Here is a 72089-nt window from a genome sequence, read left to right as displayed (position 1 = left end):
TGTTCCAAGAGGTGTACTGTTTTCCCTCCCTGTAGATCTCACATTTTATGAGGGACCGCAGGTTCTCTATGGGGTTCAGATCAGGTGAACAAGGGGGCCATGTCATTATTTTTTCCTCTGTGAGACCTTTACTGGCCAGTCATGCTGTGGAGTAGTTGGAGGCATGTGATGGAGCATTGTCCTGCATGAAAATCATGTTTTTCTTGAACGATACCGACTTCTTCCTGTTCCACAGCTTGAAGAAGTTGTCTTCCAGAAACTGGCAGTAGGTCTGGGAGTTGAGCATCACTCCATCCTCAAGGTCCCACAAGTTAATCTTTGATGATACCAGCCCATACCAGTACCACACCTCCAACTTGCTGGCGTCTGAGTCGGAGTGGAGCTCTCTGCCCTTTACTGATCCAGCCTGTGGTCCATCCATCTGGCCCATTAAGAGTCACTCTCATTTCATCAGTCCATAAAACCTCTGAAAAGTCAGTCTCAAGATATTTCTTGGCCCAGTCTTGACGTTTTATCTTTTGTTTCTTGTTCAAAGGTGGTCGTTTTTCAGCCTTCCTTACCTTGGCCATGTCCCTGAGTATCGCACACCTTGTGCTTTTTGTTACTCCAGTAACATTGCAGCTCTGAAATATGGCAAAACTGGTGGCAAATGGCATCTTGGCAGCTTCACTCTTGATTTTCCTCAATTCATGGACAGTTATTTTGCACCTTTTTTGCCCAACACGCTTCTTGCGACGCTGTTGGCTATTTGCCATGAAACGCTTGATTGTTCGGTGATCACGCTTCAAAAGTTTGGCAATTTTAAGACTGCTGCATCCATCTGCAAGACATCTCACAATTTTGGACTTTTCAGAGCCTGTCAAATCTCTCTTCTGACCCATTTTGCTAAAGGTAAGGAAGTTGCCTAATAATTAAGCACACCTTATATAGGGTTTTGATGTCATTAGACAACACCCCTCCTCATTACAGAGATGCACATCACCTGATTTACTTAACATGTATAAAAAGTATCATGTGATCAAAATACAACTTGCCTAATAGTTCTGCACACAGTGTAAGCTGTAGCTTTCAGAATAGAGTGATGCAAAAACAACTATAAAAATACAAATTGTTTTCATTGTGTAAAAGCAACAGAACATTTAAAAAAATAATATAAATGTGTAATCACACTGACCCAAAGAATTAAGCTGCCTTATCAATTTTACCACATGGTGAAGGCGTAAAAAAAAAAACACTCTTGAATTGCTGGTTTCATTAATTTTGCCTCCAAAACATCAGAATAGAAAGCGATCAAAAATTGTTATGTGCCCGCAAAAAACAGGCCCAAACATGACTGTCGGCAGAAGTATTGAAAAATTATAGCTCTCAAAATATGGCGATGCAAAAACTTTTTTCTTTGCAAAAAAAGCATGTTTTAGTGTGTTAGCAACCAAACTTAAAACAAATATAAATCTGGTACTGTTGTAATCGCACCAACCCAAAGAATAAAGTTGTTTAACTCCTTGTACCGAATGGTTAACTGCATAAAATTAAATTGAACAAATTCTTGACATGCTTTCAATTTGTTAATTCTGGATCCCAAGGATCACATTAAGTGTCGGTTCACATTTATCCTGCGCTCTACGCTAAGTGCATGCATCAGGGTTTCTGTGTAAATCTCTGAAATACAGCATTCAGATGGAAACTCTGGTGGAAGGCAGATGGAGAACCTGCGGATGCCCTCTGGCCTATGATCCAGCGGTGTCCATGTTTTTAAGTGTGCATAAAAGTGTGATTGGCCACAGTTTTGTGCAACTCTGAAAAGAAGGACACAACTGAACATAGGCCTGAGTAACTCTGCTGCCTCACTACAGTGAGTTGATCCCTCAGGGGTTTCATCTGAATGACGTCATTTGAAGATTCAGATGGAAACCCCCACGTAAGTCCTCAACATAGAGCACAGGATAAATGTGATTCAAAATGCTATGTAAAATGTTTAACTCAATCCACAAAAAAAGGAAGTTCCCACTCAGGTCCGTCATCTGTCAATGGAAATATAGGGAGACTTTAACATTACTGGTAGCAAAAAGGCTCTGGAAAAGCACTATGGCTTCATAGCACCCAAAAAAATCAAGCGAATTCCAAAATCCAAATGCCCCCCTCCTTTCTAAGCCCAGTGTGCCTAAATCACATTTAGCATCCACATGTTTGTCATTCTGTATAGTGAAGAGAACCTATTTAATTTAGAGGTATGTCTCCACAAGTACGAGCTGGGCACAATGTATGAGCACTACAATGTACGGGCACTACAAAATATGGGCACTACAAAATATGGGCATTACAATTAGTGTTGAGGATTCTGATATCGCAAGTATCGGGTATCGGACGATATTTGCGGTATCGGAATTCTGATACCGAGTTCCGATACTTTCAGTATATCGGATACTGGAATCGAAAGTTCCCATAATTCTAAGAGCCAGTTTCATTTAATTCAGCCAATGAGGAATGATCAGAAGTGTGGGGACATCCTGTTCTGATGGTGGGCATGTAACTACTGGCATGGCTGTGATTGGCTGCTGAAATGATGTCATGATGCACCATAAAAGTCGCCGCCGCCGCCATTTTTGGTTCACTCTGCTGTGAATTCAGTTAGGGACAGGATGCTGTGTTCTGACAGAGGGACAGTTTTTAGATAGCTATTTGCTTCATTGTGCTTTACCCAGGCTAATTAAGCATCCGCTGTGTGAGAACCTTGCTTTGGCCTTGCAGCGCTGTTCACAGCTGTCTGCAAGGTCTCTGTGTGTGTGAGTGCAGGCTCACTCTGTAGTCTGTCCACAGCCACAGCCGGTTGTAGGCAGCTCAGGATGCATCAGGATTATATAGAGGAGCTTTTCTTGGCCTTGCATTGCCATTCATGGCTGTCTGCACGGGCTCTGTGTGAGTGCAGCTCACTCTGTATTCTGTTCTGCCACCACAGCCGGTTGCAGTCAGCTCAGCGTGCGTCACTGCCTCAAACTGTTCCATTGTCCTTTTTCCAATTAGGGCTGCCTGCTGCCGGTTGTAGGCAGCTCAGGATGCATCACTGCCTCATACTGTTCAATCCATTGATCTTTTTTGCAATTAGTGCAGCCTGCTGTACATTTTTTCAAATTTATCCTATTAGTGGGTTTCCCTCCGTATCCTGCTAGATTGTGGAAAAACACTATAAAGGAGTACGTAGAGGAGCTTTTTTTGGCCTTGCAGCGCCGTTCACAGCTTTCTGCACTTTCTCTGTGTGAGTGCAGCTCAATCTGTAGTCTGTTCTGTGCAACAAACAAAAAGTTTATAAAGTTCACCAAACACTACACTTGACAGTTGTATAGGCCACATTAGCTCATATTAAAGTGAAGTCCGCACTTTATAAAATTAGTGTTTCTTATACCTGTTAGCAGCTGTCCAGGAATAAGCACACTAAGCCCTTAGTACTTTTCTGCCTATCTTTATCAGTCTACCAAGATGAAGAAGGCAGGGAGTAAGGCACCTAGTTGTGGGCGTGGAGTTGGAGCAGGGAGAGGACGTGGGAACAGTCCTTCATACGCAGCTTTGTAGGAGCTCGCCGTACCCCGCTGCTGCGGGACAAACAAATTGAAGCCGTTGTTGCATGGATGTCAGCTAATGCATCGACTTCAATTAGTGCCACATCCTCTCAGGCACAGAGCACTGAAGAGCACCCATCTGTCTCATCCATCTGTCTCTTCACCACCTACCAAATTGCCCAGAGAGCCCAGGACAGGAGCCATCTCCAGTTCTGTTCTCTGAATCTCTTAGCCTGGAAATAGGGGGCCAGCCAAGCAGCATTCTAGAATCTGAAGAAGAGGCAGTATGCAGTGATGCCCAACAGCTTTGTCTCTCTGAATCTGAAGAGGCGGGGGGGCTCCAGTGCCTCTGGTCAGCACACCTTAGTACGCATCTGATAATGAGACTCAGGTGCCACTTTCTGGTGCGTACTGTGCTGTCGAGACTACCCAGGAGAAGCAGTTGGAGGAAGAGGGTAGTGTAGATGATGAGGTCCTTGACCCATCATGGCGTGAGGTACAGGAAGGTGATGGGAGTGGAGCGCCCCAGACACAGGGCCACGAGTTCTCGGTACCGGGCCTCTCTGGTTCGGTTCTGAGGCTGTCACGGTGGCTAGACCCGGTCCACGACCCTGCTAAGGGGCGTCCAAGAAAGGTGGTACAGTCTGTCAAGGGTTCGTGACGCCACCTGTGGTGTTCGGTCAGGGTGACCGATGCTGCTGTGGGGTCCGCTGGGGTGATGGAATGGCAGCTGTATGGTATACCTTCCCACAGGTGAAGTATATCCCCAGGGCTTCCCAGTAAGGTAGATGGTAATGGTGTGAGGTGCAGTAAATAACGAGGACACAGGGTTGCGGTAACCTCATCCTCCAGAGTCCCAGCTGCGACCTGAAGGACTGCGCACCGCTGAACGCCCCTGGCCATCCAGCCGGTCCCCCTCGACCATCGAGTATAAGTTACCGCATCTCCAGGTCTTAGGTCGCAGTCTTCGACCGTCCCATAACATGGCTCCACCTCGCTCCGATTGAAATGGACTCGCACGGGCTCTCCGATCTCCTGGATAGCTCCTCTTTCCTCCCTGGGATCAAAAAGGACCACCACTCCCCAGTGCAACGGCGAGACCTCCATTTCCTCCGTGAGGTCGACTACGGTCACGGGTTGAGGCTGCTTCCTCTGGGCCGCCACCAGGTGTCGCTGATGCTCCATCACCGTCAAGATCTTCAGATCCGACCCCTGCGGTACACGATCCCTTGGCTGGGTTCGGGGGTCTGCCACGGCCGGAACGGGTAAAGGAGGAGACATGGGCGACAGGCGAACTTCCGTCAGGTGTCCCAATCGGAAGCCCACACAGGTTTGGGCCTTCAGGCAGCGCACCAGATGCCGGGCCTTGGCTTCGGTCATTCCGCCATCGGGCATCCATCTGCCAGGTTTTCCCTCCGGCTGCTCTGCGACAGGAAATCTCCGCAGCAGTGGTGACTCCGAGATCGCTGCAGGGAATGCGGGTCTATGCCCGGCCGGGTCGTCGCCATGCGGTGGCCTGGACGTCGCCATCTTTGTCTCCTCCTCTAGATCTTCTTCCCGGGCTCTTTTTTGAGGGCGGTCCCATCTCCATTGTCTCCACCCTCCATGGAGGATGAGAAGGCGGATCTCTGCCAGTGACGGACATGCCCTCAGGATACAGCAATGCTTAGACTGGGCAGCCATTATCTTTAGCGGTCTCCAGCATACTCACACCCACTTCCACGCCCTTCTTCTTCTCCTGCGCTCGTCGTGGCACTACAATTGCGGCAGTTTTGGCTGGGAATCTTGCGGCAGATAGCAATACACAGTCCTTGCAATAAATCACAGTCCAACACATTTCAATCACAGTTCCAAGGCACACATGACCTTCTTCTCAGGCTTAAGTAGGATCCTGTTCGTGACGCCAAGTTGGAGCGCCCCCAGACACAGGGCCACGAGTTCTCGGTACCAGGCCTCTTTGGTTCGGTTCTGAGGCTATCACGGTGGCTAGACCCGGTCCGCGACCCTGCTAAGGGGCATCCAAGAAAGGTGGTATAGTCTGTCAAGGGTTTGTGATGCCACCTGTGGTGTTTGGTCAGGGTGACCGACGCTGCTGTGGGGTCCGCTGGGGTGATGGAATGGCAGCTGGATGGTATACCTTCCCACAGGTGAAGTATATCCCCAGGGTTTCCCAGTAAGGTAGATGGTAATGGTGTGAGGTGCAGTCAATAACGAGGACACAGGGTTGCATTCTCTTTACCTCTTTACTGAAGACTTCAGGATCCACAATCCAGAGCACGCTTAACAGGGCTATCTGAGACCGGCCGGTCCGATGGGCACATTCAGAGTTTCCTTCGCAGATGGAAATCGTTGCCTACCACTAGCGCCTGTTTGTGTTGTAGTCCTACCCTGCTGAGCATTCGGAATAGTCCTCACAACTGCTGTTCTCGTTCGTTCGTTCTCTACAGCTCTCTCTTTCTTTTGGTTCCAGATGTTACTAGTTTAACGTCCCCCAGATATGTTATGGCTAGGACGCACCCGTATGACGGGAAGGCCTGGAGTTCTTCCGGGACCCTAGAGACGCCCCTCTCCCACAGTTGCCCCCTATGACTTCGTAGGTGTTTAGGTGAGACAGCCAACCTATAATTAACTGTCCTGCGGAGTTCGGAGTAAGGCCTAGAGTCAGTTACTCCCGCGTTGTTCCAGCCACCGGCTACACGCCTCAGTAGGATGTTGCCTCGGTCTCACGGCACGACTCCTACTGGTACTCCTTTGTGCTTGATCTCGTTTACACTGTTCCACAATATCCTTCCCTTCGTGTCTCTCTCTTGGATACCGCCGCGGGGTGTGCAGGCACGGTTCCGTTATGTTCTGTTCTGTTCGCTAGGCACGTGCCAGGTTCCCACGCCTGACAGGGACCCCCCTGTGTCTTCTCCCTGCAACACCCCCTGCCACGGGATGTTGCCTGAATACAACCCAGTCAGCTTCTGACTAACTTCCTCCCCGACCCCTAGTTTTACCAGTGTGAGGAGTGGCCCAATAAATAAAGCCTTTTGCTCCCCCTAGTGGCCGGAGTGTGAAGTGTAAAGTGTTCTGGTGATACCTGGTCAGGAGAACTCCCTGAGTGCCATCAGACGTACCATCACTCCCCTCAGTGGCAGAGCGTCATACTGCAACGACCAGATCTCTGGGGTGCTGCAGGAGCAGCTGTGAGGAAGAGATTCCCCAAACGGCCCAAAGAGGGAGAGGGAGGGGGAAGACTGCGTTGCCTGAAGCCTCCACTTCGGCACTCATTAGAAGCATGCCTCTTCCAAAAGCCAAAATGGGCACTCCCAAGACTTGCAGTGCCTGGTCCTTTTTGGACACAATTGCAGCTGACATTTGCTTAGTCAAATGCAAGCTGTGTCATCAGAAAGTCAAAAGAGGGAAAAGTGTCAGCAACCTCAATACCACAAATATGTGGAAACATGTGCGGACCAAGTACGCGGCGGAGTTACAAAAACACACTGAAGACCTAGACCAACCTACAGCAGCACCTACCACCTCTTCAGCTCGTTTTGGAGCCTCTTCCTCCAGCTCACTCACAGCTGGTTCGGCTTCCTCACAGGATCGCCATGGAAGAACCTCTGGCACTGTTGTCCAGAGACCCAGTGTAATTCCACCCACATCACCACTTTCCCATTCATCCTCACACTCCCAGGCCAGTCTACAGCAATCGGTAGCACAGGTATGGGAGAAAAGGCAGCCATTCTTGGCAAACCACCCCCGAGCACAGACTCTGAATGGTGACATTGCAAAACTACTGTCCCTTGAAGTGCTGTCATTCAGGCTGGTGGAGAATGACAGCTTCCGTAACTTGATGGCATTGGCAGTCCCACAATACAAGGTGCTCAGCCGCTTTTATTTCAGCAGGCAAGCCGTCCCTGCCCTGCAAAAGCATGTGGAGGGAAACATTAAACATGCGCTACTAAACGCCATCAGTAGCAAGGTCCACCTCACTACCGATGTGTGGACCAGTCACAATGGACAGGGACGATACCTTTCCCTCACTGCCCATTGGGACAATGTTGTGGAGCCGGGTACAGATCATGAGAGTGGCGCTCTACGTGTTCTGCCAACTCCAAGGATTGCAGGAATCCAGTCTGTACACATTGAATCCTCCTCATACTCAAGTTCCTCTGAATCATCACTGCAGGAGCCATCACGGTCTACCTCAACCTTGATTCGTGAATGCTTACCTGTTATGACCGATATGAGCACAGCTGTGGCCAAACGTCAACAGGCCGTACTGAAATTAATTTCTTTGGGGAATCAAAGCCACACAGCGCAGGAGCTCTGGAATGCCATCAAGCAAGAGAGCGACGTGTGGTATGTGCCAGCAAATCTCCAGCCAGGCATGGTAGTGTGTGACAATGGCCGAAATCTGGTGGCAGCTCTGGGCCTAGGCAACCTCACTCACATTCCATGTCTGGCACATGTGCTCAACTTGGTCATGCAGAGTTTTTTGAGGGACTATCCGGATCTTGATGCACTGCTGCACAAGGTCCGCCGAGAGTGCGCTCACTTGCGGCGTTCCAGCATGCCAAGATCACGCATTGCAGCTCTGCAGCACCGATCCCGCCTTCCCGAACATCGCATCATATGTGACCTTCCCACTAGGTGGAATTCCATGTTACATATGTTGGAGCAGTTGTGTGAGCAGCAACCAGCAGTAATGGAGTACCAGCTGCATCAGGAGCAAAAAAAGTCGCACTGCGCGCCGTTCAGACTTCACAACCACTGAGTGGGCCACTATGAAGGACATCTGCCAGGTTTTGTGTGCCTTAGATAAATCCACACGGATGGCAAGTGCAGATGATGCACTAGTTAGCATGACTGTCCCCCTTTTCTGCCTGCTTGAAAGAACACTGCAAGCGCTAAGGGATGAGGTGCTGGAAGAGGTGGAGGATGAGGAGTCAGAAATGCCATCTGCTTCTGGACAGGCTGCGCGATGTGGTTCCTCACAAATGCCTAGGCAGGGGACACTTTGGGAGGAGGATGAGGAGGAGTCAATGGAAGAGGAAGAGATCTGTCCAGAGGAGGGAGTTACACAAATCTCCAGTAGTCAGAATGTAGAGCAAGGGTGGGGTGATGCAGAGCAGGCAGAGATCACGCCTCAAGCAGGGGACAGCGTTTCTTGGCCAGTTGGCAGTCTCCAGCACATGGTTGATTTCATCCTGCAGTGCCTGAGAAACGACCGCCGCATCGCCCACATTCTCCACATGGCTGATTATTGGGTGTACACCCTTCTAGATCCGCGCTACCGGGACAACTTGCAAAGCCTCATAACACCGTTGCAGTGGGGGCATAAAATGCAGGAGTACCAAGACACACTGGTGCAGTCCATCATCATCGCCAGTCCAATCGAGAGAAGTGCTGTTAGTGCTTTACAAAGCAGCTCAGTGCGTTGAGACAGTGGAGGAAGCTCTGCACAAAGAGGGAGCAGAAGCAGTGCCTCAGCACAAGGCAAGACCAGTCTGGCACAACAGTGGCAAAGTTTTGTGTGCCCGCCACTGATATCTACACCATCACAGACAGGTCCAGTCAGCAGGAGGCCACGTTTTCGTCAGATGGTGACACACTACAGGTCTTTCCCTCTCAGTGTACTCCCAGACAGCTCTTCCCCTTCAAGTTTTGAGTCTCTAATCTGGATACATGGCCAGAGCTTAGCCAGTATGCATTGGAGGTGCTGGCTTGCCCTGCTGCTAGTGTCTTATCGGAACACGTCCTTAGTGCCGCAGGTGGTGTACTAACAGACCGTTGCATGCGACTATCCTCCGATAACGTTGAACGGCTTACTTTTCTGAAAATGAACAAGGCCTGGATCTCGCAGGAATTTGCCACTCCTCCTCCAGATTAAATAGTTTGTTGGCAACAGTATCCAGGTCTCCTGTTGTGTTCATGTTTTTACCACCTGAACTGTAATCCCTGGGCTCCAACACTGCCAGTTGTTGCTCAGAAGTGCCGTCTGCACAGTCAACTGTTATGAAAGGTAATTCAGTACCACAATGGACATAGAGGTCAGCGCACATACAGTGACCTGGCAATAACCCAAAAAACAAGAACGAGCTCTGAGACGTGGGAACTCTGTTGACCGCAATCCCTAATCCTCTCCAACCACACTAAAGGCAGCCGTGGATTGCGCCTAACGCTCCCTATGCAACTCGGCACGGCCTGAGAAACTAGCTAGCCTGAAGATAGAAAATAAGCCTACCTTGCCTCAGAGAAATATCCCCAAAGGAAAAGGCAGCCCCCCACATATAATGACTGTGAGTTAAGATGAAAAGACAAACGTAGAGATGAAATAGATTTAGCAAAGCGAGGCCCAACTTTCTGAACAGAACGAGGATAGGAAAGGTAACTTTGCGGTCAACACAAAACCCTACAAAAACCACGCAAAGGGGGCAAAAAGACCCTCCGTACCGAACTAACGGCACGGAGGTACACCCTCTGCGTCCCAGAGCTTCAGCAAGCAGGAAAAAACAAATAGACAAGCTGGACAGAAAAAAACAGCAAACAAATAGCAAAGAAAACTTAGCTATGCAGAGCAGCAGGCCACAGGAACGATCCAGGATGAGAAAGGTCCAATACTAGAACATTGACTGGAGGCCAGGATCAAAGCACTAGGTGGAGTTAAATAGAGCAGCACCTAATGACTTCACCATATCACCTGAGGAAGGAAACTCAGAAGCCGCAGTACCACTTTCCTCCACCAACGGAAGCTCACAGAGAGAATCAGCCGAAGTACCACTTGTGAGCACAAGAGGGAGCTCTGCCACAGAATTCACAACAGTACCCCCCCTTGAGGAGGGGTCACCGAACCCTCACCAGAGCTCCCAGGATGACCAGGATGAGCCATATGAAAGGCACGAACAAGATCGGGAGCACGGACATCAGAGGCAAAGACCCAGGAATTATCTTCCTGAGCATAACCCTTCCACTTAACCAGATACTGGAGTTTCCGTCTAGAAACACGAGAATCCAAAATCTTCTCCACAATATACTCCAACTCCCCCTCTACCAAAACCGGGGCAGGAGGATCAACAGATGGAACCACGGGTGCCACGTATCTCCGCAACAATGACCTATGGAATACGTTATGTATGGAAAAAGAATCTGGAAGGGTCAGACGAAAAGACACAGGATTAAGAACCTCAGAAATCCTATACGGACCAATAAAACGAGGTTTAAACTTAGGAGAGGAAACCTTCATAGGAATATGACGAGAAGATAACCAAACCAAGTCCCCAACCCGAAGTCGGGGACCCACACAGCGTCTGCGATTAGCGAACCGTTGAGCCTTCTCCTGGGACAAGGTCAAATTATCCACTACATGAGTCCAAATCTGCTGCAACCTGTCCACCACAGTATCCACACCAGGACAGTCCGAAGACTCAACCTGCCCTGAAGAGAAACGAGGATGGAACCCAGAGTTGCAGAAAAACGGTGAAACCAAGGTAGCCGAGCTGGCCCGATTATTAAGGGCGAACTCAGCCAAAGGCAAAAAGGACACCCAGTCATCCTGATCAGCAGAAACAAAGCATCTCAGATGTTTCCAAGGTCTGATTGGTTAGTTCGGTCTGGCCATTAGTCTGAGGATGGAAAGCCGAGGAAAAAGACAAGTCAATGACCATCCTACCACAAAAGGCTCGCCAAAACCTCGAAACAAACTGGGAACCTCTGTCAGAAACGATATTCTCTGGAATGCCATGTAAACGAACCACATGCTGGAAAAACAATGGCACCAAATCAGAGGAGGAAGGCAATTTAGACAAGGGTACCAAATGGACCATCTTAGAGAAGCGATCACAGACCACCCAAATGACTGACATCTTTTGAGAGACGGGAAGATCTGAAATAAAATCCATAGAGGTATGTGTCCAAGGTCTCTTCGGGACCGGCAAGGGCAAAAGCAACCCACTGGCACGAGAACAGCAGGGCTTAGCCCGAGCACAAATCCCACAGGACTGCACAAAAGTACGCACATCCCGCGACAGAGATGGCCACCAAAAGGATCTAGCCACTAACTCTCTGGTACCAAAGATTCCAGGATGACCAGCCAACACCGAACAATGAACCTCAGAGATAACTTTATTCGTCCACCTATCAGGGACAAACAGTTTCTCCGCTGGGCAACGATCAGGTTTATCAGCCTGAAATTTTTGCAGCACCCGCCGCAAATCAGGGGAGATGGCAGACACAATTACTCCCTCTTTGAGGATACCCGCCGGCTCAGATACACCCGGAGAGTCGGGCACAAAACTCCTAGACAGAGCATCCGCCTTCACATTTTTAGAGCCCGGAAGATATGAAATCACAAAGTCAAAACGGGCAAAAAACAACGACCAACGAGCTTGTCTAGGATTCAACCGCTTGGCGGACTCGAGATAAGTCAAGTTCTTATGATCAGTCAAGACCACCACGCGATGCTTAGCTCCTTCAAGCCAATGACGCCACTCCTCGAATGCCCACTTCATGGCCAGCAACTCTCGATTGCCCACATCATAATTTCGCTCAGCAGGCGAAAACTTCCTGGAAAAGAAAGCGCATGGTTTCATCACCGAGCAATCAGAACTTCTCTGCGACAAAACAGCCCCTGCTCCAATCTCAGAAGCATCAACCTCAACCTGGAACGGAAGCGAAACATCTGGTTGACACAACACAGGGGCAGAAGAAAAACGACGCTTCAACTCTTGAAAAGCTTCCACAGCAGCAGAAGACCAATTGACCACATCAGCACCTTTCTTGGTCAAATCGGTCAATGGTTTAGCAATACTAGAAAAATTGCAGATGAAGCGACGATAAAAATTAGCAAAGCCCAGGAACTTTTGCAGACTTTTCAGAGATGTCGGCTGAGTCCAATTATGGATGGCTTGGACCTTAACAGGGTCCATCTCAATAGTAGAAGGGGAAAAGATGAACCCCAAAAATGAAACCTTCTGGACACCAAAGAGACACTTTGATCCCTTCACAAACAAAGAATTAGCACGCAGGACCTGAAACACCATTCTGACCTGCTTCACATGAGACTCCCAATCATCCGAGAAGATCAAAATGTCATCTAAGTACACAATCAGGAATTTATCCAGGTACTCTCGGAAGATGTCATGCATAAAGGACTGAAACACTGATGGAGCATTGGCAAGTCCGAATGGCATTACTAGATACTCAAAATGGCCCTCGGGCGTATTAAATGCAGTTTTCCACTCATCGCCTCGCTTAATACGCACAAGATTATACGCACCACGAAGATCTATCTTGGTGAACCAACTAGCCCCCTTAATGCGAGCAAACAAATCAGATAATAATGGCAAAGGGTACTGAAATTTAACCGTGATCTTATTTAGAAGGCGGTAATCTATACAAGGTCTCAGCGAACCATCCTTCTTGGCTACAAAAAAGAACCCTGCTCCTAATGGCGACGATGACGGGCGAATATGCCCCTTCTCCAAAGACTAGTTCACATAACTCCGCATAGCGGCGTGCTCAGGCACAGATAAATTAAACAGTCAACCTTTTGGGAATTTACTACCAGGAATCAAATCGATAGCACAATCACAATCCCTATGCGGAGGTAGGGTATCGGACTTGGGCTCATCAAATAAATCCCGGTAATCAGACAAGAACTCAGGAACCTCAGAAGGGGTGGATGACGAAATAGTCAGAAATGGGACATCACCATGTACCCGCTGACAACCCCAGCTAGACACAGACATGGATTTCCAATCTAATACTGGATTATGGACTTGTAGCCATGGCAACCCCAACACGACCACATCATGCAGATTATGCAACACCAGAAAGCGAATAACCTCCTGATGTGCAGGAGCCATGCACATGGTCAACTGGGTCCAGTACTGAGGCTTATTCTTGGCCAAAGGCATAGCATCAATTCCTCTCAATGGAATAGGACACTGCAAGGGCTCCAAGAAAAACCCACAACGCCTAGCATACTCCAAGTCCATCAAATTCAGAGCAGTGCCTGAGTCCACAAATGCCATGACAGAATACGATGACAAAGAGCAGATCAAGGTAACGGACAGAAGAAATTTTGACTGTACCGTACCAATGGTGGCAGACCTAGCGAACCGCTTAGTGCGCTTAGGACAATCAGAGATAGCATGAGTGGAATCACCACAGTAGAAACACAGCCCATTCAGACATCTGTGTTCTTGCCGTTCAACTCTGGTCAAAGTCCTATCGCACTGCATAGGCTCAGGTTTAAGCTCAGGTAATACCGCCAAATGGTGCACAGATTTACGCTCGCGCAAGCGTCGACCGATCTGAATGGCCAAAGAACTAGACTCATTCAGACCAGCAGGCATAGGAAATCCCACCATGACATCCTTAAAGGCTTCAGAGAGACCTCTTCTGAAAATAGCCGCGAGCGCACCTTCATTCCACTGAGTGAGTACAGACCACTTTCTAAATTTCTGACAATATACCTCTATCTCATCCTGACCCTGACACAGAGCCAGCAAATTCTTCTCTGCCTGATCCACTGAATTAGGCTCATCGTACAGCAATCCGAGCGCCAGGAAAAACGCATCAATATTACTTAATGCAGGATCCCCTGGCGCAAGGGAAAATGCCCATTCCTGAGGATCGCCACGCAAAAAAGAAATAACAATTCTCACTTGTTGAACTGGATCACCAGAGGAGCGAGGTTTCAAGGCCAGAAACAGTTTGCAATTATTTTTGAAATTCACAAACTTGGCTCTATCACCATAAAACAAATCAGGAATAGGAATTCTTGGTTCTAACATAGGCTTCTGAACCACCAAATCTTGAATCTTTTGTACATTTATAACGAGATTATCCAATGAAGAGCACAGACCCTGAATATCCATGTCCACACCTGTGTCCTGAACTACCCAAATGTCTAGGGGAAAAAAAAGGCAAAACACAGTGCAAAGAAAAAAAAATGGTCTCAGAACTTCTTTTTTCCCTCTATTGAGAATCATTAGTACTTTTGGCCTCCAGTACTGTTATGAAAGGTAATTCAGTGCCACAATGGACATAGAGGTCAGCGCACATACAGTGACCTGGCAATAACCCAAAAAACAAGAACGAGCTCTGAGACGTGGGAACTCTGTTGACCGCAATCCCTAATCCTCTCCAACCACACTAAAGGCAGCCGTGGATTGCGCCTAACGCTCCCTATGCAACTCGGCACGGCCTGAGAAACTAGCTAGCCTGAAGATAGAAAATAAGCCTACCTTGCCTCAGAGAAATATCCCCAAAGGAAAAGGCAGCCCCCCACATATAATGACTGTGAGTTAAGATGAAAAGACAAACGTAGAGATGAAATAGATTTAGCAAAGCGAGGCCCAACTTTCTGAACAGAACGAGGATAGGAAAGGTAACTTTGCGGTCAACACAAAACCCTACAAAAACCACGCAAAGGGGGCAAAAAGACCCTCCGTACCGAACTAACGGCATGGAGGTACACCCTCTGCGTCCCAGAGCTTCAGCAAGCAGGAAAAAACAAATAGACAAGCTGGACAGAAAAAAACAGCAAACAAATAGCAAAGAAAACTTAGCTATGCAGAGCAGCAGGCCACAGGAACGATCCAGGAGGAGACAGGTCCAATACTAGAACATTGACTGGAGGCCAGGATCAAAGCACTAGGTGGAGTTAAATAGAGCAGCACCTAACGACTTCACCATATCACCTGAGGAAGGAAACTCAGAAGCCGCAGTACCACTTTCCTCCACCAACGGAAGCTCACAGAGAGAATCAGCTGAAGTACCACTTGTGAGCACAAGAGGGAGCTCTGCCACAGAATTCACAACAGTCAACATGACCCAGTGTTATTGGGTTTCATGTTATGACCTGGTGGTTAAGAGGCCACGCTGATATGACCTGGTGGCTAAAACACAACATGGAGCGAGCTCTGAGAAGGTGATATCTCTACTGACCGCAGTCCCTAATCCTAACAACAACACTAGAAATAGCCGTGGGATGTTCCTGACTCTCCCTAGACACCTCTTCACAGCCTAAGAAATAAGTACCCCTAAAGAAGGAAATAGAAAGCTATCTTGCCTCAGAGAAAACCCCCAAAAGGAAAGATAGCCCCCCACAAATATTGACTGTGAATGGAGAGGGAAATGACGTACACAGAAATGAAATCAGAATTCAGCAAAAGAGGCCAATACTAAACTAGATAGACAGAGAGAAAAGTATACTGTCAGTATTAAAAACTACAAAATCCACGCAGAGTTTACAAAAATGAACTCCACACCGACTCACGGTGTGGAGGGGCAAATCTGCTTTCCCAGAGCTTCCAGCTTGCCTGAATAAGACATAGTGACAAGCTGGACAAAAAGAGACATATTTGCAAAGCAATAGAGTCCAAACAAAAGGACAAACAAAAACTAGCAAAAACTTATCTTTTGCAGACAAGGACTGGCCATATGAAAATTCCAAGGAGAGAACAAAATCCAACCAAGAACATTGACAGCAGGCATGAACTAAAGCCCAGAGCAGGTTTAAATAACAAACCCAGGCAAGGCGATTAGTAAAGGCAGCTGCTACAGCTACCTAAAGGAGCAGCAGTTCCACTCGAAACCACCAGAGGGAGCCCAAGGGCAGAACTCACAAAAATACCACTAGCAACCACAGGAGGGAGCTCCAGAATGGAATTTACAACAGTACCCCTCCCTTGAGGAGGGGTCACCAAACCCTCACCAGAGCTCCCAGGCCGATCAGGATGAGCCAAATGGAAAGCACGAACCAAATCGGCAGCATGAACATCGGAGGCAACAACCCAAGAATTATCCTCCTGGCCATAACCCTTCCACTTGACCAGATACTGAAGCTTCCGCCTCGAAAAACGAGAATCCAAAATCTTCTCCACCACATATTCCAATTCCCCCTCAACCAACACCGGAGCAGGAGGATCAACGGAGGGAACCATAGGTACCACATATCTCCGCAACAAGGATCTTTGGAACACATTATGAATGGAAAAGGAAGCTGGAAGGGCCAAACGAAAAGACACTGGATTGATAATTTCAGAAATCTTATAAGGCCCAATAAAGCAAGGCTTGAACTTAGGGGAAGAAACCTTCATAGGAACATGACGAGAAGACAACCAGACCAAATCACCAACACGAAGCCGGGGACCAACACACCGACGACGGTTAGCAATACGTTGAGCCTTTTCCTGAGACAACGTCAAATTGTCCACCACATGAGTCCAAATTTGCTGCAACCTGTCCACCACGGAATCCACACCAGGACAGTCAGAAGGCTCAAGCTGCCCTGAAGAAAAACGAGGATGAAAACCAAAGTTACAAAAGAAAGGCGAAACCAAAGTAGCAGAACTAGCCCGATTATTAAGGGCAAACTCGGCCAACGGCAAAAAGGTCGCCCAATCATCTTGATCAGCAGACACGAAGCATCTCAGGTTTCCAGGGTCTGATTGGTTCGCTCCATTTGGCCATTTGTCTGAGGATGGAATGCTGAAGAAAAAGACAAATCAATGCCCATTCTAGCACAAAAGGACCGCCAAAACCTAGAAATGAACTGGGAACCTCTGTCAGACACAATATTCTCCGGAATACCATGCAAACGAACCACATGCTGAAAAAATATTGGAACCAAATCAGAGGAGGAAGGCAACTTAGGCAACGGCACCAAATGGACCATCTTAGAAAACCGGTCACAAACCACCCAGATGACAGACATCTTCTGAGAGACAGGAAGATCAGAATTAAAATCCATGGAAATATGCGTCCAGGGCCTCTCAGGAATAGGCAAAGGCAAAAGCAACCCGCTGGCACGGGAACAGCAAGGCTTAGCCCGAGCACAGGTCCCACTGGACTGCACAAACGAACGCACATCCCGCGACAAGGAAGGCCACCAAAAGGACCTAGCCACCAAATCTCTGGTACCGAAAATCCCAGGGTGACCAGCCAACACCGAACAATGAACCTCAGAAATTACCCTGCTAGTCCATCTATCAGGAACAAACAATTTCTCCACAGGACAGCGGTCAGGTTTATCAGCCTGAAACTCCTGAACTACCCACCGCAAATCAGGGGAGATGGCAGAAAGAATCACCCCCTCCTTGAGGATCCCAGGCGGCTCAAGAACTCCCGGAGAATCAGGCAAAAAACTCCTAGAAAGGGCATCAGCCTTCACATTCTTAGAACCCGGAAGATACGAGACCACAAAATCAAAACGTGAGAAAAACAGAGACCACTGAGCCTGTCTAGGATTCAACCGCTTAGCAGACTCGAGGTAAATCAGATTCTTGTGATCAGTCAAGACCACCACGCGATGCTTGGCTCCCTCAAGCCAATGTCGCCACTCTTCAAATGCCCACTTCATAGCCAACAACTCCCGATTGCCGACATCATAATTACGCTCAGCAGGCGAAAACTTTCTGGAGAAGAAAACACACGGTTTCATCAAAGAGCCATCAGAATTTCTCTGAGACAAAACGGCCCCTGCCCCAATCTCAGAAGCATCAACCTCAACCTGAAAAGGGAGAGAAACATCTGGCTGACGCAACACAGGGGCAGAAGTAAAATGACGTTTAAGCTCCTGAAAGGCCTCAACAGCCGCAGAGGACCAATTCACCACATCAGCGCCCTTCCTCGTCAATTCGGTCAGAGGCTTCACCACACTAGAAAAATTAGCAATAAAGTGGCGAAAAAAATTGGCAAAGCCCAAAAATTTCTGAAGGCTCTTTACAGATGTAGGTTGAGTCCAATCATGAATGGCCTGGACTTTAACAGGGTCCATTTCAATAGCCGAGGGGGAAAAAATGAAACCCAAAAAAGAAACCTTCTGAACTCCAAAGAGGCACTTAGACCCCTTCACAAACAACGCATTCGCACGAAGGACCTGAAATACCATCCTAACCTGCTTTACATGAGACTCCCAATCATCGGAGAAAACCAAAATATCATCCAAATACGCAATCATGAATTTATCCAGATAATTCCGGAAGATATCATGCATAAAGGGCTGAAATACCGATGGAGCATTAGAGAGCCCGAATGGCATCACAAGATATTCAAAATGGCCTTCGGGCGTATTAAATGCTGTTTTCCATTCATCACCTTGTTTAATACGCACGAGATTATACGCCCCTCGAAGGTCGATTTTAGTAAACCAACTGGCACCCTTAATCCGAGCAAACAAATCAGAAAGTAAAGGTAAAGGGTACTGGAATTTGACAGTGATCTTATTGAGAAGGCAATAATCTATACAGGATCTCAAGGAGCCATCCTTCTTGGCAACAAAAAAAAATCCCGCTCCCAACGGTGACGAAGACGGGCGAATATGCTCCTTCTCCAAGGACTCCTTTACGTAACTCCGCATAGCGGCATGCTCTGGCACAGACAGATTGAAAAGTCGGCCCTTAGGGAACTTACAGCCAGGAATCAAATTAATGGCACAATCGCAGTCCCTATGAGGAGGCAGGGAACTGGACTTGGGCTCATCAAATACATCCTGGAAATACGACAAAAACTCAGGAACTTCAGAAGAAGGGGACGAGGAAATGGACATCAAAGGAATATCACTATGTATCCCCTGACAACCCCAACCAGTTACAGACATAGATCTCCAATCCAGCACTGGGTTATGTACCTGTAACCATGGAAAACCCAGCACAACAACATCATGCAAATTATGCAACACCAAAAAGCGAATATTTTCCTGATGTGCTGGAGCCATGTACATGGTTAACTGAGTCCAATACTGAGGTTTATTCTTGGCCAATGGCGTAGCATCAAACCCCCTTAAGGGAATAGGACTCTGCAAAGGCTCCAAGGAAAAACCACAGCGCTTGGCAAATTCTAAGTCCATTAAGTTCAGGGCAGCGCCAGAATCCACAAATGCCATAACAGAAAAGGACGACAATGAGCAAATCAGGGTAACAGACAAGAGAAATTTAGGCTGTACAGTACTTATGGTAACAGACCCAGGATCCCTCCTAGTACGCTTAGGGCAATCAGAAATAGCATGAGCAGAATCACCACAGTAAAAACACAGGCCATTCTGACGTCTGAATTTCTGTCTTTCTGCTCTAGTCAAAATACTATCACATTGCATAGAGTCAGGACTTTGCTCAGAGGACACTGCCATATGGTGCACCACCTTGCGCTCACGCAAGCGCCGATCAATCTGAATGGCTAGAGACATAGATTCGCTTAAACCGGTAGGCGTAGGAAAGCCCACCATAACATCTTTAAGGGTTTCAGAAAGACCTTTTCTGAAAATAGCAGCCAGAGCCTCTTCATTCCACTTAGTGAGCACAGACCATTTTCTAAATTTCTAGCAGTATAACTCTGCCGCTTCTTGACCCTGACACAGGGCCAACAGTGTTTTCTCAGCATGCTCTACAGAGTTAGGTTCGTCATACAACAATTTGAAAAAATGCATCCACACTCAACAATGCCGGATCCCCTGTTTCAAGAGCAAAAGCCCAGTCTTGAGGATCACCACGCAGCAAGGATATGATGATTTTTACTTGCTGAACGGGATCACCAGAAGAACGGGGTTTCAAAGCAAAAAACAATTTGCAGCTATTTTTAAAGTTCAAAAACTTGGATCTGTCCCCAAAAAACAAATCAGGAGTACGAATTCTAGGCTCTAGAGCCGGAGTCTGGACAATATAATCTTGGATACTCTGGACTCTTGCAGCAAGAGGCGAAGATATGCACTGCGCATGCCCATGAATCCCAGCCCCGCAGTGGGAATAAATCAGAAGACACTGCGAGGCAGGTTCCCGGGCAGCGAGGCCGCACAGGCACAGTCAGCCTGACACCAACTAATGTCAGAAGATGGGCAGCACTAACTGCACATGCCCAAGGTTGAACATAACAGCTCAGGCTCCGGGACAGACTCAAACAACGCTGAGGAGGTGGCGCCCGGCACCAAGGGGGTATGAATGCCGGCTGTGCTGCGTCTCATTACGAAGGAAAGTCACACCTCCGGGACGGTTTCATGGTATCAAGGGACACATTTTATAAGTGTTTAGTTCAGCGTGTGCAATGAGCATAACTAAAAGAGCCACCTTTTCCTTGTGCAGCATTAGTGCTGCAAAAGGTGGCTCTTTCAGTTACAAACGCCTGGGGTGGGTTAAAGGTTCCCTTTCAACTTGCTCCAATTAGGCCTCAGCCTACACTCTGCTTCTCCTGTAGTACCTGAGCTCCAACAACTCCAGTTGCTTCTCGGAAGTGCCGTCCGCACAGTCAACAGTTGCTTCTCTGTTATTGGGGTTCAGTAACGCTAGCTGTTCCCCTGCTGTGTGTGCGGCAATAACTCACATCTGCTCCTCTTGCTGTCCTAGGGCTCTAACACCACCAGTTGGTGCCCGGAAGTTCTGTCCGCACAGTCAACAGTTGATCCTCTGTTATTGGGGTTCAGTAACGCCAGCTGTTCCCCTGCTGTGTGTGCAGCAATAACTCATGTCTGCTCCTCCTACTGTCCTTGGGCTCTAACACCACCAGTTGGTGCCCGGAAGTGCTGTCTGCACAGAGAAAAACACTAGCTCCTGTGTTAGTGGGGTTCAGTAACGCCAGCTGTTTCCCTGCTGTGTGTGCAGCAATAACTCACGTCTGCTCCCCCTGCTGTCCCTGGGCTCTAACACCGCCAGTTAGTGCCCGGAAGTTCTGTCTGCACAGTCAACACTGGCTGCCGTGTTATTGGGTTTCAGTAACATCAGCTGATCCCGCAGCTGTGTATGCGGCAATGTGTCCTGCAACCGCCATGCTGACACAACAACAGATATTAAACTGCCTAGAGTGCAGGCTTCGGCCTACACTCTGCTCCTCCTGCTGTCCCCGGGCTCCAACACTGCTAGTTGCTGCTCGGAAGTGCTGTCTGCACAGTCAACACTGGCTGCCGTGTTATTGGGTTTCAGTAACATCTGCTGATCCCCCAGTTGTGTATGCGGCAATGTGTCCTGCGACCGCAACGCTGACACAACAACAGAAATTAAAGGGAACCTGCCCCCCCAGCCGTTTGTAACTTAAAGAGCCACCTTGTGCAGCACTAATGCTGCATTTGGACAAGGTGGCTCTTTTAGTTATTCTCCTTGCACACGCTGAACTAAACACTTATAAAATGTGTCCCCTCATACCTTCAAACCATCCCGGAGGTGGGACTTTCCTTTTTAATGAGACACAGCACAGCCGTCATTCTTACCCCCTTGGCGCCGTGCGCCACCTCCTCAGTGTTGTTTGAATCTGTCCCGGAGCCTGTGCTGTTATGTTATCCCTTGACCATGCGCAGCTAGCGCTGCCCGTCTTCTGACATCATTTGTTGTCAGGCTGTCTGCGCCTGTGCGGCCGCGCTGCCCGAGATCCCGCCCCGTAGTGTCTTCTGATGTATTCACACTGCGGGGCTGGGATTCACGGGCATGCGCAGTGCATATCTTTGCCTCTCACTCATCTTCTTCTTATAACTGTCTAACAACCGGGTACCAAGTACCCAAACACACCACTCTCACAAAAAGTGTTTAGAAAAATTAACTAATTAACTAATTTTATTATTAAAAACACAGAAAATATCAAAATGTCGTATTCATTAAGTGGAAAGGATGAGTACCCAAGTACATAGCACAAAAAAGTGATACAGGAAATAGTATACAGGCTTCTGCAATCATATAGTCAGTGTCATAGCATATGGGCATCCCAAATATATAAGCCCTAGTCTACATAGACCTACAGTGCATAGTGCCAAGTTCCCAGTCCAGTTTAACACATATAGAATGCCTGACACATACCCATGTGGTGAGCCCATCCTTAGTATCACACACGTCCCGATGTACGTTTTGCATCTTCCGCTTTCTCAAGGGAGAAAAAGATAATTGTGCATGTCATGTCTGCATAGTTGCTGGCTTATATGGTATCCCCACTCACCTATTGCCCAATAGTGTGTCGCGCACGGTGCCGCCACCCCCGGGTCTCAGGTACATCTAATGCCAGCACTCAGCCCGTGACGTCATATCTGCACGCCGGAGTTAAAAGAGGCCTTCAAAAAGATGTCGGATCCTGGAGCATGGTGCACATGTGCATCGCCATTTTGCTGAAGGCCAACTATCCCACACACCAGCCTCTAATGCGCAAGTGCGCAGTCGTTTCTCTTGATGGATTAAGGTGGTGCAGAGATCCCGCCCTGACCTGTGCATACTAATGAGAAGGATCGCATATCTCCCTACGCTTTCCCTACAGTTAGGGCCAGAAATATTTGGACAGTGACACAATTTTCGCGAGTTGGGCTCTGCATGCCACCACATTGGATTTGAAATGAAACCTCTACAACAGAATTCAAGTGCAGATTGTAACGTTTAATTTGAAGGGTTGAACAAAAATATCTGATAGAAAATGTAGGAATTGTACACATTTCTTTACAAACACTCCACATTTTAGGAGGTCAAAAGTAATTGGACAAATAAACATAACCCAAACAAAATATTTTTATTTTCAATATTTTGTTGCAAATCCTTTGGAGGCAATCACTGCCTTAAGTCTGGAACCCATGGACATCACCAAACGCTGGGTTTCCTCCTTCTTAATGCTTTGCCAGGCCTTTACAGCCGCAGCCTTCAGGTCTTGCTTGTTTGTGGGTCTTTCTGTCTTAAGTCTGGATTTGAGCAAGTGAAATGCATGCTCAATTGGGTTTAGATCTGGAGATTGACTTGGCCATTGCAGAATGTTCCACTTTTTGGCACTCATGAACTCCTGGGTAGCTTTGGATGTATGCTTGGGGTCATTGTCCATCTGTACTATGAAGCGCCGTCCAATCAACTTTGCAGCATTTGGCTGAATCTGGGCTGAAAGTATACCCCGGTACACTTCAGAATTCATCCGGCTACTCTTGTCTGCTCTTATGTCATCAATAAACACAAGTGACCCAGTGCCATTGAAAGCCATGCATGCCCATGTCATCACGTTGCCTCCACCATGTTTTACAGAGGATGTGGTGTGCATTGGATCATGTGCCGTTCCCTTTCTTCTCCAAACTTTTTTCTTCCCATCATTCTGGTACAGGTTGATCTTTGTCTCATCTGTCCATAGAATACTTTTCCAGAACTGAGCTGGCTTCTTGAGGTGTTTTTCTGCAAATTTAACTCTGGCCTGTCTATTTTTGGTATTGATGAATGGTTTGCATCTAGATGTGAACCCTTTGTATTTACTGTCATGGAGTCTTCTCTTTACTGTTGACTTAGAGACAGATACACCTACTTCACTGAGAGTGTTCTGGACTTCAGTTGATGTTGTGAAAGGGTTCTTCTTCACCAAATTAAGTATGCGGCGATCATCCACCACTGTTGTCATCCGTGGACGCCCAGGCCTTTTTGAGTTCCCAAGCTCACCAGTCAATTCCTTTTTTCTCAGAATGTACCCAACTGTTGATTTTGCTACTCCAAGCATGTCTGCTATCTCTCTGATGGATTTTTTCTTTTTTTTCAGCCTCAGGATGTTCTGCTTCACCTCAATTGAGAGTTCCTTTGACCGCATGTTGTCTGCTCACAGCAACAGCTTCCAAATGCAAAACCACACACCTGGAATCCACCCCTGACCTTTTAACTACTTCATTGATTACAGGTTAACGAGGGAGACGCCTTCAGAGTTAATTGCAGCCCTTAGAGTCCATTGTCCAATTACTTTTGGTCCCTTGAAAAAGAGGACGCTATGCATTACAGAGCTATGATTCCTAAACCCTTTCTCCGATTTGGATGTGGAAACTATCATATTGCAGCTGGGAGTGTGCACTTTCAGCCCATATTATATATATAATTGTATTTCTGAACATGTTTTTGTAAACAGCTAAAATAACAAAACTTGTGTCACTGTCCAAATATTTCTGGCCCTAACTGTATGTTGATGTTTAGATCATTTAGATGTCCAAATTGCTCAAAAAATACAAGCAGTGATATATCACACAGTGATCAAGGGGCATTCAGGGAAAAAAAAAGTAAACAAACACAGATTTATAGCCTCCAGGTAAATTCGGGGGATTCTTCAAACATATAGTGCAACCAAGTCGGCTTTCATGCGATCTTCAGAGGTTGTCAGTGAGTGCAGGATCTTAATCATCATAGGGGAACCATATCTCAAGCCATAGCAAAGTATGAGGTTTCATATAACTGGATTACTAAAATAAAAAAATACAACAATAAAATACATTTACTAAAGACACAACAGAATTAAAAACCTTTAACCCTCCCCTCCCCCCCAGGTGTTTGCAAGTAAAAGATCCACCTTGTGCAGTACTAATGCTGCACAAGGAAAAGGTTGCTCTTTTAAATATGCTCCTTGCACACGCTGAAGTTACCACTTATAAAATGTGTCCCCTCATACCCTGAAACCATCCCGGAGGTGGGACTTTCCTTCTTAATAAAACACAGCACAGCCGTCATTCTTACCCCCTAGTCGCCGGGCGCCTCCTCCTCAGTGTTGTTTGAATCTGTCCCGGAGCCTGTGCTGTTATGTTATCCCTTGACCATGCGCAGTTAGCGCTGCCCGTCTTCTGACATCATTTGTTGTCAGGCTGTCTGCGCCTGTGCGGCCGTGCTGCCTGAGATCCCGCCCCGTAGTGTCTTCTGATGTATTCACACTGCGGGGCTGGGATTCACGGGCATGCACAGTGCATATCTTTGCCTCTCACTCATCTCCTTGCGCCTTCTTCTAACTGTGCGGCCTCACGGCCGTGGCATGTGATTAGGGATCAGCTGACGCCGCACAGTCTGAAGAAGGTGGAAGGAGATGAGAGAGAGGCGAAGATATGCACTGTGCAAGGCCATAAATCCCAGCCCCGCAGTGTCTTTAGATTTATTCACACTGCGGGTCTGGGATTCATGGGTATGCCGTGGCATGTGATTAGGGATCAGGTGATGCCGCAGCCTCAAGAAGGTGGAAGGAGACGAGTGAGAGGCCAAGATATGCACTGTGCATGCCCATGAATCCAAGCCCCGCAGTGTGAATAAATCAGAAGACACTGTGGGGCAGGATCTTTGGCAGTGCGACCGCACAGGCGCAGCCAGCCTGACAACAAATGATGTCTGAAGACGGGCTGCACTAACTGCGCATGGCCAAGGGATAACATAACAGCGCAGGCTCCGGGACAGATTCAAACAACGCTGAGGAGGCGGCGCATGGCACCAAGGGGGTGTAAATGATGGCTGTACTGTGTCTTATTAAGAAGGAAAGTCCCACCTCCGGGATAGTTTCAGGGTATGAGGGGACACATTTTATAAGTGGTAACTTCAGCATGTGCAAGGAGCATATTTAAAAGAGCCACCTTTTCCTTGTGCAGCCTTAGTACTGCACAAGGTGGATCTTTTACTTGCAAACTTCGTTATACCAAGAAACAGAAAGATGATCGGCACAGAGCTTCACTATAGCGCAATTGGAGATTCGCTTAAACGATCTGTTTCAGAAGGACAGATGAGGTCTCCCTTACTGTGAGCTGCGGGTGGTGCTATGCAATCGTCAGAGTTTTGTACAAGACCATATAATGAGAAGAAAAATGATGCAGCACTCACCCTTGCGCTTCTTCCAAGTGTGCTCTTTATTCAGCAAAACATACTATACATAGTATGAACCGGCATATGCAGTCCAACCCGTAGAAGCGCCGTAGCGCGAAACGGCCGTCGTCCGGTCTCTCCTCACTCCCGCTCCCTCACAGATCACTGCGTATGCCGGTTCATACTATGTATAGTATGTTTTGCTGAATAAAGAGCACACTTGGAAGAAGCGCAAGGGTGAGTGCTGCATCATTTTTCGTCTCATTATATGGTCTTTTACTTGCAAACACCTGGGGGGGGTTAAAGGTTCCCTTTCAACTTGCTCCAATTAGGCCTCAGCCTATACTATGCTTCTCCTACATTTCCTGGGCTCCAACACCGCCAGTTGCTGCTCAGAAGTGTCTTTGGCACGGGTACTCCCTCCTTCCCAGCCCGGTTCCAGCACGTCAGCTGTTTCCGGGGGTAGTGTCAAGGTCACTTAGACTACAAAATGTTGTCCTATCGTGTTGCGGTCGGGTTAGCTGACTCTATGGTGCCTGCAGTTTAGGTGCCTACTACAGTTAGGTCCATATATATTTGGACAGAGACATTTTTCTAATTTTGGTTATAGACATTACCACAATGAATTTTAAACAAAACAATTCAGATGCAGTTGAAGTTCAGACTTTCAGCTTTCATTTGAGGGTATCCACATTAAAATTGGATGAAGGGTTTAGGAGTTTCAACTCCTTAACATGTGCCACCCTGTTTTTAAAGGGACCAAAGTAATTGGACAATTGACTCCAAGGCTATTTCATGGACAGGTGTGGGCAATCCCTTCGTTATATCATTCTCAATTAAGCAGATAAAAGGCCTGGAGTTGATTTGAGGTGTGGTGCTTGCATTTGGAAGGTTTTGATGTGAAGTAAACATGCGTTCAAAAGAGCTCTCCACGCAGGTGAAACAAGTTATCCTTAACCCCCTTAGCGACCGCCGATACGCCTTTTAATGGCGGCCGCTAAGGGTACTTAAACCACAGCGCCGTTAATTAACGGCGCTGTGGAAAAAGTAAATAGCACCCCCCAGAGTCGGATTTTCTCCGGGGTCTCGGCTGCCGGGGGTAGCCGAGACCCCAGAGAACATGATTCGGGGGTTTTTTTACCCACCCCACTTTTGCGATCGCCGGTAATTAACCGTTTATCGGCGATCGCAAAAAAAAACAAAAAAACGCGATTTCTTTTTAATTTCTCTGTCCTCCGATGTGATCGCACATCAGAGGACAGAGAAAAGGGGAGAAAAGGGGTCCCAGATAGCCCCCCGATACTCACCTGTCTCCCCCGATGCTCCTCGTGGCTCCCGGTGGGCGCCGCCATCTTCAAAATGGCGGGCGCATGCGCAGTGCGCCCGCCGTCCGGCCCCGGGAGAATCTTTGGGGTCTCGGCTACCGGGGGTAGCCGAGACCCCAAAGAGCATGATCGGGGTCGGTTTTACCGACCCCTGTTTTGCGATCGCCGGTAATTAACTGTTTACCGGCGACCGCAAAAAAAAAAAAAAAGCTAAGTGTAATTCTCTGTCCTCTGATGTGATCGCACATCAGAGGACAGAGAAATAGGGGGATTCGGGGACCCTATCATACTTACCGGTGTCCCTCGGTCCTCCTGCTGCTCCTCCTGGCCACCGGCGTCTTCTGGGGAAAAGAAAATGGCGGGCGCATGCGCAGTGCACCCGCCATCTGTCTCCATCTGCCGGCTGGCAGGGGAAGAGCAGTTGGAGCTAAAATTAGGGTTAGGGTTAGGGGTAGGGTTAGGGCTAGGGTTAGGGGTAGGGTTAGGGTTAGGGGTAGTGTTAGGGCTAGGGTTAGGGGTAGGGTTAGGGGTAGGGTTTTGGGGTAGGGTTAGGGTTAGGGCTAGGGTTAGGGGTAGGGTTAGGGCTAGGGTTAGGGGTATGGTTAGTGGTAGGGTTAGAGCTAGGGGTAGGGTTAGGGGTAGGGTTAGGGTTAGGGCTAGGGGTAGGGTTAGGGGTAGGGTTAGGGCTAGGGTTAGGGCTAGGGGTAGGGCTAGGGGTAGGGTTAGGGTTAGGGTTAGGGCTAGGGGTAAGGTTAGGGTTAGGGGAAGGGTTAGGGCTAGGGTTAGGGGTAGGGTTAAGGGTAGGGCTAGGGTTAGGGGTAGGGCTAGGGTTAGGGGTAGGGTTAGGGGTAGGGTTAGGGCTAGGGTTAGGGGTAGGGTTAGGGCTAGGGTTAGGGCTAGGGTTAGGGCTAGGGCTAGGGGTAGGGTTAGGACTAAATTTAGGGTTAGGGTTGGGGCTAAATTTAGAGTTAGGGTTGGCGCTAAATTTAGGGTTAGGGTTGGGGCTAAATTTAGGGTTAGGCTTCTTTCACACTTACGTCGGTACGGGCCCGTCGCAATGCATCGGCCCGACATACCGACGCATGTTGTGAAAATTGTGCACAACGTGGGCAGCGGATGTAGTTTTTCAACGCATCCGCTGCCCAATCTCTGTCCTGGGGAGGAGGGGGCGGAGTTACGGCCACGCATGCGCGGTCAGAAATGGCGGATGCGACGTACAAAAAAACGTTACATTGAACGTTTTTTTGTGCTGACGGTCCGCCAAAACACTGATCCAGTGCACGACGGACGCGACGTGTGGCCATCCATCACGATCCGTCGGCAATACAAGTCTATGGGCAAAAAACGCATCCTGCGGGCACATTTGCAGGATCCGTTTCTTGTCCAAAGCGACGGATTGCGACGGATGCCAAACGACGCAAGTGTAAAAGTAGCCTTAGGGCTAGGGTTAGGGTTGGGGCTAAAGTTAGGGCTAGGGTTGGGGCTAAAGTTAGGGTTAGAGTTGGGATTAGGGTTAGGGTTTGGATTAGGGTTGGTATTAGGGTTAGGGTTGGCATTAGGGTTAGGCTTGGGATTAGGGTTAGGTTTGGGATTAGGGTTAAGGTTAGGGTTGTGATTAGGGGTGTATTGGGATTAGGGTTAGGTTTGAGGTTAGGGTTGAGATTAGGATTAGGGGTGTGTTGGATTTAGGGTTTTGATTAGGGTTATGGTTAGGGTTGACATTAGGGTTGTTTTGGGGTAAGGGTTGTGATTATGGTTAGGGTTAGTGATTAGGATTATGGATCAGGTTGGGATTAGGGTTAGGGGTGTGTTGGGGTTAGGGTTGGAGCTAGAATTGGGGGGTTTCCACTGTTTAGGTACATCAGGGGGTCTCCAAACACAACAGCCAATTTTGCGCTCAAAAAGTCAAATGGTGCTCCCTCCCTTCTGAGCTCTGCCGTGCGCCCAAACAGTGGGTTACCCCCACAAATGGGGCATCAGCATACTCGGGATAAATTGGACAACAACTTCTGGGGTCTAATTTCTCTTGTTACCCTTGTGAAAATAAAAACTTGGGGGCTACAATATCCGTTTTGTGGAAAAATATATATTTTTTTATGACTCTGAATTATAAACTTCTGTGAAGCAATTGGGCATTCAAAGTTCTCACCACACATCTATATAAGTTCCTTGGGGGGTCTAGTTTCCAAAAAGGGGTCACTTGTGGGGGGTTACTACTGTTTAGGTACATCAGGGGCTCTGCAAACGCAACATAACGCCCACAGACCATTCTATCTAAGTCTGCATTCCAAAACGGCGCTCCTTCCCTTCCAAGCTCTGCCGTGCGCCCAAACAGTGGTTTACCCCCACATATTGTTTATCGACGTACTCAGGAGAAATTGCACAACAACTTTAGTGGTCCAATTTCTCCTGTTACCCTTGTGAAAATAAAAACTTGGGGGCTACAATATCTTTTTTGTGAAAAAAAAAATATTTTTTATTTTCACGACTCTGCATTCTAAACTTCTGTGAAGCACTTGGGCATTCAAAGTTCTCACCACACATCTAGATAAGTTCCTTGGGGGGTCTAGTTTCCAAAATGGGGTCACTTGTGGGGGGTTAATACAGTTTAGGTACATCAGGGGCTCTGCAATCGCAACATAATGCCCAAAGACCATTCTATCAAAGTCTGCATTCCGAAAAGGCGCTCCTTCCCTTCCGAGCTCTGCCGTGCGCCCAAACAGTGGTTTACCCCCACATATGGCGCATCAGCGTACTCAAGATAAATTGGACAACAACTATTGCAGTCCAATTTCTCCTGTTACCCTTGTGAAAATAAAAACTTGGGGGCTACAATATCTTTTTTGTGGAAAAAAAATATTTTTTATTTTCATGACTCTGCATTCTAAACTTCTGTGAAGCACTTGGGCATTCAAAGTTCTCAACACATCTAGATAAGTTCCTTGGGGGGTCTAGTTTCCAAAATGGGGTCACTTGTGGAGGGTTTCTACTGGTTAGGTACATCAGGGGCTCTGCAAACGCAACATAATGCCCGCAGACCAGAATATCAAAGTCTGCATTCCAAAACGGCGCTCCTTCCTCCCGAGCTCTGCCGTGCGCCCAAACAGTGGTTTACCCCCACATATGGGGTACCAGCATACTCGGGACAAATTGGACAACAACTTTTGTGGTCCAATTTCTCTTGTTACCCTTGTGAAAATAAAAACTTGGGGGCTAAAAAATCTTTTTTGTGGAAAAAAAAAATATTTTTTATTTTTACAACTCTGCATTATAAACTTCTGTGAAGCACTTGGGCATTCAAAGTTCTCACCACACATCTAGATAAGTTCCATGGGGGGTCTAGTTTCCAAAATGGGGTCACTTGTGGGGGATTTCTACTGTATAGGCACATCAGGGGCTCTCCAAACGCGACATGGCGTCCGATCTCAATTCCAGCCAATTCTACATTGAAAAAGTAAAACGGCACTCTTTCTCTTACAAGCTCTGCCGTGCGCCCAAACAGTGGTTTACCCCCACATATTGTTTATCGACGTACTCAGGAGAAATTGCACAACAACTTTAGTGGTCTAATTTCTCCTGTTACCCTTGTGAAAATAAAAATTTGTTGGCAAAAAGATCATTTTTGTAGAAAAAATGCGATTTTTTTTTTTCACGGCTCTACGTTATAAACTTCTCTGAAGCACATGGGGGTTCAAAGTGCTCACCACACATCTAGATAAGTTCCTTAAGGGGTCTAGTTTCCAAAATGGTGTCACTTGTGGGGGGTTTCCACTGTTAAGGCACATCAGGGGCTCTCCAAACGCGACATGGCGTCCAATCTCAATTCCAGTCAATTCTACATTGAAAAAGTAAAACGGCACTCCTTCTCTTCCAAGCTCTGCGGTACGCCCAAACAGTGGTTTACCCCCACATATTGGGTATCAGCGTACTCAGGAGAAATTGCACAACAACTTTTGTGGTCTAATTTCTCCTGTTACCCTTGTGAAAATAAAAATTTGTGGGCAAAAAGATCATTTTTGTAGAAAAAATGCGATTTTTTTTTTCACGGCTCTGCGTTATAAACTTATGTGAAGCACATGGGGGTTCAAAGTGCTCACCACACATCTAGATAACTTCCTTAAGGGGTCTAGTTTCCAAAATGGGGTCACTTGTGGGGGGTTTCCACTGTTTAGGCACATCAGGGGCTCTCCAAACGCGACATGGCGTCCAATCTCAATTCCAGCCAATTCTACATTGAAAAAGTAAAACGGCGCTCCTTCACTTCCAAGCTCTGCGGTCCGCCCAAACAGTGGTTTACCCTCACATATGGGGTATCGACGTATTCAGGAGAAATCGAAAAACAACTTTTGTGGTCTAATTTCTCCTGTTACCCTTGTGAAAATAAGAATTTGTAGGCGAAAAGATCATTTTTGTGTAAACAAAAGCAATTTTTTATTTTCACGGCTCTACGTTATAAACTTCTGTGAAGCACTTGGGGGTTCAAAGTGCTCACCACACATCTAGATAAGTTCCTTAAGGGGTCTAGTTTCCAAAATGGTGTCACTTGTGGGGAGTTTCCACTGTTTAGGTACATCAGGGGCTCTCTAAACGTGACATGGCGTCCGATCTCAATTCCAGCCAATTCTGCATTGAAAAAGTCAAACGGCACTCCTTCTCTTCTAAGTTCTGCGGTGCGCCCAAAGAGTGGTTTACCCCCACATTTGGGGTATTGGAGTATTCAGGAGAAATTGCATAACAAAATTTATGGTTACATTTCTGTTTTTACACTTGTGAAAATAAAAAAAATGGTTCTGAATTAAGATTTTTGCAAAAAAAAGTTAAATGTTCATTTTTTCCTTCCACATTGTTTCAGTTCCTGTGAAGCACGTAAAGGGTTAATAAACTTATTGAATGTGGTTTTGAGAACCTTGAGGGGTGTAGTTTTTAGAATGGTGTCACACTTCATTATTTTCTATCATATAGACCCCTCAAAATGACTTCAAATGTGATGTGGTCCCTAAAAAAAAAATGGTGTTGCAAAAATGAGAAATTGCTGGTCAACTTTTAACCCTTATAACTCCCTAAAAAAAAAATTTTGTGTCCAAAATTGTGCTGATGTAAAGTAGACATGTGGGAAATGTTATTTATTAACTATTTTTCGTGACATATCTCTCTGATTTAAGGGCATAAAAATACAAAGTTTTTTTCATAAATAATCGCAAGTAATATCGAAGAAATGTTACCACTAACATGAAGTACAATATGTCACGAAAAAACAATCTCAGAATCAGTGGGATCCGTTGAAGCATTCCAGAGTTATAACCTCATAAAGTGACAGTGGTCAGAATTGCAAAAATTGGCTCGGTCATTAAGTACCAAATTGGCTCTGTCACTAAGGGGTTAAGCTATGAAAACAGAAAAAACCCATCTGAAAAATTGCTACAATATTAGGAGTGGCAAAATCTACAGTTTGGTACATCTTGAGAAAGAAAGAAAGAAAGAAAGCACTGGTGAACTCATCAATGCAAAATGACCTGGGCGCCCAGGGTAGATAACAGTGGTGGATGATCGCAGAATAATCTCCATGGTGAAGAGAAACCCCTTCACAACAGCCAACCAAGTGAACAACACTCTCCAAGAGGTAGGCGTATCAATATCCAAATCTACCATAAAGAGAAGACTGCATGAAAGTAAATACAGAGGGTTCACTGAACGGTGCAAGCCACTCATAAGCATCAAGAATAAAAAGGCTAGACTGGACTTTGCTAAAAAACATCTAAAAAAGCCAGCACAGTAAAGAAGAACATTCTTTGGACAGATGAAACCCAGATCAACCTCTACCAGAATGATGGAAAAAGAAAAGTATGGCAAATGCGTGGTACTGCTCCTGATCCAAAGCATGCTACATCATCTGTAAAACATGGTGGAGGCAGTGTGATGGCTTGGGCATGCATGGCTGCCAGTGGCACTGGGTCACTAGTGTTTATTGATGATGTGACACAGGACAGAAGCAGCCGAATTAATTCTGAGGTATTCAGAGCCATACTGTGTGTTCAGATCCAGCCAAATGCAGCCAAACTGATTGGTCGTCGTTTCATACTACAGATGGACAATGACCCAAAACATAAAGCCAAAGCAACCCAGGAGTTTATTAAAGCAAAGAAGTGGAATATTCTTGAATGGCCAAGTCAGTCACCTGATCTCAACCCAATTGAGCATGCATTTCACTTGTTAGAGACTAAACTTCAGACAGAAATGCCCACAAACAAACAGCAACTGAAAACCACCGCAGTGAAGGCCTGGCAGAGCATCAAAGAGGAGGAAACACAGCATCTGGTGATGTGCATGAGTTCAACACTTCAGGCAGTCATTGCCAAAAAAGGGTTTTCAACCAAGTACTAAAAATGAACATTTTTTTTTTTTTAAATTATTGAATCTGTCCAATTACTTTTGGTCCCTTTAAAAACAGGGTGGCACATGTTAAGGAGCTGAAACTCCTAAACACTTCATCCAATTTTAATGTGGATACCCTCAAATGAAAGCTGAAAGTCTGAACTTCAACTGCATCTGAATTGTTTTGTTTAAAATTCATTGTGGTAATGTCTATAACCAAAATTAGAAAAATGTTGTCTCTGTCCAAATATATATGGACCTAACTGTATGTGGGCTGTGGGAACTGGCAATCAAGGCTGCTTCCATAGTGCCAATAGGACAAGCTCCCCCTGTAGGACTGTGGGTTTTCGGTAACTACAGCCGGCTCACAGCCTAGCTAATTTTATTTTGTCCTGTGGACCTTCTGCTGCCTATCTGAGATCCAGCACCGTTAGCTGGTTCTTAGGAAGACAATCTTGAATAGGTCCCCCTGGTTCCAGTCCCCCTGGTTCCAGGCAGAGCCTTTGGTTTAGGTGCCTCCTTCTGGGTATCCAAGTTCCACCAACGTCAGGTGGTCCTTGGTAGTGCTTTGTGGCACAGATACCTCCTGCTTAGTAACCGGGTTGCAGTACTGTCAGCTGGTCCTCGGTAGTTCCATTGGCTCTTCTACCTTCGGGTAGCAATCCAGGTTCCAGTACCGTTATCTGGTTCTCGGCAGTGTCTTTTGCTCTTTTACCTTCTGCTCCCCATCCTGGGTCCAGCACCGTCAGCTGGTTCCAGCCAGAGCCTTTGGCTTAGGTGCCTCCTTCTTGGTATCCGAGTTCCACCAATGTCAGGTGGTCCTTGGTAGTGCTTTCTGGCACGGGTACCTCCTGCTTAGTAACCGGTTTTCAGTACTGTCAGCTGGTCCTCGGTAGTTCCATTGGCTCTTCTACCTTTGGGTAGCCATCCGGGTTCCAGTACCATCAGCTGGTTCTTGGCAGTTCCTCAGCCTTCTTGTACCTTCTGCTACATTTCCAAGTTCAAGACTCTAAAGATGACGACCCTGAAGACCGAGAAGCAGAAGAACAAGAAGCTGCAGAACAAAAATCTGAAGAACATTAAGCATAAGACTAAAAATCAGAGCAAAAGATATTATTTAAATTATAAGCAGAAGAAGACTAAGCAGTGTATGGGGGTGAGTCCATTCCTCCTCGTGGTGCCCCTGGAAAAAACCTGCTGCTGCAGGCCAAACTGAACGTGGACAAATTCTGTTGTAAATCTTTTGTGACAGGCATAACGAAAGGTGTAATCTTCAAACTTTTATAGATAACTACAGGAATGACTGTCACAAATAAGAATAAGATGAAGAAGAAGACTATGAAGAAGATGAAGAAGTAGAATATGAAGAAGAATAATAGTTGAATAAGAGGAATATGAAGAATTTTAAAAAAATAGGAAGGTGAAGAAGAAGATGAATAAGGTGAGGAAGTTGTTGAAAAAGATGCTGCTGCTGAGGATGATGAAGAAGAAAGTGTGGGAGAAGTAAAAAAGAAGGTGAAGAGCATGGAAGTAGTGAAACATAAATATCTGACAAAATATTAAAAATCTTAACATAGTCAATAACTTTGTAACTCCGAACTTCTTAAAAAAAAATTAATTCCTGCTATTCCATTTGATTGGGCGAAACCTCTATGCCTTTAACCCCTTTACCCCCAAGGGTGGTTTGCACGTTATGGGCCGGGCCAATTATTACAATTCTGACCACTGTCCCTTTATGAGGTTATAACTCTGGAACGCTTCAACGGATCCAAGTGATTCTGACATTGTTTTCTCGTGACATAATGTACTTCATGATAGTGGTAAAATTTCTTTGATATTACCTGCATTTATTTGTGAAAAAAACGGAAATTTGGCGAAAATTTAGAAAATTTCGCAATTTTCCAACTTTGAATTTTTATGCAATTAAATCACAGAGATATGTCACACAAAATACTTAATAAGTAACATTTCCACATGTCTACTTTACATCAGCACAATTTTGGAACCAACATTTTTTTTTGTTAGGGAGTTATAAGGGTTAAAAGTTGACCAGCAATTTCTCATTTTTACAACACCATTTTATTTTAGGGACCACATCTCATTTGAAGTCATTTTGAGGGGTCTATATGATAGAAAATACCCAAGTGTGACACCATTCTAAAAACTGCACCCCTCAAGGTTCTCAAAACCACATTCAAGAAGTTTATTAACCCTTCAGGTGTTTCACAGGAATTTTTGGAATGTTTAAATAAAAATTAACATTTAACTTTTTTTCACAAAATATTTACTTCAGCTCCAATTTGTTTTATTTTACCAAGGGTTACAGGAGAAAATGGACCCCAAACGTTGTACAATTTGTCCTGAGTACGCCGATACCCCATATGTGGGGGTTAACCACAGTTTGGGCGCATGGCAGAGCTCGGAAGGGAAGGAGCGCCATTTGACTTTTCAATGCAAAATTGACTGGAATTGAGATGGGATGCCATGTTGCGTTTGGAGAGCCACTGATGTGCCTAAACATTGAAACCCCCCACAAGTGACACCATTTTGGAAAGTAGACCCCCTAAGGAACATATCTAGAGGTGTGGTGAGCACTTTGACCCTCCAAGTGCTTCACAGAAGTCTATAATGCAGAACCGTAAAAATAAAAAATCATTTTTTTTCACAAAAATTATCTTTTCGCCCCCAATTTTTTATTTTCCCAATGGTAAGAGAAGATAATGGACCACAAAAGTTGTTGCACAATTTGTCCTGAGTACTCCAATACCCCATATGTGGGGGTAAACCACTGTTTGGGCGCATGGGAGAGCTCAGAAGGGAAGGAGCGCCGTTTGACCTTTCAATGCAAAATTTACAGGAATTGAGATGGGACGCCATGTTGCGTTTGGAGAGCCATAGATGTGCCTAAACATTGAAACCCTCCACAAGTGACACCATTTTGGAAAGTAGACCCCCTAAGGAACTTATCTAGAGGTGTGGTGAGCACTTTGACCCACCAAGTGCTTCATAGAAGCTTATAATGCAGAACCGTAAAAATAAAAAATCATTTTTTTTCACAAAAATTATATTTTCGCCCCCATTTTTTTATTTTCCCAATGGTAAGAGAAGAAATTGCAACAAAAAAGTTGTTGTACAATTTGTCCTGAGTATGCTGATACCCCATATGTGGGGGTAAACCACTGTTTGGGCGCATGGGAGAGCTCGGAAGGGAAGGAGCGCCATTTGACTTTTCAATGCAAAATTGACAGGAATTGAGATGGGAAGCCATGTTGCGTTTGGAGAGCCACTGATGTGCCTAAACATTGAAACCCCCCACAAGTGACACCAATTTGAAAAGTAGACCCCCTAAGGAACTTATCTAGATGTGTGGTGAGCACTTTGACCCACCAAGAGCTTCACAGAAGTTTATAATGCAGAGCCGTAAAAATAAAACAAAAATTTTTTCCCACAAAAATTATTTTTTAGCCCCCAGTTTTGTATTTTCTTGAGGGTAACAGGAGAAATTGGACCCCAAAAGTTGTTGTGCAATTTGTCCTGAGTGCGATGATACCCCTTATGTGGGGGGGAACAAGCGTTTGGGCGCATGGGAGGGCTCGGAAGGAAAGGAGCGCCATTTGGAATACAGACTTAGATGGAATGGTCTGCAGGCATCACATTGTGTTTGCAGAGCCCCTAATGTACCTAAACAGTAGAAACCGCCCACAAGTGACCCCATATTGGAAACTAGACCCCCCAAGGAACTTATCTAGATGTGTTGTGAGAACTTTGAGCCCCCAAGTATTTCACTACAGTTTATAACGCAGAGCCGTGAAAATAAAAAAAACAAATTTCCCCTCAAAATTATTTTTTAGCCCCCAGTTTTGTATTTTCTCGGGGGTAAAAGGAGAAATTGGACCCCAAAAGTTGTTGTCCAATTTGTCCAGAGTGCGTTGATACCCCATATGTGGGGGGAACCACCGTTTGGGCGCATGGGAGGGCTCGGAAGGGAAGGAGCACCATTTGGAATGCAGACTTAGATGGAATGTGTTGTGAATTCTGTGGCAGAGCTCCCTCCTGTGGTCACAAGTGGTACTTCGGCTGATTCTCTCTGGGAGCTTCCGTTTGTGGAGGAAACTGGTACTGCTGCTTCTGAGTTTCCTCCCTCAGGTGATCTGGTGAGGTCGTTAGGTGCTTCTCTACTTAACCCCACCTAATGCTTTGATTCATGCTTCCTGTCAATGTTCCAGTGTTGGACTTGTGTTTCTCTGGATCATTCCTGTGGCCTGCTGCTCTGCATAGCTAAGTGCTTCTTTGCTATTTGTTGCTATTTTTTCTGTCCAGCTTGTCTATTTGTTTTGCTGGAAGCTCTGGGACGCAAAGGGTGTACCTCCGTGCCGTTAGTTCGGTACGGAGGGTCTTTTTGCCCCTTTGCGTGGTTTTCTTTAGGGTTTTGTGTAGACCGCAAAGTTATCTTTCCTATCCTCGTTCTGTCTAGAATATCGGGCCTCACTTTGCTGAATCTATTTCATCCCTACGTTTGTCTTTTCATCTTACTCACAGTCATTATGTGTGGGGGGCTGCCTTTTCCTTTGGGGTGTTTCTCTGAGGCAAGGTAGGCTTATTTTTTCTATCTTCAGGCTAGTTAGTTTCTCAGGCTGTGCCGAGTTGCATAGGTAGCGTTAGGCGCAATCCATGGCTGCCTCTAGTTGTGTTTGGAGAGGATCAGGGATTGCGGTCTGCAGAGTTCCCACGTCTCAGAGCTCGTTCTATTATTTTGGGTTATTGTCAGATCACTGTATGTGCTCTGACCTCCATGTCCATTGTGATACTGAATTGCCTCTCATAACAGTACAGGAAGCCAAAAGTACTAATGATTCTCAATACAGGGAAAAAAGAAGTTCTGAGACCATTTTTTTTTCTTGGCTTTGTGTTTTGTCTTTTTTTTCCCCTAGACATTTGGGTGGTTCAGTACACAGGTGTAGCGATGGACATTAGAAGTCTGTCTTCATTTGTGGATCAGCTCTCGGCAAGAGTACAAAAGATTCAAGACACTATTGATCAGAAATCTATGTTAGAACCAAGAATTCCTATTCCTGATTTGTTTTTTGGAGATAGAACTAAGTTTCTGAGTTTCAAAAATAATTGTAAGTTATTTCTGGCCTTGAAACCTCGTTCCTCTGGTGATCCAGTTCAACAGGTTTTGATTATTTCTTTTTTGCGCGGCGACCCTCAGGACTGGGCATTTTCTCTTGCGCCAGGAGATCCTGCATTGAGTAATATCAATGCGTTTTTCCTGGAGCTCGGATTGCTGTACGATGAGCCTAATTCAGTGGATCAGGCAGAAAAGAATTTGCTGGCTCTTTGTCAGGGTCAGGATGAGATAGAGGTATATTGCCAGAAATTTAGAAAATGGTCAGTGCTCACTCAATGGAATGAATCTGCGCTGGCAGCTATGTTCAGAAAGGGTCTCTCTGAAGCCCTTAAGGATGTCATGGTGGGATTTCCTATGCCTGCTGGTTTGGATGAGTCTATGTCTTTGGCTATTCAGATCGGTCGACGCTTGCGTGAGCGTAAATCTGTGCACCATTTGGCGGTATTACCTGAGCTTAAACCTGAGCCTATGCAGTGCGATAGGACTTTGACCAGAGTTGAACGGCAAGAATACAGACGTCTGAATGGGCTGTGTTTCTACTGTGGTGATTCCACTCATGCCATCTCTGATTGTCCTAAGCGCACTAAGCGGTTCGCTAGGTCTGCCACCATTGGTACGGTAAAGTCAAAATTTCTTCTGTCCGTTACCTTGATCTGCTCTTTGTCATCATATTCTGTCATGGCGTTTGTGGATTCAGGCGCTGCTCTGAATTTGATGGACTTGGAATATGCTAAGCGTTGTGGGTTTTTCTTGGAGCCCTTGCAGTGTCCTATTCCATTGAGAGGTATTGATGCTACGCCTTTGGCCAAGAATAAGCCTCAATACTGGACCCAGCTGACCATGTGCATGGCTCCTGCACATCAGGAGGATATTCGCTTTCTGGTGTTGCATAATCTGCATGATGTGGTCGTGTTGGGGTTGCCATGGCTACAAGCCCATAATCCAGTATTGGATTGGAAATCCATGTCGGTGTCCAGCTGGGGTTGTCAGGGGGTACATGGTGATGTTCCATTTTTGTCAATTTCGTCATCCACCCCTTCTGAGGTTCCAGAGTTCTAGTCTGATTACCGGGATGTATTTGATGAGCCCAGGTCCGATGCCCTACCTCCGCATAGGGATTGTGATTGTGCTATCAATTTGATTCCTGGTGGTAAATTCCCAAAAGGTCGACTGTTTAATTTATCCGTGCCTGAGCACACCACTATGCGCAGTTATGTGAAGGAATCCCTGGAGAAGGGGCATATTCGCCCGTCATCGTCGCCATTGGGAGCAGGGTTCTTTTTTGTAGCCAAAAAGGATGGTTCGCTGAGACCTTGTATAGATTATCGCCTTCTTAATAAGATCACTGTTAAATTTCAGTACCCCTTGCCTTTGTTATCTGATTTGTTTGCTCGGATTAAGGGGGCTAGTTGGTTCACCAAGATTGATCTTCGTGGTGCGTATAATCTGGTGCGAATCAGGCGAGGCGATGAATGGAAAACTGCATTTAATACGCCCGAGGGTCATTTTGAGTATCTAGTGATGCCATTCGGACTTGCCAATGCTCCATCAGTGTTTCAGTCCTTTATGCATGACATCTTCCGAGAGTACCTGGATAAATTCCTGATTGTGTACTTGGATGACATTTTGATCTTCTCGGATGATTGGGAGTCTCATGTGAAACAGGTCAGAACGGTTTTTCAGGTCCTGCGTGCTAACTCTTTGTTTGTGAAGGGATCAAAGTGTCTCTTTGGTGTGCAGAAGGTTTCATTTTTGGGGTTCATCTTTTCCCCTTCTACTATCGAGATGGATCCTGTTAAGGTCCAAGCCATCCATGATTGGACTCAGCCGACATCTCTGAAAAGTCTGCAAAAGTTCCTGGGCTTTGCTAATTTTTATCGTCGCTTCATCTGCAATTTTTCTAGTATTGCCAAACCATTGACCGATTTGACCAAGAAGGGTGCTGATTTGGTCAATTGGTCTTCTGCTGCTGTGGAAGCTTTTCAAGAGTTGAAGCGTCGTTTTTCTTCTGCCCCTGTGTTGTGTCAACCTGATGTTTCTCTTCTGTTCCAGGTCGAGGTTGATGCTTCTGAGATTGGAGCAGGGGCTGTTTTGTCGCAGAGAGGTTCTGATTGTTCAGTGATGAAACCATGCGCTTTTTTTTCCAGGAAGTTTTCGCCTGCTGAGCGGAATTATGATGTGGGCAACCGAGAGTTGCTGGCCATGAAGTGGGCATTCGAGGAGTGGCGTCATTGGCTTGAAGGAGCTAAGCATCGCGTGGTGGTATTGACTGATCATAAGAACCTGACTTATCTCGAGTCTGCTAAGCGTTTGAATCCTAGACAGGCTCGTTGGTCGCTGTTTTTCGCCCGTTTTGACTTTGTGATTTTGTACCTTCCGGGCTCTAAAAATGTGAAGGCGGATGCTCTGTCTAGGAGTTTTGTGCCCGACTCTCCGGGTTTATCTGAGCCGGTGGGTATCCTCAAGGAAGGAGTAATTGTGTCTGCCATCTCCCCTGATTTGCGGCGGGTGCTGCAAAAATTTCAGGCTAAGAAACCTGATCGTTGTCCAGCGGAGAAACTGTTTGTCCCGGATAGGTGGACAAATAAAGTGATCTCTGAGGTTCATTGTTCGGTGTTGGCTGGTCATCCTGGAATCTTTGGTACCAGAGAGTTAGTGGCTAGATCCTTTTGGTGGCCGTCTCTGTCGTGGGATGTGCGTTCTTTTGTGCAGTCCTGTGGGATTTGTGCTCGGGCTAAGCCCTGCTGTTCTCGTGCCAGTGGGTTGCTTTTGCCCTTGCCGGTCCTGAAGAGACCTTGGACACATATCTCTATGGATTTTATTTCAGATCTTCCCGTCTCTCAAAAGATGTCAGTCATTTGGGTGGTCTGTGATCGCTTTTCTAAGATGGTCCATCTGGTACCCTTGTCCAAGTTGCCTTCCTCCTCTGATTTGGTGCCATTGTTCTTCCAGCATGTGGTTCGTTTGCATGGCATTCCAGAGAATATCGTTTCTGACAGAGGTTCCCAGTTTGTTTTGAGGTTTTGGCGAGCCTTTTGTGGTAGGATGGGCATTGACTTGTCTTTTTCCTCGGCTTTTCATCCTCAGACTAATGGCCAGACTGAACGAACCAATCAGACCTTGGAAACCTATCTGAGATGTTTTGTTTCTGCCGATCAGGATGACTGGGTGTCCTTTTTGCCTTTGGCTGAGTTCGCCCTTAATAATCGGGCCAGCTCGGCTACCTTGGTTTCGCCATTTTTCTGCAATTCTGGGTTCCATCCTCGTTTCTCTTCAGGACAGGTTGAGTCTTCGGACTGTCCTGGTGTGGATACTGTGGTGGACAGGTTGCAGCAGATTTGGACTCATATAGTGGACAATTTGACCTTGTCCCAGGAGAAGGCTCAACGTTTCGCTAATTGCAGACGCCGTGTGGGTCCCCGACTTCGTGTTGGGGATCTGGTTTGGTTATCTTCTCGTCATATTCCTATGAAGGTTTCCTCTCCGAAGTTTAAACCTCGTTTCATTGGTCCTTATAGGATTTCTGAGGTTATTAATCCTGTGTCTTTTCGTCTGACCCTCCCAGATTCTTTTTTCATACATAACGTCTTCCATAGGTCATTGTTGCGGAGATACGTGGCACCTATGGTTCCATCTGTTGACCCTCCTGCCCCGGTTTTGGTGGAGGGGGAATTGGAGTATATTGTGGAGAAGATTTTGGATTCTCATGTTTCAAGACGGAAACTCCCGTATCTGGTTAAATGGAAGGGTTATGCTCAGGAGGATAATTCCTGGGTTTTTGCCTCTGATGTCCATGCTCCCGATCTTGTTCGTGCCTTTCATGTGGCTCATCCTGGTCGGCCTGGGGGCTCTGGTGAGGGTTCGGTGACCCCTCCTCAAGGGGGGGTACTGTTGTGAATTCTGTGGCAGAGCTCCCTCCTGTGGTCACAAGTGGTACTTCGGCTGATTCTCTCTGGGTGCTTCCGTTTGTGGAGGAAACTGGTACTGCTGCTTCTGAGTTTCCTCCCTCAGGTGATCTGGTGAGATCGTTAGGTGCTTCTCTACTTAACCCCACCTAATGCTTTGATTCATGCTTCCTGTCAATGTTCCAGTGTTGGACTTGTGTTTCTCTGGATCATTCCTGTGGCCTGCTGCTCTGCATAGCTAAGTGCTTCTTTGCTATTTGTTGCTATTTTTTCTGTCCAGCTTGTCTATTTGTTTTGCTGGAAGCTCTGGGACGCAAAGGGTGTACCTCCGTGCCGTTAGTTCGGTACGGAGGGTCTTTTTGCCCCTTTGCGTGGTTTTCTTTAGGGTTTTGTGTAGACCGCAAAGTTATCTTTCCTATCCTCGTTCTGTCTAGAATATCGGGCCTCACTTTGCTGAATCTATTTCATCCCTACGTTTGTCTTTTCATCTTACTCACAGTCATTATGTGTGGGGGGCTGCCTTTTCCTTTGGGGTGTTTCTCTGAGGCAAGGTAGGCTTATTTTTCTATCTTCAGGCTAGTTAGTTTCTCAGGCTGTGCCGAGTTGCATAGGTAGCGTTAGGCGCAATCCACGGCTGCCTCTAGGTGTGTTTGGAGAGGATCAGGGATTGCGGTCTGCAGAGTTCCCACGTCTCAGAGCTCGTTCTATTATTTTGGGTTATTGTCAGATCACTGTATGTGCTCTGACCTCCATGTCCATTGTGATACTGAATTGCCTCTCATAACAGGAATGGTCTGCAGGCGTCACATTGCGTTTGCAGAGCACCTAATATACCTAAACAGTAGAAACCCCCCACAAGTGACCCCATATTGGAAACTAGACCCCCCACGAACTTATCTAGATGTGTTGTGAGAACTTTGAGCCCCCAAATGTTTCACTACAGTTTGTAACGCAGAGCCGTGAAAATAAAAAATCCTTTTTTTCCCACAAAAATTATTGTTTAGCCCCCAGTTTTGTATTTTCCCAAGGGTAACAGGAGAAATTGGACCCCAAAAGTTGTTGTCCAATTTGTCCTGAGTACGCTGATACCCCATATGTTGGGGTAAACTCCTGTTTGGGCACACGGGAGAGCTCGGAAGGGAAGGAGCACTGTTTTACTTTTTCAACGCAGAATTGGCTGGAATTGAGATCGGACGCCATGTCGCGTTTGGAGAGCCCCTGATGTGCCTAAACAGTGGAAACCCCCCAATTATAACTGAAACCCTAATCCAAACACACCCCTAACCCTAATTCCATCGGTAACCCTAACCACACCTCTAACCCAGACACACCCCTAACCCTAATCCCAACCCTATTCCCAACCGCAAATGTAATCCAAACCCTAACCCTAACTTTAGCCCCAACCCTAACTGTAGCCTTAACCCTAACTGTAACCTTAACCCTAGCCCTAACCCTAACCCTAGCCCCAACCCTAACCCTAGCCCTAACCCTAACCCTAGCCCTAGCCCTAACCGTAACCCTAGCCCTAGCCCTAACCCTTACCCTAGCCCCAGCCCTAACCTTAGCCCTAACTCTAGCCCTAACCCTGGCCCTAACCCTAGCCCTAACCCTAACCCTAACCCTAGCCCTAACCCTAGCCCTAACGGGAAAATGGAAATAAATACATTTTTTTAATTTTTTAATTTTTCCCTAACTAAGGGGGTGATGAAGGGCGGGTTTGATTTACTTTTATAGCGGGTTTTTTAGCGGATTTTTATGATTGGCAGCCGTCACACACTGAAAGATGCTTTTTATTGCAAAAAATATTTTTTGCGTTACCACATTTTGAGAGCTATAATTTTTCCATATTTGAGTCCACAGAGTCATGTGAGGTCTTGTTTTTTGCGGGACGAGTTGATGTTGTTATTGGTAACATTTTCGGGCACGTGACATTTTTTGATTGCTTTTTATTCCGATTTTTGTGAGGCAAAATGACCAAAAACCAGCTATTCATGAATTTCTTTTGGGGGAGGCGTTTATACCGTTCCGCATTTGGTAAAATTGATAAAGCAGTTTTATTCTTCGGGTCAGTACGATTACAGTGACACCTCATTTATATCATTTTTTTATGTTTTGGCGCTTTTATACGATAAAAACTATTTTATAGAAAAAATAATTATTTTTGCATCGCTTTATTCTGAGGACTATAAGTTTTTTATTTTTTTGCTGATGTTGCTGTATGGCGGCTCGTTTTTTGCGGGACAAGATGACGCTTTCAGCAGTACCATGGTTATTTATATCCGTCTTTTTGATCGCGTGTTATTCCACTTTTTGTTCGGCGGTATGATAATAAAGCGTTGTTTTTTGCCTCGTTTTTTTTTTTTCTTACGGTGTTTACTGAAGGGGTTAACTAGTGGGCCAGTTTTATAGGTCGGGCCATTACGGACGCGGCGATACTAAATATGTGTACTTTTATTGTTGTTGTTTTTTTATTTAGATAAAGAAATGTATTTATGGAAATAATATTTTTTTTTTTTCATTATTTAGGATTTTTTTTTTTTTTTTTTTACACACTTGGAAAATTTTTTTTAACTTTTTTACTTCGTCTCAGGGGGGGACAATACAGATCGGTGATCTGACAGTTTGCACAGCACTCTGTCAGATCACCGATCTGTCAAAGAGCGCTGCAGCGTTACCAAGTGCCTGCTCTGAGCAGGCACTTGGTAAGCCACCTCCCTCCCTGCAGGACCCGGATGCCGCGGCCATATTGGATCCAGGCCTTGCTGCAGGGAGGAAGGTAGGAGACCCTCGCAGCAACGCGATCACATTGCGTTGCTGCGGGGGTCTCAGGGAAGCCCGCAGGGAGCCCCCTCCCTGCGAGATGCTTCCCTATACCGCCGGCATATCGCGATCATGTTTGATCGCGGTGTGCCGTGGGTTAATGTGCCGGGGGCGGTCCGTGACCGCTCCTGACACATAGTGCCGGATGTCAGCTGCGATAAGCAGCTGACACCCGGCCCCGTGAGCGCGGCCGATCGCGCTGGACGTACTATTCCATCCTTGGGAAGTAGGGCCCACCCCACATGGACGGAATAGTACGTCTAATGGCAGAAAGGGGTTAATGTCTCCTCCACCACCCCCAATACATCCTACATTATTCTTAGTTGTTTTCCTTCATGTGGGATAAACCTACAAGGAAAGAAAGGGTTTATTTTAATTCCGATATTTTTGTCCCATTTACTTGCATTGGTATCGGGTATCGGTATTGGCGATATCCGATATTTTTGGAATATCGACCGATCCGATATTTTTGGAATATCGGCCGATGCAACCCGATACCGATATTTCCGATTATCGGAAGGTATCGCTCAACACTAATTACAATAACAGATTTGCAATTTCCACTCAGCAACATTCGCTGCTGCTTGTTTCTGGAAAACACCCATGAAGTCAGAATCGTCAATATAACTATAGATACATTCCCAAAAGGGTATAATTTCCAAAATGGGGTCACTTGAGGGGGCATTCTGCTTTTGTGGCACTTCGGGGCTCTGTATATGGAGTGTGCAAACTATTCTAGAATAATTTGTTCTCCAATAATCAAGTGGCGTTCCTTCCATCCTGAGTCTTGCCATGTGACTAAGCAGTACTGAACAACCACATATGGGGGATTGCCACATTCAGAAAAAATTGAGTGACAAATTTTAGTGCAATTTTTACCCATTTCACTATGTGAAAATGTGATATCTGGGCCCAAAATAATTTGTTTGTGTTAAAAATGTAATTATTTTTTCTTCCCTGCCCAATGGTGCAAAATCTAGTGACACACCCGTGATGTCAATATGATCCCTGCACCCCTAGATGAAGTAATTGAGAGGTGTAGTTTGCAAAATGGGGTCAATTATGGTGGGCTTCTGCTCTTCTAGCACCTCAGGGGATCTTCCAATGGAACGTGGCACCAGCTAACCATAACAGCAAAATCTGTACTATAATAGGCCCTCTTTCCCTTCTGAACTTTCCACTGTGTCTGAAAAGTATTTCCTAAGGCTGGTTTCACATTTGCGTTTAAATCCGCAGCGTTTAAAATGCATCCGCAAGTGGTGGAAAAAATGCATATAAACGCGTACAAACGCAGCGTTTTTTAGACGCATGCGTTGTCGCATGCGGTTAAAAAAACGCCGCGTTTCTATGCGTTTACATGAGTTTTTTCCTGAGTTTGCGTTTTTGGTGCGCATGATGAGAAATTTCACAAGAGAAAAATCAAGATAACCAGACACCGCCAATGGGACTACAGAGGGCGTGTATGATGGGATCTCTATATATAGACCCTAGGGCTACTGAAATTTTAACAGTTTGCTACTGTATTCTGTGTCATGATGGATCTTCGCACGGAGAGCTTTTATTTCAACCTGCATTTCAGCTTCAAGCTGTTTCTTGCCTGTGCTTTTGCTTGGGAGCAAGACAGAAATTGCGAAAGATGGAGAAGGAGACAACGTAGGCGTTTTTGGAGGCACCCCATTATCGAACTACGTGAGAGCCGTGGAGCCTATCACACGCTCTATGCCGAGCTTAATGCCAACCCGGAGAAATTCCAGGAATACACACGAATGTCGCAAGACTCGTTTCGGGATTTGCTTTCTCGTGTCCAAGGAGCCATATGGCGACAGGACACCCAGCGATTCCACCCGAGGAACGTCTGCTGGTTACATTAAGGTACATTCAATATCTAAACCAATGACAGTCCAAATTTAGTGTTTTCTGACATGTATTTTTTGGGTATTTTCCTTTCTTTCTTTATCGTAACCACACCATAAAAAGAATAGATTGTAATGTTTTTTTTGTGTTTGTTTTTCTTCCAGATTTCTGGCCACCGGAGAGAGTTTATCATCCCTCCACTTCCAATACTGGCTTGGAATATCCACCCTGTCCGGAATAGTTGTGGACACATGCCGGGCTTTGTGGAATGTACTGCGGGATGAGTTTATACCCCTACCCACCTTGGACATGTGGCTTGAAATAGCGGAAAAATTCTGGAATGTGTGTGATTTCCCCAACTGTTTAGGAGCGGTGGATGGAAAGCACATTCGCATTATCAAACCAGCCAGGACAGGATCAGAGTACTTCAATTGCAAAAATGATAATTACTTATGGGTAATTTGATTTTCCAGAACCATGACAGCACCGCACGTGAGAGATGGCATCCGCCCCCAGGAACAGGAAACCTGTAGCAGAGATATAAGAATGGGGCGGCCCCTCTCTCCTCAGTTTGTTTCAGAGTATGGAAGATGACCGCTTTGTTAGTACACAGTTATGTATCATATTTACATTGTACAACCTTTCGTTAGTTTCTATCTATACACATATCTCCTTACATACATATTTACTTATATATAATAAGTTTTTTTTTTTGTTTTTTTTTTCGTGAATCACACAACCATCACCAAGATAGGGCGGGAATTAATGCGGTGCTGTCATGGTTCTGGAAAATCAAATTACCCGTAAGTAATTATCATTTTTTCCCTTCACCATGACAGCACCGCACGTGAGAGGAAGAAATAGAAGACTCCTAGGGTGGGACAACAGCAGATAACACCTTTCTCCCAAAAGAAAAGTCTGATAGACCTAAGTCTAGCCTATAATGTCGGAAGAAGGTAGAGGGTGAGGACCATACTGCCGCTCTACAAATCTGTTCCACCGAGGCGCTTGCCCTTTCCGCCCAGGATGTGGCAATAGCACGCGTGGAGTGGGCCGTAACACCCTGTGGGGGAACTTGACCAGAAGAGGAATATGAAAGTGAGATAGCCGTACGTAACCACCGTGCAATAGTTGCCTTTGAGGCCTTTTTTCCCCTGTTTGTCCCCTGGAAGGTGACAAAAAGGGCCGATGACTGACGCCAAGATTTTGTGGCTTCTATGTATTGAAGCAGGCATCGTCTGACATCGAGACAATTGATGGACCATGGAAGGTTTGCTCTCCCTGGGATTTTGGTTGGGGACAGAATGAGGGCAGAATAATTTTCTGGTCTCTATGAAATTTTGAGTTGACCTTCGGAAGGAAGGCCGGGTCGGTTTTGATAACCACTTTGTCATCATGGAAGGTAGTGTAAGGAGGGTTCACCGACATAGCTTGTAGCTCACAGGTACGATGGTCTGAAGTTAAGGCAACCAGGAGGACCGTTTTTAGTGTCAAGGATTTTATTGATATAGAATCAAGAGGCTCAAAAGGGGAAACGGTTAGAGCATTTAAAACTAAATTTAAATCCCAGGGAGCCACCTTAGGTAATTATTTTGAGGGTCTGGATGTAAAAGAGGCTCGGATGAACTTATAGACCCAAGGGTGGTCAGCAAGTTTATGATCAAACAGCACACCCAGGGCGATGACTTGCACTTTTAAGGTACTAGTAGACAGACCCCTTTCCAACCCTTTTTGGAGAAATTCAAGAATTTCTTTTACCGGGACTTGCTGACTCGTTTCGGACAATTGTCGCCCCGAGAAATCTAAGAACTTTTGCCAGATTTTTTGGTATTTCTCTGAGGTGACTTTTTTCCTGCTGGCGAGCAATGTGGTCACCAAAGGGTTTGAGAATCCTTTTGCTAACAGAAGTCCCCTCTCAAGTTCCAGGCGGTGAGATGTAGCCTGTGTACTTGGGGATGTTGAACTGGTCCCTGGTGTATGAGATCCGGGGCATCCGGAAAGATTCACGGGTCCGAGATAGACATGCGTCTGAGCCACGTGAACCATGCCCTTTTCGGCCAAAAGGGAGCTATGAGGATCACTCGTGCCTTGTCTTCCTGAATTTTTCTGAGGACTATCGGGATTAATGGTATTCGGGGAAATGCGTATGCTTAGATGGAAGCTCCACCGATATAGAAACGCGTCTACCCCCTCCGGGTGTTCTCTTGGCTTCAGAGAATAGAACTTCTTCACCTTCCGATTTCCTTTTGTGGCGAACAAGTCTATCTCTGGAACGCCCCAGCTGGCACATATTTTCCCAAACACTCACTAATTCAGGGACCACTCCCCTTGATGTAACGTGTGACGGCTTAAGAAGTCGGCTACCTGATTCTTTGACCCTTTTAAGTATGTTCCGGTTAGTGAAAGAAGATTGTTTTCGGCCCATATAAAAAGTTCTTTGGCTTCTGCCATAAGGGATGGTGACCTTGTGCCCCCTTGGTGATTTATATAGGCTATCGTTGTGTTGTTGTCAGACAACACCACAACATGTCTTCTTCGAATCCTTTCCCCTATATGAAGAAGTGCTAGCCTTACCACAGACAATTCCTTTAGATTGGAGGACGCTGTTATCATTGGGCCCCCCCATTGACCCTGTAGGACCTGATCCTCTAAGTGTGCACCCATCCCCATGGACTCGCATCGGTAGTAACGACTACTGGATCCCGTACTGACCACGGCACTGCGTTGCTTAAATTTTCTGTTTTCAGCCACCATTCTAGTGAGTTCTGAACCCTTGGAGATAGAAGAATCTTCCGATTTAGATTGTATGGATTCCTCTCTTGTTCGGCTAGTATCTGCCATTGTAACTCTCGTGTGTGGCTTTGTGCCCACCGTGTTGCTGGAATTGTTGCCGTTAGGACTCCTAAGAGCGACATTGCATTCCTTAGAGAGATAGTCCATTGTAACTGGAACAATTGTATTTTCTGTTGAATAGAATGAATTTTCCTCTGTGGGAGGACACACTCCTGCTTGACTGAATCTAATAAGATTCCGAGGAATTCTTGAGTCTGTGTTGGGATAAGTCTTGATTTTTTCAGGTTTATCATCCATCCTAATCTGGTCAGTACCTCCAGTACTCTTGCGACCGCTTTCTCGCAATTTTCTTTGTTGTTCGCTATTACCAAAAAATCGTCCAAATATGGTACCAACATTATGTCTTCTTTCCTGATGAAAGATGCCACTTCGGAAATAATTTTTGTGAATATACGGGGCGCTATGGCTACCCCAAAGGGAAGACACTGATACTGTAGATGGACGGGGGTTTTTTCAAGGTTTGCCACTAATCTCAGATATTGTTGGTGTTGGACAGCGATTGGCACATGGTAGTAAGCATCTGTGAGATCGATCACTGCCATGTAACAGTTTGGGTCGAGTACTTTCACTGCGGTTCTTAAGGTCTCCATTTTGAATTTGTCTATTTGAATATAATGGTTTAGGGCCTTTAGGTTGAATATTACTCTCAGCGAGCCGTCCGGTTTTGGCGTTAGAAATAAGGTGCTGTAGAATCCTTTCCCCATCTCTTGATGAGGTACTTTTACTAACACCTCCTTTTCCATGAGGAGATGAATTTCTCTCTCTAGTGTGGCCTGATTTTTCCCCGCCACTTGGGTCATTTTTACACGATTTGGTGGGAGGCTGGATAACTTGAGTCTTCGACCCTCTGACAATAAGTTGGTTACCCATTGAGAAGCCGGCAGTGCTGCCCAGTGGTGGACAAACCGCCGGAGTCTTCCCCCCACCGGAATGCTGGCGTCATTGATGTCTGGGATCAGGCTTGGAAGGAGGCTTGTTGTAAAGAAATCCCTTTTCTCTTGCTGACTCGTTTCGGACAATTGTCGCCCCGAGAAATCTAGGAACTTTTGCCAGATTTTTTGGTATTTCTCTGAGGTGACTTTTTTCCTGCTGGCGAGCAATGTGGTCACCAAAGGGTTTGAGAATCCTTTTGCTAACAGAAGTCCCCTCTCAAGTTCCAGGCGGTGAGATGTAGCCTGTGTACTTGGGGATGTTGAACTGGTCCCTGGTGTAGGAGATCCGGGGCATCCGGAAAGATCCACGGGTCCGAGATAGACATGCGTCTGAGCCACGTGAACCATGCCCTTTTCGGCCAAAAGGGAGCTATGAGGATCACTCGTGCCTTGTCTTCCTGAATTTTTCTGAGGACTATCGGGATTAATGGTATTCGGGGAAATGCGTATGCTTAGATGGGAGCTCCACCGATATAGAAACGCGTCTACCCCCTCCGGGTGTTCTCCTGGGTTCAGAGAATAGAACTTCTTCACCTTCCGATTTCCTTTTGTGGCGAACAAGTCTATCTCTGGAACGCCCCAGCTGGCACATATTTTCCCAAACACTCACTAATTCAGGGACCACTCCCCTTGATGTAACGTGTGACGGCTTAAGAAGTCGGCTACCTGATTCTCTGACCCTTTTAAGTATGTTCCGGTTAGTGAAAGAAGATTGTTTTCGGCCCATATAAAAAGTTCTTTGGCTTCTGCCATAAGGGATGGTGACCTTGTGCCCCCTTGGTGATTTATATAGGCTATCGTTGTGTTGTTGTCAGACAACACCACAACATGTCTTCTTCGAATCCTTTCCCCTATATGAAGAAGTGCTAGCCTTACCGCAGACAATTCCTTTAGATTGGAGGACGCTGTTATCATTGGGCCCCCCCATTGACCCTGTAGGACCTGATCCTCTAAGTGTGCACCCATCCCCATGGACTCGCATCGGTAGTAACGACTACTGGATCCCGTACTGACCACGGCACTGCGTTGCTTAAATTTTCTGTTTTCAGCCACCATTCTAGTGAGTTCTGAACCCTTGGAGATAGAAGAATCTTCCGCTTTAGATTGTATGGATTCCTCTCTTGTTCGGCTAGTATCTGCCATTGTAACTCTCGTGTGTGGCTTTGTGCCCACCGTGTTGCTGGAATTGTTGCCGTTAGGACTCCTAAGAGCGACATTGCATTCCTTAGAGAGATAGTCCATTGTAACTGGAACAATTGTATTTTCTGTTGAATTGAATGAATTTTCCTCTGTGGGAGGACACACTCCTGCTTGACTGAATCTAATAAGATTCCGAGGAATTCTTGAGTCTGTGTTGGGATAAGTCTTGATTTTTTCAGGTTTATCATCCATCCTAATCTGGTCAGTACCTCCAGTACTCTTGCGACCGCTTTCTCGCAATTTTCTTTGTTGTTCGCTATTACCAAAAAATCGTCCAAATATGGTACCAACATTATGTCTTCTTTCCTGATGAAAGATGCCACTTCAGAAATAATTTTTGTGAATATACGGGGCGCTATGGCTACCCCAAAGGGAAGACACTGATACTGTAGATGGACGGGGGTTTTTGCAAGGTTTGCCACTAATCTCAGATATTATTGGTGTTGGACAGCGATTGGCACGTGGTAGTAAGCATCTGTGAAATCGATCACTGCCATGTAACAGTTTGGGTCGAGTACTTTCACTGCGGTTCTTAAGGTCTCCATTTTGAATTTGTCTATTTGAATATAATGGTTTAGGGCCTTTAGGTTGAATATTACTCTCAGCGAGCCGTCCGGTTTTGGCGTTAGAAATAAGGTGCTGTAGAATCCTTTCCCCATCTCTTGATGAGGTACTTTTACTAACACCTCCTTTTCCATGAGGAGATGAATTTCTCTCTCTAGTGTGGCCTGATTTTTCCCCGCCACTTGGATCATTTTTACACGATTTGGTGGGAGGCTGGATAACTTGAGTCTTCGACCCTCTGACAATAAGTTGGTTACCCATTGAGAAGCCGGCAGTGCTGCCCAGTGGTGGACAAACCGCCGGAGTCTTCCCCCCACCGGAATGCTGGCGTCATTGATGTCTGGGATCAGGCTTGGACGGAGGCTTGTTGAAAAGAAATCCCTTTTCTCTTGCTGACTCGTTTCGGACAATTGTCGCCCCGAGAAATCTAGGAACTTTTGCCAGATTTTTTGGTATTTCTCTGAGGTGACTTTTTTCCTGCTGGCGAGCAATGTGGTCACCAAAGGGTTTGAGAATCCTTTTGCTAACAGAAGTCCCCTCTCAAGTTCCAGGCGGTGAGATGTAGCCTGTGTACTTGGGGATGTTGAACTGGTCCCTGGTGTAGGAGATCCGGGGCATCCGGAAAGATCCACGGGTCCGAGATAGACATGCGTCTGAGCCACGTGAACCATGCCCTTTTCGGCCAAAAGGGAGCTATGAGGATCACTCGTGCCTTGTCTTCCTGAATTTTTCTGAGGACTATCGGGATTAATGGTATTCGGGGAAATGCGTATGCTTAGATGGGAGCTCCACCGATATAGAAACGCGTCTACCCCCTCCGGGTGTTCTCCTGGGTTCAGAGAATAGAACTTCTTCACCTTCCGATTTCCTTTTGTGGCGAACAAGTCTATCTCTGGAACGCCCCAGCTGGCACATATTTTCCCAAACACTCACTAATTCAGGGACCACTCCCCTTGATGTAACGTGTGACGGCTTAAGAAGTCGGCTACCTGATTCTCTGACCCTTTTAAGTATGTTCCGGTTAGTGAAAGAAGATTGTTTTCGGCCCATATAAAAAGTTCTTTGGCTTCTGCCATAAGGGATGGTGACCTTGTGCCCCCTTGGTGATTTATATAGGCTATCGTTGTGTTGTTGTCAGACAACACCACAACATGTCTTCTTCGAATCCTTTCCCCTATATGAAGAAGTGCTAGCCTTACCGCAGACAATTCCTTTAGATTGGAGGAAGCTGTTATCATTGGGCCCCCCCATTGACCCTGTAGGACCTGATCCTCTAAGTGTGCACCCATCCCCATGGACTCGCATCGGTAGTAATGACTACTGGATCCCGTACTGACCACGGCACTGCGTTGCTTAAATTTTCTGTTTTCAGCCACCATTCTAGTGAGTTCTGAACCCTTGGAGATAGAAGAATCTTCCGATTTAGATTGTATGGATTCCTCTCTTGTTCGGCTAGTATCTGCCATTGTAACTCTCGTGTGTGGCTTTGTGCCCACCGTGTTGCTGGAATTGTTGCCGTTAGGACTCCTAAGAGCGACATTGCATTCCTTAGAGAGATAGTCCATTGTAACTGGAACAATTGTATTTTCTGTTGAATTGAATGAATTTTCCTCTGTGGGAGGACACACTCCTGCTTGACTGAATCTAATAAGATTCCGAGGAATTCTTGAGTCTGTGTTGGGATAAGTCTTGATTTTTTCAGGTTTATCATCCATCCTAATCTGGTCAGTACCTCCAGTACTCTTGCGACCGCTTTCTCGCAATTTTCTTTGTTGTTCGCTATTACCAAAAAATCGTCCAAATATGGTACCAACATTATGTCTTCTTTCCTGATGAAAGATGCCACTTCGGAAATAATTTTTGTGAATATACGGGGCGCTATGGCTACCCCAAAGGGAAGACACTGATACTGTAGATGGACGGGGGTTTTTGCAAGGTTTGCCACTAATCTCAGATATTGTTGGTGTTGGACAGCGATTGGCACGTGGTAGTAAGCATCTGTGAAATCGATCACTGCCATGTAACAGTTTGGGTCGAGTACTTTCACTGCGGTTCTTAAGGTCTCCATTTTGAATTTGTCTATTTGAATATAATGGTTTAGGGCCTTTAGGTTGAATATTACTCTCAGCGAGCCGTCCGGTTTTGGCGTTAGAAATAAGGTGCTGTAGAATCCTTTCCCCATCTCTTGATGAGGTACTTTTACTAACACCTCCTTTTCCATGAGGAGATGAATTTCTCTCTCTAGTGTGGCCTGATTTTTCCCCGCCACTTGGGTCATTTTTACACGATTTGGTGGGAGGCTGGATAACTTGAGTCTTCGACCCTCTGACAATAAGTTGGTTACCCATTGAGAAGCCGGCAGTGCTGCCCAGTGGTGGACAAACCGCCGGAGTCTTCCCCCCACCGGAATGCTGGCGTCATTGATGTCTGGGATCAGGTTTGGAAGGAGGCTTGTTGAAAAGAAATCACTTTTCTCTTTGGTCTCTCCAGGGTCTGCCTCGACTAGGCCTGTCATCTGATCGGCCGTGGGTCCCTCTATATCTAGATCCACGAAAGGACGAACGAGAGGTTTCCCATCGGCGCCTGGGAGAGGAAGGAGGTGGAAACCGCTTTTTCTTGTCCGATGCTTTCTCAAGGATCTCGTCCAGAGCCTTGCCAAAAAGATATTGCCCTTCACAGGGTACCCCGCAGAGTTTGACCTTCGATTGAAAGTCAGCTGACCAATTTTTCAGCCACAATGCTCTACGTCCCGAATTGGATAAAGCACATGCACGTGCGGCATTCCTAACAGAATCTATTGAGGCATCCGCCAGGAACCTCGCGGCGCCCTGTAGAGAGGGCAATGCTTCCAGAAGTCTCTCTCTCTCGGGCATTTGTTTTTAATTTGGTCACTTAACTCCTCTAACCACTTGACCATAGCCCGTGCCGTGCAAGTGGCAGCAACCCCGGGTTTAAATGACCATGTCGCTGCTTCCCAAGCCGACTTTAGAAAAGCATCTGCTTTCTTGTCGAGGGGGTCTTTTAGGGCTCCCATGTCCTCGAATGGTAACGCAACCCCTTTAGAGGTGCTGGCGATGGCTGCATCTAACTTAGGCGTCTTATCCCACCTCTCACAGACCTCCTCATCAAAGGGGTAATGACGTTTTAAAGCCTGAGGGATGGACATCTTTTTATTAGGCTTTTTCCACTCATGTTTTATTAAATTGACTATATTATCATGGAAGGGAAAAAATTTTCGCTTTTTCTCCTCTAAATTACTAAACATGGTGTCTTGGATTGTCCGCGGTTCCTTAGGGGTCTCTACTCCCATAGTCGTTCTGACGAGTTTGAGCAGCTTTCCAATATCTTCTGACTGAAAATATAGGTGACCATACTCCTAGTCTGAGGAGTCTAAATTTGAGGCATCAGAGGGGGTTAAGGCTCCCGGCTCATCCCCTGAATCTACGTCCGACCCTTGCTCACTTGTTGGGGGAGGGGGGGTTTCCTTTGCCGTATGATGTTTCAACTGCTCCTTAACCGTAGATTTAACTTCCTCCCGTATAATTGATTTAATATTTTGTAATAAGGAAGAAGATTCCTCCGCAACCGTTTTATCAATACAGGGCTGGCAGATTTTCTTGCTGTATAGCCTGGGGAGTGTTTCTTTACATAGTGGACAGACCCTATTTTTCTGTTTGGAGGTGGCTTTCAATTCCCTAAAAAAACATAGTGTACAGGGTATCAGTGTGTGTGGTTTGCCTTACAAAGGCACTCACCCCTCCAGGACCCCAGATACCGCGGCAGCTTGAGTCTCCTCAGACATTCTGGGCGCAGGCATCAGCAGCGTCTCTGGATCCATCGCTGGTTCGGTCATCTTCAGGCAATTGCTTGAAGTGCAGGACCAGCGACTCCTCTTGCCGCTTCTATTATATAGAAAGAGCGGTGTGCGCGCCTCTGGAACAGCTTCCACCCGGAAGTGTCCAGCACACCAGCTCCTTCGGCGTGTGACGTCATTTCCTGTGCAACCGGAAGCCGTCATCCTTCACTTCAGCGCCAGCTTCAGTGAAGGACACGCCCCCTTATCCCCGGACCAGCCTCCTGCACAGAGCGGTCGCCGGGGAGTCCAGCAAGGGGGAAGGAAGGCGCGGACCTAGCAGCCTCTTCACCGGACAGCACCGCACGCGATGCCGCCGAGTATGGCTGCCCCCCCCGCGGACCTCGGCCTCCGGACCGGAATCATCAGAGGGAGATCCCTCCGGACCGGAATCATCAGAGGGAGATCCCTCCGGAGGTAGGAGCTCTGCGACAGGCGTCCACCTGCAGGAACAGGAAACCAAACTGAGGAGAGAGGGGCCGCCCCATTCTTATATCTCTGCTACAGGTTTCCTGTTCCTGGGGGCAGATGCCATCTCTCACGTGCGGTGCTGTCACGGTGAAGGGAAAAAAATATTTTTCTGTGGTGCTCATGGCAATAGCCGATGCGAACTGTTGCTTCATCGCCGTGGACATTGGAGCTTTTGGCCGTGGCAACGATTCCCAGACTTTCAAGAACTTGGTTATGGGCCGCCGTGTGTATGGCAACAATTTCAATTTTCCACCACCACAACCTCTCCCCAACACTCAAGGTCCACCGATGCCATTTGTTATGGTTGGGGATGAGGCCTTCCAGATGTGTGAAAATCTACTGAAGCCATATTCCAGTAGGGACTTGAACCACACTAGAAGGATCTTTAACTACAGACTGACCAGGGCCCGAAGAACAGTAGAGTGTACCTTAGGCATTCTGGTCGCTAAATGGCGCATTCTTGCATCAGCCATAAATCTAAAAGTGGAAACAGTCGACGAGAAATAATGAATTCATGATAAACATATACAGGCTCATGAATTCACTATTTCTGACACCTGTGCAGGTGAGCATAGATATGACCTGACCTGTTCAGTAGAGGACTGCACTGTATTTCCACCATTTTCTCTTCAGACTGCCACACTAGGCATAGACAAAAAGAGATTATGGAGATACATGTAATATTTTTTGGCCCACCTCATATCTGCATACTAAAGACACACAAAGTTGCAGTATTTTTATTTTTAACTACTGGAGATATGATGTGGCCCAAAAAGTAAGTGTGTGGCGACATTTCTTGGCGCACAATGTGTGTTGCCGGCAGCGATAGACACAATAAACCAAACATAATTGTGGCAAATTAAACTTTTTTTTATTTTGTTAACAACTCAAAAAATTATTTTTTACAGCCCGGCTTGGGGTAGAGTGATGTAAACGGGAGGTGTGAAGAACTGAGGCCTGGCTAACCGTGGACGACGCAGAGGTGGCAGGAGAAGGGGCAATGAAACTAGAAGGGTCGGGAAGTTCGGGGATGGGGCTTGACACATGAGAGGCTTGAGACGCACTGGAAGGGTGAGACAAACCTGACATTACAGACACATTGGTAGGTGAAGGGGGAGGAATGCTAAGAGTCCTCTGTTTTTTTTTTTCTGGGGTTTTTTTTGGTTTGCCTGGTTGGGGGAGGTCTTGGTGGGCTCATATGCCGTGGCGTGGTGGCGGGTGACCTGTCAGGGTCCTGCTGCACTGTGTCAGAGTCCATAGTGCTCGTAGAGCATGCAGCCATGCCAGAGTCCATAGTGCTCGTAGAGCGTGCAGCCATTCCAGAGTCCATAGTGCTCGTAGAGCGTGCAGCCATGCCAGAGTCCATAGTTCTCGTAGAGCGTGCAGCCATGCCAGAGTCCATAGTGCTCGTAGAGCGTGCAGCCATGCCAGAGTCCATAGCGCTTGCAGAGCGGAAGGCCATGCCAGGGTCCTGCTGCATCGTGGTGGTGGCGGTACGGAAGGCCATGCCAGGGTCCTGCTGCATCGTGGAGGTGGCGGTACGGAAGGCCATGCCAGGGTCCTGCTGCATTGTGGTGGTGGCGGTACGGAAGGCCATGCCAGGGTCCTGCTGCATCGTGGAGGTGGCGGTACGGAAGGCCATGCCAGGGTCCTGCTGCATCGTGGAGGTGGCGGTATGGAAGGCCATGCCAGGGTCCTGCTGCATCGTGGTGTCAGTGGAGGAGGTCCAAGCAGGAGCAGCGGATGTCATGGTGGTGGCGGTGGGATGTCCAACTGCACTCGGCATGGTGGTGCTGTAGTGGTGTCCGGCTGTGGAAGGAATTGAGGTGGCCGTGCAGTGGGATGCAGCAGAGGTCGGCATTGAGGACAATCGTGACAGTGAAGGCACAGGTGGATATGCCCCCACTGTCTGCTGGAAATACCGACTCTGCTGCATAGCCTGCACGTAAGCAGCATTGCAGGCCTGCATGACACTCAGCTGGAGATCAGGAGTAAGGTGTTCCGACATGCCCTGCTCAATTTGGTTAAAAAAATTATGAGCAGGCCTCTGGAGGTCGGCTTTCACTTGATCAAGGCTTTTGGTGACCTCCTGGATACGTGCATTCAAGAGGTTATGTGAAACATCCATTCAGTCACCTAAAGCCTTGATTGCTTCGTGTAAAACCGAGCTCAAGTTCAAAAACTCGGGCATGAGTGACCTGTCCGAAGCCCTCTGCCGCTGCCGGGATGAGCCCCAAAAAAAGGGGGCAGTGGAAGAGGACTGCCAAAGGGGAAGACCTGATGGACCAGCTCCCTAGTCTCAAATTAGTGTGGAATGCCAACTTGCTGCTGCGCTGCTGGATGGCTGGGACAGGTCCGTGGCTGTCGGATGAAGGACCACTCCAGAACCTGGGCCGACAGTCGTGCTGTATGTGCTGTGAAAAAAGGAAAAATAAAATTATTATCAAAAATTTACCAGACGCAAAATCCTGTGGAATTTAAAAATACAGATTATGGCAATACAATACAACCTAAAGCATGTGATAAATACTTACGTTCTCTGGGCAAGGACCGGTCTTAAAAATGCCAGAACGCGATAGTATTTGTACAATCGGATCCTTGCTCCTGAACCACTGGGAACACGACTCTCTTGACGCAGGTCCTTGTTGAAGCGTCCTTCATCGAACGCCAACGTGTTTTGACTTTGTCCACTGTTAAAAAAAAAACCTTATGGTCAGAAAATGGACTTTTTGCCGTGCTCAGACAACTGTGTGTGATGAGAGAAATTGCAGAGAGTTTCTTTCATCACACACAGTCGAGTGAGCACGGCCAAGGTCTCTGCTGCTTCACACTGCAGTGCAATACTTACCAAATGCACTTCGGACCCGTGTCAGGGCGTTGTCCCAGCCACCTCACATCGCTTGGGACACCTCATTCCATAACCGCTGGATTGTGGTGTTGTTCGAGTGCAGTGGATCCCGGCTGTCCTGCAACGGTGCTCGCTCCTGGATCAGGGTGATAAGGAGGTCATTGTCTATCAGGTTATCGTCCCATTGTGAAACCTAAAAATTAAAGAAAGTCATTAAAGTTTGCTCAATTACATAAGAAAAAGAAAGAAAAAAGATGCTGAGAAATGGCATGAATAGGAAAGTCAAGATACAAAACGATTCCAGAAGAAAAAAGTTAAGAAATACGAGTGGAAAGAAAGGAAGATTCAGGAATATTACACTGAGGACAGTCAGCCTTGTATACGTACCCGCTGCCGTCTTCCCACCGGACCTTGACTCCGCTGCTCCTGCCCTGTCTGTGCCTCAGTAGAAGAGCTCTAAAAAAAAGGAAAAATCAAATTGTCACATGTGTCGATGTGAATACTTACCAATCTGACGAGGCAATTACTCACCTCACTGACGTGCTCCACTTCCGACTGTCGTGGCCGAAACTCCTCACCAGATGAAGAATCCGAAGAAGACATTCTGATGCATGTAGAAAGAAAGAAATGGCAGAAATTAGGACATGTAGAGACAGAAAATAGAAAATAAAGGCATTGGCTAGTATATACTCACATTGTTCAGGGTCTTGTCCTCCAAGATGTGGCCTGTCCGTGTCTCGTCTGCTTCAGAGTCTGGTGAGAAGTGACCTGCAACTGTCCACATCCTCCCTTTTATCACCTTGACGGTGGTGGGTGGCTTATCAGTGTCTAGACATGGTTTTCTCAATTGAAACGCATGCGTTCAAAAACGCAACCAAATGCATATGCTTAAAAACGCATGTGTTTGCATAGACAGCAATGCGTTTTTTTTACGCAAACCTTGCGCAATCGAACACATGTGTTTCCTGGCGGCAAATAGACGCCTCTAGAAATTACTACATGTTGCATTTCCGCGCCAAGACGCAAGCATCGAAACGACGCATGCGTCGTCAAACGTGGCCAAACACGAACAAAAAAAATCCGCATGCGTTTTTAATGTTAAATATAGGAAAACACGACACATGCATTTATATGCGGTACAAACGCAGCGGCAAAAAACGCAAATGTGAAACCAGCCTAATTACATGTACTCCTGTGGTGCACTCAGGAGAAATTGCACAACAAACTATGTGGTCAACTTGAGGGGGGATAAAAATGCAATTATTCTTTTTTCACCGCCCAATGGTATAAAATTCTGTGAAGCACATTTGGTGTCAATATGCTCACTGCACCCCTAGATGAATTCATTGAGAGTGGTGATTTGTAAAATGGGGTCACTTTTACTGGTCTGGCATCTCATGGGCTCTGCCAACATGACAAAGCACCCTTAAACCACTGTGCCTTACAAGTAGTTTTCAACCACATATGGGGTATTGATGTACTGGGAAGAAATTGTGCAAGAAAGTGTACTGTACGTTTTCTCCAATTATCCTTTTTTAACCCCTTCACTTCAAAGCCTATTTTCACCCTCCTAACAGGCCAATTTTTACAATTCTGACCATTGTCACTTTATGAGGTCATAACTATAGAACGCTTCAATGGATCTCACTGATTCTGAGATAGTATTCTTGAGACATATTTTTCTTCATGATAGCAGTAAAATTTCTTTGATAAACTTGCATTTATTTGTGAAAAAAACTGAAATTTTGCGAAAATTTTGCAATTTTCAAACTTATAATTTTTATGCCCTCAAATCGGAGAATCCTATTGCACAAAATAGTTAATAAACAACATTTACCACATGTCTACTTTACATCAGCACAATTTTTGAAACATTTTTTTGTTAACAAGTTATAAGGGTTAAAAGTTGACCAGCAATTTCTCATTTCTACAACAAAATTTGCAAAACCATTTTTTTTAGGGACCCCCTCACATTTGAAGTGACTTTGAGGGGTCTATATGACAGAAAACACCCAAATGTGACAATATTCTAAAAACTGCACCCCTCATGGTACTCAAAACCACATTCAAGAAGATTATTAACCCTTCAGGTGCTTCACAGGAATTTTTGGAATGTGGAAGGAAAAAACAAACATTCACTTTTCTTTCACAAAAACTTTCCTTTAGACCTAATTTTTATTACTTTTGCAAGGTTCACAGGAGAAAATGGACCACAGGAGAAAATGGACCATACAGTTTGTTGTGCAATTTATCCTGAGCTTGCCGATATCCCATATGTGGGGGAATACTACTGTTTGGGCGCAAGGCAGGGCTTGAAAGGGAAGGAGCGCCATTTCACTTTTTGAATTTAAAATTTGCTGGCAAAATTAGCGGATGCCATGTCATGTTTGGAGAGCCCCTGATGGGCCTAAACAGTGGAAACCCCCAACAAGTGATACCATTTTGGAAACTATACCCCTTTGGGAACTTATCTAGATGTGTATTAAACACCTTGAACCCCCTGGTGCTTCACAGAAGTTTATAACGTAGAGCCGTGAAAATAAAAAAAATCACATTTTTCCCACAAATTATGCATTTTCATAAGGGTAAAAAGGAGAAATTGTTCAATTCAATTTGTTGTGCAATTTATCCTGAGTGCGCAGATACCCAATATGTGGAGGAAAATAACTGTTTGAATGCACGACAGGGCTTGGAATGGAAGGAGCACCATGTGGCCTTTTGAATGTAAAATTTACTGGAATAATTAGATGACACCATATCACGTTTGGAGAGCCCCTGATGTGCCTAAACAGTGGAAACCCCAAACAAGTGACACCATTTTGGAAACTAGACCCCTTTTGGAAAGTATCTAGATGTCTAGTGAACAACTTGAACCCCCAGGTTCCCCAGAAAATGGGCCACAAAATTGTTTTGCAATTTCTCCTTATTCCTCTGATACCCCATATGTGCTCGACATCTTCTTTTGAGACAGAGTGCAAAGCTCAGATGGGAAGTTACAGTGCAGATTTTACTGCATTGGTTTGAGGGTGCCATGTCTCATTGGCAGAGCAGAACCCCCCATAAATGACCCCATTTTACAAAACTAAACCTCTCAATTAATTCATCTAGTGGTGCAGTGATTATATTGTCACCACAGGGGTGTCACAGAATTTTTTACCATAGGGCAGTCAAGAAAAAATAATTTACATTTTTACCCCCATATTTTTAATTTTCATACTGGGAAAATGGCAAAAAATGCACCCCATATGTGGCTGTACAGTATCCATACAGAGACTTGGCAGGGACAGAGATCTATTGCCTACTGGAGTGCAGATTTTTCTAGAATAGTTTGCAGACTCAATATACAGACCCCCAAAGTGCTTGAAAAGTAAAACCCCCCTCAATTGACCCCATTTTGGAAATTATACCCCTTTGGGAATTTATCTACAGGTGTAGTGACAATTTTACTCCATGGGTGTATTCCAGAAACAAACAACAGTGGATGTTGCTGAGTGGTAATTGCAAACTACCGTTGTAGTGACCAGTACGATGCAGTCACCAGTATGTTATGTTCAGCTCGTGCTTCTGGAGGCATGCACCTGTAAGTTAGGCAGGTTCTCATCAATACAGAAATGCCAAACGTGGGTGTTAAATGTTGTTTAGGCACACTGGGGCTCAAAAGGGAGAGGGGGCATTTGGATTTGGGTGCAGAGAATTTGCTGAATTTCTTTTTGGGGGTGAGGAGCCATTTTACTTTTCCAGAGCCTTTGTGCTACCAGTAACGTGGAAGCCCCTATATTTCTGTTAACAGATGATGGACCTGAGTGAGGGCTCGCTTTTTTGTGCATTGAGTTGAAGTTTTCATAGGGAACATTTTACATAACATTTATTACATTTATCCGGCGCTCTACGCTGAGCACGTAAATCTCTGAGTGACATGACTGATGAAACCCCCTGTAGATCCATTCACTATAATGAGGTAGCAGAGTTACTCTGAACTCCATCTAGCCTTTGTTCAGCGATGTCCATCTTTTCAGAAGTGCACAAAACTGTGGCCGACCGCACTTTTCTGCAATCCTAAAAAGACAGACACCACCAGAGCACAGGTCCAATGGTGTCCACAGTGCCTCCATCTGCCTCATTATAGGGAATCTTCTGCCAAAGGTTCCATCTGAATCACATATTTCAGAGATTTACAGGGAAACTCCAAAGTAAGTGCTCATCCCAAAGCGCAGGATAAATGTGCACCGAGCCTTACTGCGATCTTTGTGAGGTAGAATGAAAAAATCAACAGCATGTTAAGAATTGGTTTTATATGTTTTTATGCCGTTCCTCGTGTGGTATAAGTGATTTGGCGAATTTATTCTTCTGTTTGGTGCGATTACAGAGATAAAAGCTTTATATCGGGTTTTTATGTTTGGCTGCTGTCACACACTGAAATACACTTTTTATTGTGAAAACTAGTTTTTGCATTACCACAGTTTGAGAGCTGTAATTTTTCCATATTTCGGCCAACAGTCATGTGATGGCTTGCTTTTTGCTGGATGAGCTGACGGTTTTAATGTTTCCTTTTTTGTGCACATGACATTTTTTGGTTATTTTCTATTCTGATTTTTGGAAGACAGAATGAACAAAAACCAGCAATTCAGGAATTGCTTTTTAGGGGTTTTCTTTATACCGTTCCGCTTGTGGTAAAATTGCTGAGGCACCTTTATTCTTATTATTCAGTACAATTACAGAGCTACCCAATTTATATCTTTTTTATGTTTTGTTGCTTTTACACAATAAAAACTATTTTATCGAAAAAATAATTATTTTGGCATCGCTTTATTCTGGGAGCTATAACTTTTTTATTTTATTTTGCTGCTGATGGAGCTGTATGATGGCTTGTTTTTTGCGGTAAAGATGACATTTTCAGCTGTATTATTTTTATTTACATTTGTATTTTGATTGCATTTTATTGCACTTTTTGTTTGGCGATATCACGATAAAGCATTGTTTTTTTCCTCGTTTTTTTTTTACGGTGTTTACTGAAGAGGTTAACTAGTGGGACAGTTTTATAGAGCAGGTCATTACAGGGCGATACCAAATATGTGTACTTTTATTGCTTGTTTTTTTAATTTATATAAATAAATGTATTTATTAGAAAATTATTTGATTTTTTATTTTTTTGGGGGGAGGATTTTGTAGAAAATATTTTAACACATTTTAATATTTTTTTTTACTTTTCTACATTGTCCCATCCTGGGAATCACTGTGTTACATGAGATCACTGATCTGATGTTCTGAAATGCAAAGTATCAGATCAGTGATCTGACAGGCAGGGAAGGATGCGTCTCAGATTCTGCTTTCTGCGATAGCATCGCGTTGTCCTTATGGAAGCACACAGGGAGCTCACTCCCTGTGTGATCTCCTCAATTTCGCTGTCACTACTGACAGTGGCATCAGAGAGGTTAATTGCCCGTGATCGGTGCCAGCACTGATCGTGGGCGTTGCTGTGGGGTGTCATCTGTCACATACAGCTGACACACGCACCTGATCACCACGGCGCTCAGCGTGAGGCCACACGATCAGTGCGCCATACTAGTACTGCTGTTTGCGGGATGCAGTTGCCGCAGGGCAGTACTAGTAAGGCACATGTCTGGAAGGGGTTAAATTGAAAACTTGGGGCAAAAGCAACAATTTAATGGAAAAAAATGGTAATTTTCAATTGACTCAGCCTAATGTTATACAACTCTGTGAATCACCTGAGGGTTTAAAAGGCTCACTATACCGCTAAATGAATTCCTCAAGACTAGGGTTGAGCGAACTTGACCTTTTTAGAGTCGAGCCGTGTTTCGCGAAACCCGACTATCTTAGAAGTCGAGTCGAGTGAAATCGGCCGATTATCGCGAAAAGTCGGGTATCGACCGAAACACGAAACCCAATGCAAGTCAATGGGGGAGCATAGTCGGCAGTGAGTGGAGGCCAGGAAAACACCTAAACTGCCCATTTTAATGGCAAAAACATCCATTCTTGTTACAGAAGCTTGTCAATCATAATTTACCTTATAATAATTGGAAGGCATTTGAAATTGGGGGTCATTTAGCTAAAGTTGTGGGGGGTAGGGCTGGTTCAAGTAATTAGTGGGCCCAGGAAATCTGGACCACGTCACGGCAGTGGAGCAGGGAGAGGTAAGTATTTCAACTTTGCAAGTGCTGTGATCCTGAGCAAGCAGGGGGGGCCCACTCGTTGGCATTGGCACTGGCACAGGGCCCCTCAAAGTACAGCGGTGTGTTTGCATGGCAGGGGCGCCTCCCACCAGCAGCAACACTTTTGCGTACTATGAGAGGCCCTGTGCCAGTGACGTCGCCAACTAGTATTCCTCCCCCCACCTAATGAAGGAACCTGCACTTTCATCTGCACCTTCCTCTTTGTCCCCGTGTAAGGTGGTATGGTATGCGGGAAGGGGGACCTGACTTTCAGCAGGGTCACAATCTTGCAGTGTAGCGTGCACGGGAAATGTTGCGTTATGGGTCAATGTACCAGTAGACTCATCTATCACTGGCTGGGCAATGGGCAGGATGAGGAGGAAACACAGATATAGGCCCAAAGAATAAAGTGGGCTAAATGCAGTTCAAAATTGGTAACACAGGAGTAACCAGGGGGCATTGCAGTGGAGGACAACTGGAATGAGAGGCTGACACAGAGAGTAGGCCCAAATCAGTAAGTAGTCGAAATGCAGTTCAAAATTGGAACAGTAGTAAACAGGCGGCACAGCTTTGCTCAGTGGAGAACAGCAAGGAGTGGCAGACACCGATAGTATGCCACAACCCAACTAGTAGGCCAAATGCAGTCTAACATTAACAACTACTTAACGAGAGCCTGAAAATGGAATTTCAGGACAGGAAACCAGGAGAACAGCAAGGAGCGGCAGACACTGTTAGTAGGCCCCAAACCAACTAGTACGCCAAATGCAGTTGTTCCATTTAACCACTATTTAACAAGAGCCTGAAGATAGAAGCTCAGGAATGGCAACCTGGAGAACACCTTGGAGTGGAACACAGCGTCTCTACACCCCATACCAAATGTGTAGGCTTAATGCAGTGTAGTTTCCAACAACTACTAAACAAGAGCATTAAGATTGAAGCAATGGCGAGGAAACCTGGGGAACACCTTGAAATGGAACACACCGTCTCTCTACACCCCATACCCAATTTGTAGGCCTAATGCAGTATAGTTTCCAACAACTACTAAACGAGAGCATTAAGATTGAAGCAATGGAGAGGAAACCTGGGGAACACCTTGGAGTGGAACACACCGTCTCTCTACACCCCATACCCAATTTGTAGGCCTAATGCAGTGTAGTTTCCAACAACTACTAAACGAGAGCATTAAGATTGAAGCAATGGAGAGGAAACCTGGGGAACACCTTGGAGTGGAACACACCGTCTCTCTACACCCCATACCCAATTTGAAGGCCTTATGCAGTGTAGTTTTCACCAACTACTAAACGAGAGTAAGAAGATCGAAGCAATGTGGACGAAACCTGGGGAACACCTTGGAGTGTAACACACCGTCTCTCTACACCCCATACCCAATTTGTAGGCCTAATGCAGTGTAGTTTCCAACAACTACTAAACGAGAGCATTAAGATTGAAGCAATGGCGAGGAAACCTGGGGAACACCTTGGAGTGGAACACACCGTCTCTCTACACCCCATACCCAATTTGTAGGCCTAATGCAGTATAGTTTCCAACAACTACTAAACGAGAGCATTAAGATTGAAGCAATGGAGAGGAAACCTGGGGAACACCTTGGAGTGGAACACACCGTCTCTCTACACCCCATACCCAATTTGTAGGCCTAATGCAGTGTAGTTTCCAACAACTACTAAATGAGAGCATTAAGATTGAAGCAATGGAGAGGAAACCTGGGGAACACCTTGGAGTTGAACACACCGTCTCTCTACACCCCATACCCAATTTGTAGGCCCTATGCAGTGTAGTTTTTACCAACTACTAAACGAGAGTAGGAAGATCGAAGCAATGTGGACGAAACCTGGGGAACACCTTGGAGTGTAACACACGGTCTCTCTACACCCCATACCCAATTTGTAGGCCTAATGCAGTGTAGTTTCCAACAACTACTAAACCAGAGCATTAAGATTGAAGCAATGGCGAGGAAACCTGGGGAACACCTTGGAGTGGAACACACCGTCTCTCTACACCCCATACCCAATTTGTAGGCCTAATGCAGTATAGTTTCCAACAACTACTAAACGAGAGCATTAAGATTGAAGCAATGGAGAGGAAACCTGGGGAACACCTTGGAGTGGAACACACCGTCTCTAAACCCCATACCAAATGTGTAGGCCTAATGCAGTGTAGTTTCCAACAACTACTAAACGAGAGCATTAAGATTGAAGCAATGGCGAGGAAACCTGGAGAACACCTTGGAGTGGAACACCCCATCTCTCTACACCCCATACCCAATTTGTAGGCCTAATGCAGTGTAGTTTCCAACAACTACTAAATGAGAGTAGTCTGATCGAAGCAATGTGGATGAAACCTGGGGCACACCTTGGGGCGGCAGACACCGTTAGTAGGCCCTACCAAAGTTGTAGCCCCAATGCAGTTTTAAAATTCCTAGAGGCTGAAAACAAGACTATTGACGCTCAGCTTTTTTCAAAGGAACACAGCTGTATTGAGTGGCGCAGACAGACACAGGTAGTAGGCCTTAAACCAAAAATGTGGCTCACTGCAGCTTAAAAAAGGTTACAGGGGTACACAGGCAGCATTGCTCTGGGCAGTGGAGGACAATTTCAATAGTGGACCGCAGACAGACTTTGTACGCCTACTATTAAAAAAAGGATGCTCTATGCAATTAAAAATAGGTTCCAGGGGTACACAGGCAGCAGTGGTCTGGTCAGTGGAGGAGTAGTAGAAAGAACGGGCCGCAGACAGGCTTCGAAGACCTAACATAAAAAAATATTGGGCTGTAGGCACTTTAACATTGGTTCCAGGGGTACACGGGCAGCAGTAGACTGGTCAGTGTAGTAGTAGTTGAAAGAACGGGCCGCAGACAGGCTTCGAAGGCCTACAATAAAAAAATATTGGGCTGTAGGCACTTTAACATTGGTTCCAGGGGTACACGGGCAGCAGTAGACAGGTCAGTGTAGTAGTAGTTGAAAGAACGGGCCGCAGACAGGCTTCGAAGGCCTAACATAATTAAATTGGAAAGGCTGTAGGCACTTTATAATTGGTTCCAGGAGTACACGAGCAGCAGTAGACAGGTCAGTGTAGTAGTAGTTGAAAGAACGGGCCGCAGACAGGCTTCGAAGGCCTAACATAATTAAATTGGACAGGCTGTAGGCACTTTATAATTGGTTCCAGGAGTACACGGGCAGCAGTAGACAGGTCAGTGGAGGCCTAGTGGAAGAAGGGACCGCAGACAGGCTTCGAAGGCCTAACATAAAAAAATATTGGACTGTAGGCACTTTAACATTGGTTCCAGGGGTACACGGGCAGCAGTTGACTAGTCAGTGTAGTAGTAGTAGAAAGAACGGGCCGCAGACAGGCTTCGAAGGCCTAACATAATTAAATTGGACAGGCTGTAGGCACTTTATAATTGGTTCCAGGAGTACACGGGCAGCAGTAGACAGGTCAGTGGAGGCCTAGTGGAAGGAGAGACCGCAGACAGGCTTCGAAGGCCTAACATAAAAAAATATTGGACTGTAGGCACTTTAACATTGGTTCCAGGGGTACACGGGCAGCAGTTGACTGGTCAGTGTAGTAGTAGTAGAAAGAACGGGCCGCAGACAGGCTTCGAAGGCCTAACATAATTAAATTGGACAGGCTGTAGGCACTTTATAATTGGTTCCAGGAGTACACGGGCAGCAGTAGACAGGTCAGTGGAGGCCTAGTGGAAGGAGGGACCGCAGACAGGCTTCGAAGGCCTAACATAATAAAATTGGACAGGCTGTAGGCACTTTATAATTGGTTCCAGGGGTACACGGGCAGCAGTGGTCTGGTCAGTGGAGGCCGATTGTAATGAGTGTCTGCCAGTTAGTAGTCCAAAACAATAAATAAATGTGAATGTTTCGCATTAAAACAAAACGAAAACACTAAAGGGTGCAATCATTAGGTACAGGGGTGGGATCCTCTGCGTAGTTTCAGACCTACTCATTTAGCGCAAAGTATTTACTGTGGTAAATAGAGGACACTGCCCCTGACTATGTTAAGTACCATCATACATGTCAGCACAATGGTATTGTCAGTGGCAGGAATGGAAGGATGTCAGAGCATAGACTAAACATTGGTGGAAGTGTGAGAGATAACTGTGGAAGTGGTAGAGCAATGTTTGACCTGGGGGTGGGTGAACTCTCTTGTGGCCGGCGGTACAGGCCCAGGGCCCCTCATGTTACAACAGTGTGTCTGACGTTGGGTGCGCACCACCACCGCCAGAGACACTTTATTGTACTATGAGGGACCCAGTGGAAGTGCTGTCGACCAAAAGCGGGCACACCCACCTCTTCAGACAAACAGCACTCTCACGGGTGCTTGCGCCAAGTCGCGATACCACGGCCCCGTGTGGGGAGTTTGGCCATTTAGGGAGGTGTAAACATGTCGTATGCTGGACAATCAGCTGCAGCAAATTAGACGTTAGAAAAGTAATTCACAGTAGTCCACAGGCAAGAGCTTTTCATAGGAAAGCTAGGTGTCGGCCGGGCAAGGTGGGGCAAAAGAATTCGAAATCCAGTTGTGGTTCATTTTAATGAATGTTAGATCATCAACATTTTGGGTAGCCAGACGAGTCCTTTTTTCGGTTAACATTGAACCTGCAGCACTGAATACTCTTTCTGATAGGACACTAGCTGCCGGGCAAGCAAGCTCCTGCAATGCATATTCTGCCAATTCTGGCCAGGTGTCTAATTTTGATGCCCAGTAATCAAATGGGAATGATGGTTGAGGGAGAACATCAATAAGGGATGAAAAATAGTTTGTAACCATACTGGACAAATGTTGTCTCCTGTCATTTCAATTGATGCAGCAGTACCTGTCCTGTCTGCGGTCATAGCAAAATCACTCCACAACCTGGTCAGAAAACCCCTCTGTCCAACGCCACTTCTGATGTGTGCACCCCTAACACTCCTGGTCTGCTGCCCCCTGGAGCTCGTGTGAGAACGATCACGTGCACTGTGTGCTGGGAATGCCTGAAGCAAACGGTCAACAAGAGTTGATTGTTTGGTTGCTAATATTAGTTCCAAGTTCTCATGTGGCATAATATTTTGCAATTTGCCTTTATAGCGAGGATCAAGGAGGCAGGCCAACCAGTAATCGTCATCGTTCATCATTTTAGTAATGTGTGTGTCCCTTTTGAGGATACGTAAGGCATAATCCGCCATGTGGGCCAAAGTTCCAGTTGTCAAATCTGCGGTTGTGATTGGTTGAGGGGCAGTTTCAGGCAAATCTACGTCACTTGTGTCCCTCAAAAAACCAGAACCCGGCCTTGCCACACAACCAATTTCCAGTGCCCCCGGGAAAGCTTCCTCATTAAAAATATACTCATCCCCATCATCCTCCTCATCCTCCACCTCCTCTTCGCCCGCTACCTCGTCCTGTACACTGCCCTGACCAGACAATGGCTGACTGTCATCAAGGCTTTCCTCTTCCTCTGGTGCAGACGCCTGATCCTTTATGTGCGTCAAACTTTGCATCAGCAGACAAATTAGGGGGATGCTCATGCTTATTATGGCGTTGTCTGCACTAACCAGCCGTGTGCATTCCTCAAAACACTGAAGGACTTGACACATGTCTTGTATCTTCGACCACTGCACACCTGACAACTCCATGTCTGTCATCCTACTGCCTGCCCGTGTATGTGTATCCTCCCATAAAAACATAACAGCCCGCCTCTGTTGGCACAGTCTCTG

The sequence above is a fragment of the Ranitomeya imitator genome, chromosome 3 (assembly GCF_032444005.1).
Source record: "Ranitomeya imitator isolate aRanImi1 chromosome 3, aRanImi1.pri, whole genome shotgun sequence".
Taxonomy (NCBI): domain Eukaryota; kingdom Metazoa; phylum Chordata; class Amphibia; order Anura; family Dendrobatidae; genus Ranitomeya; species Ranitomeya imitator.
This window is presented reverse-complemented; position numbering follows the sequence as displayed.